The sequence below is a fragment of the Callithrix jacchus genome, chromosome 16 (genome assembly GCF_049354715.1).
Source record: "Callithrix jacchus isolate 240 chromosome 16, calJac240_pri, whole genome shotgun sequence".
Taxonomy (NCBI): Eukaryota; Metazoa; Chordata; class Mammalia; order Primates; family Cebidae; genus Callithrix; species Callithrix jacchus.
The window spans coordinates 1,288,218-1,360,306 of NC_133517.1; the positions used below are offsets into that span (position 1 = coordinate 1,288,218).

The following is a 72,089-nucleotide window of genomic DNA, read 5'->3' on the forward strand; positions in this document are numbered from 1 at the left end:
TATGTCCTTTACGTTCTGGGGTACATGTGCAGAACGTGCAGGTTTGTTACATAGATACACACGTGCCATGGTGGTTTGCTGCATCCATCCCCCATCATCTACATTAGGTATTTCTCCTAATGCTATCCCTCCCCAATCCCCCCACCCCCAAACAGGCCCCAATGTGTGATGTTCCCCTCCCTGTGTCCATGTGTTCTCATCATTCAACACCCACAGTGAGAACATGCAGTATATGTATTTCTGTCCTTGTGTCAGTTTGCTGAGAATGATGGTTTTCAGCTTCATCCATGGCCCTGCAAATGACATGAACACATCCTTTTTTATGGCTGCATAGTATTCCATGGCGTATATGTGCCACATTTTCCTTATCCAGTCTATCCTTGATGGGCATGTGGGTTGGTTCCAAGTCTATAGCAAAGCCACCCTCTTTTAAAGCTCTTACAGCTATCTCTCTTCCTTTTGGGGTTTGGAAACCACTCTCCTCACCTTGCCCTTTCTTACTCAAGTGGGACCATGATCAATTACTGTTCCTCATAAAACCCAGCTAAACCCTAACTATGCCTCCGAGAAAACCCGCTTTATAAAAATGTTATCATATAAGCGACTAATGTCCTATGAGCATCCTGACTTTTGGAGCATGTAACTTTCTAACTTATTCTAAGGATAACCACCACATCAACCACAGAACAGGGAATAATTTCTGAAAGAGGAGAGGCTGAGGAGTGGAATGTTAAAAACCAAGTCAGTCAAAAAGAAGAAAGAAGGTAAAGAATAAAAGAAAAGCTGAAAACATAGAAAGAAATGAAATGACAGATAGATTCAAGTAGATCAATAGTCACAAAAATAGAAATGAACCACAACAATGAGAAGACGCAGAATATAAAGACGTTGGATATAAAATCAAAATTTAACTCTTAGCCTCTTATTGCAATTGTATTGCACCTAAAATACAAGTTCTCAAGAATGTTTAAAATAAAGGATAAAAAACAGAAGCTGGCATTGCTGCTAATAAAAGACAGACTCGGCTTTTAGTGAAAGTATCAGTGGGGATGAGGAGTTACCGCAGAGTAATTAGTAAAAGTCAAACAGAAAGTGATAATAGTCCTAACATTATATGAGCGTGTCATGTTGCCTCAAAACACGTGAAGGGATGATGAACAGAACTACAGGGAGAATCAGAAGCAGCTGACATGCTCCTTTCAGTAACTGGTACAGAAAACGGCAAAAAATTAATAACGATGTGGATGACGTGAACAATACAATCACTGAGCTCTGTATGGTTGCACCAGGAGGCTCCAACAGCCACACGTGGCACATACACATTATTTTCAGCACACATGAACCATTTGTAAAAACGGACTCTCTACTGGTCATAAAAATATTTCAGGAAACTCAATATTTGATATTGCGGAGACCACATTCTGAGATCAAAATAGAATTGGGTTAGAAATCAACAATAAAAGCACAACTCGATTGCTATCCATGGGGAAAGTAGATGGAAATCATACTTACCACCCTATCATAAAAAAAGATTCCTCAAGGCCTTAGAAATAGAAATTCCATTTGACCCAGCAATCCCATTACTGGGTATATATCCAAAAGACTATAAATCCTTCTACTATAAGGACACATGTACACGAATGTTCATTGCAGCACTGTTTACAATAGCAAAGACCTGGAATCAACCCAAATGCCCATTGATAATAGACTGGATTGGAAAAATGTGGCACATATACACCATGGAATATTATGCAGCAATCAGAAATGATGAGTTTGTGTCGTTTGTAGGGACATGGATGAATCTGGAGAACATCATCCTCAGCAAACTGACACAAGAACAGAAAATGAAACACCGCATATTCTCACTCATATGTGGGTGATGAAAAATGAGAACACATGGACACAGAAGGGGGAGTACTAAACACTGGGGTCTATTGGGGGGAAAAGGGGAGGGCCAGTGGGAGGGAGAGGTGGGGAGGGATAGCCTGGGGAGAAAAGCCAAATGTGGGTGAAGGGGAGAAGAAAAGAAAGCACACTGCCATGTGTGTACCTACGCAACTGTCTTGCATGCTCTGCTCATGTACCCCAAAACCTATAATCCAATAAAAAAAAAAAAAAAAAAACTATAACATCTGGGAAAATGCATTTTAAATAACAGTTTGCAGGTATTAGAAAACGATCAAGTCAGGCTTGCAATGCTGAAAACACAGAGACACAAGGTTAGTTCCCAGTTCACACCGGGTTGCCTCCTGCGGACGTGTTTCTGGGCCATGGCTGAGGGAAAGATGATCCCAGGAAGGAGGCAGTGGTCTTGCCGGTAGAAGATGAGTTCGGGGTACTAAGGTGACCGAGATTTGGAAGGCAAAGATACAAAGAGGGTGCATACACCTGGGGAAGCTCCGCATGTGAGTGGGAATGTCTCGGCCTGGGTGACTGCTCTGTGTGTGTACCCAAAAAGCAGCTGCCAGGGACTGAGAGCCAGGCGGAGATCCTGGAGGGCAGGCATTTCTCTTTTTCATTCTACTTTTTGTGAATACAAAATAGTTGTACCTATTTTGGGGGTCCTCATAATATTTCAATGCAAGCATACAATGTGTAATCATCGATGTGCGTGACTGGGGTATTCACCTCAAATAGTTTTCATTTCTTTGTGTTGGGAACATTCCAGATGTTCTCTTCTGGCTGTATTGAGATATACAATAACTCATTGCTAGCTACACTCGTCCCATTGTGCCACTGAGCACTAGATCTTATTCCTTATATCTCGCTGTATATTTGTACTTATCAACCAAGCTCTCTTCATCCCTCCCCTGCACAGGCTCTGGTAACACCAGTCTATTCTCTACATCCATAATCAACTCGTTTCAGGTGCCCCGTATGAATGGGAGCACGTCGTGTTTCTCTTTCTGTGCTGCATGATTTCACTTGGTATAACGTCCTCCAGGTCCATAGTATTGCTGCCAATGACAGAATTCTATGCTTTTTTTATGGCTGAATGATAGTCCTCGTGTGTGTGTGTGTGTGTGATTTTACATATATATATGATAACATATATGACATATATGATGATAATGATAGTTCTGTGTGTGTGATATATATATATGATGACATATATGATGATAATGATAGTCCTCTGTGTGTGTGTGATTTTGCATATATATATAATAACATATATGACATATATGATGATAATGATAGTTCTGTGTGTGTGTGTGTGAGATATATATATATGATGACATATATGATGATAATGATAGTCCTCTGTGTGTGTGTGTGATTTTGCATATATATATGATAACATATATGACATGTATGATGATAATGATAGTCCTTGTGTATGTGTGTGTGATTTTACATATATATATGATAACATATATGACATATATGATGATAATGATAGTTCTGTGTGTGTGTGATATATATATATGATGACATATATGATGATAATGATAGTCCTCTGTGTGTGTGTGATTTTGCATATATATATGATAACATATATGACATATATGATGATAATGATAGTCCTCATGTGTGTGTGTGATTTTACATATATATATGATAACATATATGACATATATGATGATAATGATAGTTCTGTGTGTGTGTGTGATATATATATATATGATGACATATATGATGATAATGATAGTTCTGTGTGTGTGTGAGATATATATATATGATGACATATATGATGATAATGATAGTCCTCGTGTGTGTGTGTGATTTTACATATATATATGATAACATATATGACATATATGATGATAATGATAGTCCTCTGTGTGTGTGTGTGATTTTACATATATATGATAACATATATGACATATATGATGATAATGATAGTTCTGTGTGTGTGATATATATATGATGACATATATGATGATAATGATAGTCCTCTGTGTGTGTGTGTGATTTTGCATATATATAATAACATATATGACATATATGATGATAATGATAGTTCTGTGTGTGTGTGTGATATATATATATGATGACATATATGATGATAATGATAGTCCTCTGTGTGTGTGTGTGATTTTGCATATATATATGATAACATATATGGCATATATGATGATAATGATAGTCCTCATGTGTGTGTGTGTGATTTTACATATATATATAACATATATGACATATATGATGATAATGATAGTTCTGTGTGTGTGTGTGATATATATATATGATGACATATATGATGATAATGATAGTCCTCTGTGTGTGTGTGTGATTTTGCATATATATATGATAACATATATGACATATATGATGATAATGATAGTCCTCGTGTGTGTGTGTGTGATTTTACATATATATATGATAACATATATGACATATATGATGATAATGATAGTTCTGTGTGTGTGTGTGATATATATATGATGACATATATGATGATAATGATAGTTCTGTGTGTGTGTGTGAGATATATATATGATGACATATATGATGATAATGATAGTCCTCGTGTGTGTGTGTGTGATTTTACATATATATATAATAACATATATGACATATATGATGATAATGATAGTTCTGTGTGTGTGTGTGATATATATATGATGACATATATGATGATAATGATAGTTCTGTGTGTGTGTGTGAGATATATATATGATGACATATATGATGATAATGATAGTCCTCGTGTGTGTGTGTGTGTGATTTTACATATATATATAATAACATATATGACATATATGATGATAATGATAGTTCTGTGTGTGTGTGTGATATATATATATGATGACATATATGATGATAATGATAGTCCTCGTGTGTGTGTGTGTGTGTGATTTTACATATATATGATAACATATATGACATATATGATGATAATGATAGTTCTGTGTGTGTGTGATATATATATATATGATGACATATATGATGATAATGATAGTCCTCTGTGTGTGTGTGATTTTGCATATAAATATGATAACATATATGGCATATATGATGATAATGATAGTCCTCGTGTGTGTGTGTGTGATTTTACATATATATATAACATATATGACATATATGATGATAATGATAGTTCTGTGTGTGTGTGTGATATATATATATGATGACATATATGATGATAATGATAGTCCTCTGTGTGTGTGTGTGTGATTTTGCATATATATATGATAACATATATGACATATATGATGATAATGATAGTCCTCGTGTGTGTGTGTGTGTGATTTTACATATATATATGAGAACATATATGACATATATGATGATAATGATAGTTCTGTGTGTGTGTGTGTGATATATATATATGATGACATATATGATGATAATGATAGTCCTCTGTGTGTGTTTTTACATATATATATGATAACATATATGACATATATGATGATAATGATAGTTCTGTGTGTGTGTGAGATATATATATATATGATGACATATATGATGATAATGATAGTCCTCTGTGTGTGTGTGTGTGATTTTACATATATATATGATAACATATATGACATATATGATGATAATGATAGTTCTGTGTGTGTTTGTGAGATATATATATATATGATGACATATATGATGATAATGATAGTCCTTTGTGTGTGTGTGTGATTTTACATATATATATGATAACATATATGGCATATATGATGATGATAGTCCTGTGTGTGTGTGTGTGTATACACACACACCATATTTTCTTTATCCATTTATTCGATGGTGGACACCTGGGTTGATTCCCTGTCTTGTCTGTTGTGAACAGTGCTGCAGTGACATGGGAGTAGAGATTCCTTTCTGATATACTGATGTTCTGTTTTTTGGAAATATACCCAGCAGTAGAATTACTGGGTCATAGGGTAGTTCTAATTTTATTTTTTTGAGGAAGCTTCATAATGTTTTCCACAGTGGCTGCACTAATTTATACTTCCATCAGCAGTGTACAAGGGGTCCTCTTTCTCCACATCCTTGCCAGAATGTGTTATGTTTTGTATTTTTTGTAACAGCTGTTTTAACCAGGTTTCATTGTGGTTTTGCTTTGAACTTCTCTGACGATTTGTGATTTTGAGCATTTTTTTCATATACCTGGTGTCCGTTGGAATGTCTCCTTTTGAAAAGCATCTATTCAGATCTTTTGCCTATTTTTTAAAAAATTGGATTATTTGATTTTTGCTGTTGAGTTTCTTATGTACTCTATGAATCTCCTGTCACATAAATGGTTTGCAAATGTTTTCTTCTTTTCTGTAGGTTGTCTCTTCACTTTGTTGATTGCTTCCTGTGCTGTGCAGAAGTCTTTTATCTTGGTGTCATTACATTTTTCCATTTTTGCTTCGATTGCCTGTGCTTTTGAGATCTTCCTCAGGAAATCTTTGCCTAGAAAAATGTCCCGAACTGTTTCCCCAGTGTTTTCTCACAGTAGTTTCATAGTTTCAGGTCTCATGTTTAAACCTGTGATTTATTTTGAGTTTATTTTTGCATATGGTGAGGATAGAGGTCTAATTTCATTCTTGTGCATGTTAATGTTCAGTTTTCTTTGTTTTTCTGATATAAGATCTTGGGGCGTTTGTTGAAAATGAGTTGGCTGTAAATGCATGGGTTTATTTCTGGGCTGTCTATTCTGTTCCATTGGTGTAGATGTCTGTTTTTATTCCATTACCATTACTGTTTTAGTTACTTTAGTTGTGTAGTGTATTTTGGAGCCATTAGAATTCCAGCTTAGCATGACAAGAACTTTGGGGGAGATATTTATCCCTGACCTTCACGTGAGACCCCAGAAAGACCTTTCTCAGATGAAAAGATCACACACTAGGAGTTAAAGCTACAACTAAGGAATAAACGCAAAACCACATCAGCCTGCCTTACCCTGTCAGGGTATAGATGATCTGCCCATAGTTTACCTCCCTGTTAGAACAAAGTTTAACCCTCTTTAGAGGAGGATAATGTATTTCATATCTTCCACAATGTGTCATCCATCATATCCAGCATTCAATTACTGAAGTGTAAATAAGCAGGAAACTGTGACCAATAGTCACAAGATAAATCTGTCAGCCAAAAGATGCCAAAGATGACCCAGATTTTGGACACAAAAGATAAGATTTTAGTATGACTATCATTAATATGTCAAAGAAAATAGAGCAAACTCTGGACAAAAAAATGAATTTAAAAAAGGAGTATCTCAACAACGAATTGAAATCTATTGAAAGAATCCAATGAGCATTCTGTAATTGAAAAATTAGTGTCTGAAATAAGAACTCACTGAATGGATTTAATGGCACACTGGACACAGCAGAAAATAGAAAGACTGGTATATGCAATATATCCAAAAGGAAGAAAAAGAGAAAATAGAATGGGCAAAAACAGGGCAGAGTGTGCAAGAGGTGTGGGACATAGTCAGAAAGTGAAATGTCTGTGTCACTGGAGTAACGTCTGTGTCCCTGGAGTAACATCTGTGCCCCTAAAGTAACCTCTGTGCCACTGGAGTAAGCTCTGTGTCATTGGAGTAACGTCTGTGTCATTGGAGTAATGTCTGTGTCATTGGAGTAACATCTGTGTCCCTAAAGTAAACTCTGTGCCACTGGAGTAAGCTCTGTGTCATTGGAGTAACATCTGTGTCACTGGAGTAATGTTTGTGTCATTGGAGTAACATCTGTCTCACTGGAATAACGTCTGTTCCTGGAGTACCATCTGTGTCACTGGTGTAACGTTTGTGTCATTGGAGTAACGTCTGTGTCACTGGTGTAACGTCTGTGTCATTGGAGTAATGTCTGTGTCACTGGAGTAATGTTTGTGTCATTGGAGTAACATCTGTCTCACTGGAATAACGTCTGTTCCTGGAGTACCGTCTGTGTCACTGGTGTAACCTCTGTGTCATCGGAGTAATGTCTGTGTCACTGGTGTAACCTCTGTGTCATTGGAGTAACGTCTGTGTCATTGGTGTAACCTCTGTGTCATTGGAGTAACGTCTGTGTCACTGGAGTAATGTTTGTGTCACTGGAGTAACGTCTGTGTCACTGGTGTAACCTCTGTGTCATTGGAGTAACGTCTGTGTCACTGGAGTAATGTTTGTGTCACTGGAGTAATGTCTGTGTCACTGGTGTAACCTCTGTGTCATTGGAGTAACGTCTGTGTCATTGGAGTAACATCTGTGTCACTGGTGTAACCTCTGTGTCATTGGAGTAACGTCTGTGTCACTGGAGTAATGTTTGTGTCACTGGAGTAACGTCTGTGTCACTGGTGTAACGTCTGTGTCATTGGAGTAACGTCTGTGTCACTGGTGTAACCTCTGTGTCATTGGAGTAACGTCTGTGTCACTGGAGTAATGTTTATGTCACTGGAGTACCGTCTGTGTCACTGGTGTAACGTCTGTGTCATTGGAGTAACGTCTGTGTCACTGGTGTAACCTCTGTGTCATTGGAGTAACGTCTGTGTCATTGGAGTAACATCTGTGTCACTGGTGTAACCTCTGTGTCATTGGAGTAACGTCTGTGTCACTGGAGTAATGTTTGTGTCACTGGACTAACATCTGTCTCACTGGAATAATGTCTGTTGCTGGAGTACCGTCTGTGTCACTGGTGTAACGTCTGTGTCATTGGAGTAACGTCTGTGTCACTGGTGTAACCTCTGTGTCATTGGAGTAACGTCTGTGTCATTGGAGTAATGTTTGTGTCACTGGACTAACATCTGTCTCACTGGAATAATGTCTGTTGCTGGAGTACCGTCTGTGTCACTGGTGTAATGTCTGTGTCATTGGAGTAACGTCTGTGTCACTGGTGTAACCTCTGTGTCATTGGAGTAACGTCTGTGTCATTGGAGTAACGTCTGTGTCACTGGAGTAATGTTTGTGTCATTGGAGTAACATCTGTGTCACTGGTGTAACCTCTGTGTCATTGGAGTAACGTCTGTGTCATTGGAGTAACGTCTGTGTCACTGGAGTAATGTTTGTGTCATTGGAGTAACGTCTGTGTCACTGGTGTAACCTCTGTGTCATTGGAGTAACGTCTGTGTCACTGGAGTAATGTTTATGTCACTGGAGTAACGTCTGTGTCACTGGTGTAACGTCTGTGTCATTGGAGTAACGTCTGTGTCACTGGTGTAACCTCTGTGTCATTGGAGTAACGTCTGTGTCACTGGAGTAATGTTTATGTCACTGGAGTACCGTCTGTGTCACTGGTGTAACGTCTGTGTCATTGGAGTAACGTCTGTGTCACTGGTGTAACCTCTGTGCCATTGGAGTAACGTCTGTGTCACTGGAGTAATGTTTGTGTCACTGGAGTAACGTCTGTGTCACTGGTGTAACCTCTGTGTCATTGGAGTAACGTCTGTGTCACTGGTGTAACCTCTGTGTCATTGTAGTAACGTCTGTGTCATTGGAGTAACATCTGTGTCACTGGTGTAACCTCTGTGTCATCGGAGTAACGTCTGTGTCACTGGAGTAATGTTTATGTCACTGGAGTACCGTCTGTGTCACTGGTGTAACGTCTGTGTCATTGGAGTAACGTCTGTGTCACTGGAGTAACCTCTGTGTCATTGGAGTTCCATCTGTGTCACTGGTGTAACGTCTGTGTCATTGGAGTAACGTCTGTGTCACTGGTGTAACGTCTGTGTCATTGGAGTAACGTCTGTGTCACTGGAGTAATGTTTATGTCACTGGAGTACCGTCTGTGTCACTGGTGTAACGTCTGTGTCATTGGAGTAACGTCTGTGTCACTGGAGTAACCTCTGTGTCATTGGAGTTCCGTCTGTGTCACTGGTGTAACGTCTGTGTCATTGGAGTAACGTCTGTGTCATTGGAGTAACCTCTGTGTCATTGGAGTAACGTCTGTGTCACTGGAGTAATGTTTGTGTCACTGGAGTAACGTCTGTGTCACTGGTGTAACCTCTGTGTCATTGGAGTAACGTCTGTGTCACTGGAGTAATGTTTATGTCACTGGAGTACCGTCTGTGTCACTGGTGTAACGTCTGTCACTGGAGTAACGTCTGTGTCACTGGTGTAACCTCTGTGTCATTGGAGTAACGTCTGTGTCACTGGAGTAATGTTTGTGTCACTGGACTAACATCTGTCTCACTGGAATAATGTCTGTTGCTGGAGTACCGTCTGTGTCACTGGTGTAACGTCTGTGTCATTGGAGTAACGTCTGTGTCACTGGTGTAACCTCTGTGCCATTGGAGTAACGTCTGTGTCACTGGAGTAATGTTTGTGTCACTGGAGTAACGTCTGTGTCACTGGTGTAACCTCTGTGTCATTGGAGTAACGTCTGTGTCACTGGTGTAACCTCTGTGTCATTGTAGTAACGTCTGTGTCATTGGAGTAACATCTGTGTCACTGGTGTAACCTCTGTGTCATCGGAGTAACGTCTGTGTCACTGGAGTAATGTTTATGTCACTGGAGTACCGTCTGTGTCACTGGTGTAACGTCTGTGTCATTGGAGTAACGTCTGTGTCACTGGAGTAACCTCTGTGTCATTGGAGTTCCGTCTGTGTCACTGGTGTAACGTCTGTGTCATTGGAGTAACGTCTGTGTCACTGGTGTAACGTCTGTGTCATTGGAGTAACGTCTGTGTCACTGGAGTAATGTTTATGTCACTGGAGTACCGTCTGTGTCACTGGTGTAACGTCTGTGTCATTGGAGTAACGTCTGTGTCACTGGAGTAACCTCTGTGTCATTGGAGTTCCGTCTGTGTCACTGGTGTAACGTCTGTGTCATTGGAGTAACGTCTGTGTCATTGGAGTAACCTCTGTGTCATTGGAGTAACGTCTGTGTCACTGGAGTAATGTTTGTGTCACTGGAGTAACGTCTGTGTCACTGGTGTAACCTCTGTGTCATTGGAGTAACGTCTGTGTCACTGGAGTAATGTTTATGTCACTGGAGTACCGTCTGTGTCACTGGTGTAACGTCTGTGTCACTGGAGTAACGTCTGTGTCACTGGAGTAACCTCTGTGTCATTGGAGTTCCGTCTGTGTCACTGGTGTAACGTCTGTGTCATTGGAGTAACGTCTGTGTCACTGGAGTAACCTCTGTGTCACTGGAGTTCCGTCTGTGTCACTGGTGTAACGTCTGTGTCATTGGAGTAACGTCTGTGTCACTGGAGTAACCTCTGTGTCACTGGAGTTCCGTCTGTGTCACTGGTGTAACGTCTGTGTCATTGGAGTAACGTCTGTGTCACTGGAGTAACCTCTGTGTCATTGGAGTTCCGTCTGTGTCACTGGTGTAACGTCTGTGTCATTGGAGTAACGTCTGTGTCATTGGAGTAACCTCTGTGTCATTGGAGTAACGTCTGTGTCACTGGAGTAATGTTTGTGTCACTGGAGTAACGTCTGTGTCACTGGTGTAACCTCTGTGTCATTGGAGTAACGTCTGTGTCACTGGAGTAATGTTTATGTCACTGGAGTACCGTCTGTGTCACTGGTGTAACGTCTGTGTCATTGGAGTAACGTCTGTGTCACTGGAGTAACCTCTGTGTCATTGGAGTTCCGTCTGTGTCACTGGTGTAACGTCTGTGTCATTGGAGTAACGTCTGTGTCACTGGAGTAACCTCTGTGTCATTGGAGTTCCGTCTGTGTCACTGGTGTAACGTCTGTGTCATTGGAGTAACGTCTGTGTCATTGGAGTAACCTCTGTGTCATTGGAGTAACGTCTGTGTCACTGGTGTAACGTCTGTGTCATTGGAGTAACGTCTGTGTCACTGGAGTAACCTCTGTGTCATTGGAGTTCCGTCTGTGTCACTGGTGTAACCTCTGTGTCATTGGAGTTCCGTCTGTGTCACTGGAGTAACGTCTGTGTCACTGGTGTAACCTCTGTGTCATTGTAGTAACGTCTGTGTCATTGGAGCAACGTCTGTGTCACTGGAGTAATGTTTATGTCACTGGAGTACCGTCTGTGTCACTGGTGTAACGTCTGTGTCATTGGAGTAACGTCTGTATCACTGGAGTAACCTCTGTGTCATTGGAGTTCCGTCTGTGTCACTGGTGTAACGTCTGTGTCATTGGAGTAACGTCTGTGTCATTGGAGTAACCTCTGTGTCATTGGAGTAACGTCTGTGTCACTGGAGTAATGTTTGTGTCACTGGAGTAACGTCTGTGTCACTGGTGTAACCTCTGTGTCATTGTAGTAACGTCTGTGTCATTGGACTAACATCTGTCTCACTGGAATAACGTCTGTTGCTGGAATACCGTCTGTATCACTGGTGTAACCTCTGTGTCATCGGAGTAACGTCTGTGTCACTGGAGTAATGTTTGTGTCACTGGACTAACATCTGTCTCACTGGAATAATGTCTGTTGCTGGAGTACCGTCTGTGTCACTGGCGTAACCTCTGTGTCATTGGAGTACCGTCTGTGTCACTGGTGTAACCTCTGTGTCATTGGAGTACCGTCTGTGTCACTGGTGTAACGTCTGTGTCATTGGAGTAACGTCTGTGTCACTGGAGTAACCTCTGTGTCATTGGAGTTCCGTCTGTGTCACTGGTGTAACCTCTGTGTCATTGGAGTAACGTCTGTGTCACTGGTGTAACCTCTGTGTCATTGGAGTAACGTCTGTGTCACTGGAGTAACGTCTGTGTCACTGGAGTAATGTTTGTGTCACTGGACTAACATCTGTCTCACTGGAATAATGTCTGTTGCTGGAGTACCGTCTGTGTCACTGCTGTAACGTCTGTGTCATTGGAGTAACGTCTGTGTCACTGGAGTAACCTCTGTGTCATTGGAGTTCCGTCTGTGTCACTGGTGTAACGTCTGTGTCATTGGAGTAACGTCTGTGTCACTGGTGTAACCTCTGTGTCATTGGAGTAACGTCTGTGTCACTGGTGTAACCTCTGTGTCATTGTAGTAACGTCTGTGTCACTGGAGTAACGTCTGTGTCACTGGAGTAATGTTTGTGTCACTGGACTAACATCTGTCTCACTGGAATAACGTCTGTTGCTGGAGTACCGTCTGTGTCACTGGTGTAACGTCTGTGTCATTGGAGTAACGTCTGTGTCACTGGTGTAACCTCTGTGTCATTGGAGTAACGTCTGTGTCACTGGAGTAATGTCTGTGTCATTGGAGTAACGTCTGTGTCACTGGTGTAACCTCTGTGTCATTGGAGTAATGTCTGTGTCACTGGAACATCTGTGTCACTGGAGTAACATCTGCGTCATCCAGAAGAAAAGGAGAAAAATGGGGGTAGAGCAAATTTGAAGAAATAATGGCTGAAAATTTTCCAAATCAAATGAAAGTCCTGAGAAAGACAAGAAGTCCTGAAAATGACAAATGACAGGAAGAGGAATCTAAGTGGCAAGTTGTTAGTGTGTTGTCCATGTGACAAATGCCCAGAGTCCTTTCAATTAGTGCTCTTCAAAGTACCCACAGAAGGAAATTCAGATGTGGAAACATCTATTCCAAAAGGTGTCCCATGCATCCCTCAAATCCCTTATATTAATATAAGCCAATCATTCTTCTTCCAGGGGGACACAAGGACAATCTATGCCCTCTGTTTTGCTGATCTTACCTAATCCTATGGCTTTATGTTACCACTGAAATGTTAGTGCCACCTAAGTTTACTTATATATCTAGCTTTATTTCCACTGATTAGTATAATTCTGTTAATGAAATGGCATGAAATATTTTCATTTGGATGTTGGGGAAGAATTCATAATCAACATACACAAAGTGGCATCTCAGTGACATTTCAACTCTGAAGAGTTAGAAGATCCCATCTAACTCTTCCCCATGTCAGTAAATGGAATCCCCATGGTATTAGGCCATTCTTGCATTGCTATAAAGAAATACCTGAAACTGGGTGATTTATAAAGAAAAGAGGTTTCATTGGCTTACTGTTCTGCAGGCTGTACACGTATGACACTGGTGTGGCATCTGCTTGGCTTCTGGTGAGGCCTCAGGAACCTTAAAATCATGGCAGAAGTGGAAGCAGGTGTATCACACGATGAGAACAGGAGTAAGAGAGAGGTGAGGGGGCAATTGCCAACTCTCTTAAATGACCAGATCTCGAGAGCACTCACTCACCGTAGTGAAAACAGCACCAAGCCATGAGGGATCTGCCCCGTGACTGAAATACCTTCCACCATGCCCTCCCTCCAACATTGGGGATTACATCTCAACATGAGATTTAGAAGGGACAAACATTCAGACTATATCACTTATCTTCCCAGTTATTTAAAACAAAAATCTAGGAACTACCTTTGATCTCTTCTTTTCTCTCATTCCCGACATTCACTCCATAAGTGTTTTTTGTTAACTTCTAAATCATATTAAAATTTGCCTAACCAAGACTAAAAGAAACAAAGAAGGACATTACATAATGATAAAAAGATCAATGCAACAATAGGAGTCAATGTTCATAAATATATATGTACCCAATATAGGGGCACCCAGATATATAAGAAGTTTTCAATGACTTATAAAGAGACTTGGACTCCCATACTAATAGCGGGAGACTTTGACACCACATTGTTAATATTTGACGGATCAATGAGATAGAAAATTAACAGAGACATTTATGATTTGAACTCAGACCTGCAACAAGTAAACTCAGTGAATATTTATAGAATTCTTCACCCCAGGTCCACAGAACATACATTTTTTTTTTAGTATCACATTACACCTATTTTGAAAGTTACCGCATAATTGGAAGCAAACCACTCTTCAGCATTTGCACAGCATTTCACAGACTTAAATGAAATATTGGTTGGCTGTTTCTTTGTTGTTTTTTTTCCTTATTCCTTCCTGTCTCTGCTGTTAAGCACAATTATCAGCATAAAAGAGGTTCCTAATACCTATTTCTAGATTGCATTCCAGCCTGGGCAATAGAGCAAGACTCCTGTTCTCTCTCCCCCTTTTCTCTTTCTCTTTCTTACTTTCTTTAAAAAAATAATAATAATAAAATAAAATTTGCCTATTTATCTCTGTTTCCATCAGGACCCCATAGTCTCTACGACTATAATCTTTCCTGGACCATTAAAAGGTTTCCTTAACTTGCCTGCCTGCATTCACTTTTGTCCTCCTGGCCCCACAATATTGTGCAAATACAGCAGTATGAGTATTGTTTTTGGAATAAAAAATTATGTCATGCCACTCCTTGATTTAAATTTTCTATGGGCCTCTCATTACCCTTAGGACAGGATACCTTAATGAGGCCTTTGAGGCCCTATGCCATCTAGCCCTCCAGCCTTTCCTCCCACCCTTCTCTCCTCGCTCACAGCAGCAGCTGTGTCACTTGGAGTTCTCTGGCTGCCAGGTTCCGCCACAGCTCATCCCTGCTTGGTTGGCAGACATCAGTTCAATTGTGAAGACCTGTTGGAAACAAGAGCTCAGAGTCACAAAGAGAAAGAGCACTTAAAGGATTTCTCAGCAAGGCAAATTTACTTCTGCAGAAGGGTGCTGCTGGCATTTCTGGCCACTGTGAGAGGGAAGGGATCTTTAAACCTAACACAGTCCCTGCTTCTGTGCCCTTTCTCCATTGGCTGGGGTTGGACTGCATAATCTAAACTCATCCCAATTGGCTAAGGTTTGAGCTTCCCAAATAAGATACATGTGCCAAAGTAAAAGCAAAGGAAGGGGGTGGGGCCTGCTGGTATTGGATGACCAGGAAGCTGATTCTCTGAAGAGTAACTTAACTATTCTAACAAGACCTCAAGGGGGTCTTCGCCCAATGACACAGTTTGTTTTGTATTACAGTTCTCTTTTTATTTATGTGTTCTCTTGTTTCTTACCTGTTTTCCTCATTGGTAGGGAAGTTCTGTGAAGCAGGAGATGGTATTTTTCCTCCTAAAGCCTGGAATTATGCCTGAATGCAGAATGTGCTCAGTTATCTGAGGAACAAATGAACAGACATAGAGAAACATCAAACTCCACATAAATCTTTTCAATTGTACTTTTTATTTATTTATTTATTTTTAATTGCATTCTAGGTTTCGGGGTGCATGTGAAGAACATGCAGATAATTGCATAGGTACACACGTGGCAGTGTGATTTTCTGCCTTCCTCCCCTTCACCTATATCTCACATTTCTCCCCATGCTATCTCTCCCCAACTCCCCCAACGCTGTCCCTCCCCTATTCCCCCAACAGACCCCAGTGTGTGATGCTCCCCTCCCTGAGCCATGTGTTCTCATTGTTCAACACCCACCTATGAGTGAGAACATGCGGTATTTCATTTTCTGTTCTTGTGTCAGTTTCCTGAGAATTATGGTTTCCAGATTCATCCATGTCCCTGCAGAGGACACAAACTCATCAATTTTGATTGCTGCATAATATTCCATGGTGTATATGTGCCACATTTTCCCAATCCAGTCTACCCTCAATGGGCATTTGGGTTGATTCCAGGTCTTTGCCATTGTAAACAGTGCTGCAATGAACATTCGTGTGCATGTGTCCTTATAGTAGAACGATTTATAGTCCTTTGGATATATACCCAGTAATGGGATTGGTGGGTCAAATGGAATTTCTATTTCTAAGGCCTTGAGGAATCGCCACACTGTCTTCCACAATGGTTGAACTAATTTACACTCCCACAAACAGTGTAAAAGTGTTCCTTTTTCTCCACGTCCTCTCTAGCATCTGTTGTCTCCAGATTTTTTAATGATCGCCATTCTAACTGGCGTGAGATGGTATCTCAATGTGGTTTTGATTTGCATTTCTCTAATGACCAGTGATGATGAGCATTTTTTCATATGTTTGTTGGCCTCATGTATGTCTTCTTTTGTAAAGTGTCTGTTCATATCCTTTGCCCATTTTTGAATGGGCTTGTTTGTTTTTTTTTTCCTGTAAATCTGTTTGAGTTCTTTGTAGATTCTGGATATCAGCCCTTTGTCAGATGGGTAAACTGCAAAAATTTTTTCCCATTCTGTAGGTTGCTGATTCACTCTAGTGACTGTTTCTTTTGCCGTGCAGAAGCTGTGGAGTTTCATTAGGTCCCATTTGTCTATTTTGGCTTTTGTTGCCAATGCTATTGGTGTTTTGGTCATGAAGTCCTTGCCTACTCCTATGTCCTGGATGGTTTTGCCTAGATTTCCTTCTAGGGTTTTCATGGTGCCTGGTCTTATGTTTAAGTCTTTAATGCATCTGCAGCTAGTTTTGGTGTCAGGTGTCGGGAAGGGTCCAGTTCAAGTGTGCTTCAGCAGCTAACACTCACTAGTTTGCTCTCAGCTCTAATCTGTACCCTCTGCCTGCACTGTGTTGCTAGGAATACATACATGCAGTTCCATGTTTCACCTCTTCCTGGGGGCCCAGGAGCTTGACCAACGGAGTCCTGAAAAAGCTTGGTGTGAGAGGGGTGAAGGGACCAGAGTGTTCCTTCCCCAGCCTTTGCTTTGAACAGAATCTCCAGCAGTAGCTGCACCTCAGCCAGTTCTTCCCTCTCTGGTCTGAGCTCACACTGGGCGCCTCCCTCCCTCTGCCTCACCACTCTGGTGGTTTCATCTCTTGCCGGCTGTTCCAAGATTCTGCCTGGACCCTACAAACATCATTTCCCCCACAGCCCTCTAGTCCCATAGCTAGTACAGCTATTCTCTGCTACGCTCTGGTTCTATTTTGGTCTCTTGTGTCTTTAGCTCTTCCATTGGAGACATAACCAACTCCCTTGATTAAATATCATTTGTTTAAGATATGTAGAGTGGTTGCTGTTTTCCTGATGGGACTCCAACTGATACACACACATATTTCCAAAATTTTGCCATTGCTCAAAACACTTTGGGACTCCTCTTTTATAAATGTCATTATAATATGCTTATGAACCATTTTGCCATAGCCTATGTGTGCTGCTATAACAAAATATCACAGACTGTGTAATTTGTAAACAATAACTATTTATTTTTCATAGTTATGGAGGCTTAAAGTCCAAGATCAAGGCACCACCAGGTTTGGTGTCTGGTAAAGGTGCCATCTCTAAGATGCTTCTAAGATGATGCCTTATTGCTGTGTCTGCATGTGGTGGAAGACAGAAGGGCTAGAGAAAAAGGCCTAAGCTAGTTACCTCCAGCCCTTTCATAAGGCACTAATCCATTCATCAAGGTGAGCTCACATGGCTTAGTTACTTCCCAAAAGGCCCCACCTCCTAATATAACCACACATGAATTTTGGAGGGAATGCATTTGAAACAATGCACATCAAAAACAATCTGATTAATTTAACTCACTACGCAAGCCTAAAAGTGACTTTTGGACATTTCCAAATACTGAAACAGACCATTTCTTCATATACCAAAATTTTGGGATCAAATTCTAAAAGGAATGTTTTAATTTTCCTTTTTCCCTCCCTTCCTTCCTTCCTTCCTTCCTTCCTTCCTTCCTTCCTTCCTTCCTTCCTTCCTTCCTTCCTTCCGTCCTTCCTTCCTTCCTTCCTTCCTCCTTCCTGCCTCCCTCCCTCCCTCCCTCCCTCCTTTCCTACCTTTCTCTCTCTCCCTCCCTCTCCTCTCCTCTCCTCTCCTCTCCTCTCCTCTCCTCTCCTCTCCTCTCCTCTCCTCTCCTCTCCTCTCCTCTTTCTTTCTTTCTTTCTTTCTTTCTTTCTTTCTTTCTTTCTTTCTTTCTTTCTTTCTTTCTTCTTCCTTTCTCTCTTCTTTTTGTTTCTTTCCTCCTTTCTTTCTTTTCTTTATTTTGTTCTGTTCTTTTCTTTCTTAACATCCCTACTTTAAAGTTACAGCAACTCACTTTTGCCCTCATAGATCCAAAAAAGTTTGATCTGTAACTGGATATTGGCATATGTATGATAAAAATGTCGACTTGTCAACAATTCTAGACAAAGGAATGAAGAAAGATGGGAGATTTCAATATCATCCTAAGATCTGTGTGTTTACTACCTTTTTTTATTGCATATTAGAAATCAATTTCCATGACTTCCATGACTTTCCATATTAGAAATCAATTTCCATGACTTCTTCTTTTGCTTTATTCTAAGAGCTGTTATATGGAATGAATTCTGTATAAGACATTCTACCTTCTCTCCAAACAAGCACAAACTTGAGCAGTTTTCCACTTTTAAGAGAGAAACTAAAATTATTCTAAAATTAAATTTTTATTAATACCTCTGCCAGATAAAAGGCCAGGATCATAAGCAAGAGAAATGTTGGTTTTTTAAATTTTACAGTATGAGCTAAATGTGTTTAGTAGCAATACTGGTGCCAGTGTCTCCAGATGAGCCTTCTGCAGGAAGCTCTGTGCTTCACTATGAGAAGTTTCTCTAGGGTCAGAGACAGTGAAAGTCCCACTGCAAAACTGGAAAACATTACTTGTAAGAAAATTCTTGGAATTGAATTCTGGTGTGAGTAATGAAATACTTCCCTTCACACACACACAAAAAAATGTAGTCATCAGATCAAAATCTGAACCAGTCTTATTTATAATGGCTACAAAAATGTAAATCAAGCAATTGCTGACTTGGTTTCTTACCTGTCCACCCACTGTATGTCATGAACAAACTGAAGTACAGTCTTTTGCTTTAGAGCTAAACAGTGCTATTTTTATGGAGGAAGTCCCTGAATTTTGATGTGAAATATTTTTCTCTAAATTCTGCCATCTGGGAAAGTTTTATGAAATCTTGTTTTCTAACACACCTATCAACAAAATATAATATTTATAGGTTCTATCCATTTACACAATGTAGCAGGAGTTCTGTGTCATCAGAATCTCTTTTCCAGTCCTTTCTACTTCTGGGTCTCACATGAGGCTGTTTCCAATCCACACCATGGAGAAAATGCTGGGGGAGAGAAAGACTGATAGAAAAAGATTTAATCCCAAGAATTAACTTGCATTTTAAATATGTTAAATTAATGATACGACATAGCTAAATGACATCTCTAAATATTCCATCCTGCTTGATTTTGGTATGAATGTGAGGGTGGATTGGGATGTTGAGAAGATAAAGGAACTACATATAATTTCTTATTGGACTTGAAGAATTACATCTTTTCTCCTTTTCTTCATCACATGACAAATTTATTAATTCTCTTCTTGATGTGACATAGTCATTTAAACTACGCATCTAGAAACATGCATTCATGATTCCAAACGCAGAAAGCTTTGAAAATCAATTTCTTTTAATCAGAAAATTTCATTAAACTTATAGGGAAGCAACATCTGGTCTGAAATAATGTGAGTCTTTATCCTAGTTTGCTGGGATATTAATGTTTAATTACAAGGGTAGTCAATGCATTGATTACCATTAATATTGGATTACAAGAGTGCTGCCTCAGAGCTCCCTGAAGAAATTATGTAAAATACGGTGTATACACTGTATTCATTTTCTGAAATTTGAAAAAGATTTGAAAGCACAAGGGCACAAGGGTTTGTATATGGGATTGTGGACCTATCATAAAATTTGGCCTTGTCATGGTAGATGGCCTATATTAGAAAATTGAATACAGATGTAACGAGAACAATATTCTGGAACTTCTTTTTCTTTTACAGTAAAAGCACAGATGTGAAGTACATTTTAAGAGGTACCTAATACAATTATTTTCTCCAGCTGATCTCTAATTGAAAGAAATAATTGGACAGATTTAGGCTGACATAAGAAAGTTACATTTAAATGTACTTTTGTAGCTTATGTTGACATGAATGTCTGTTATCTTGAAATATTTAAGTAAGGTTTCTTAAAGACAAAGATTCTTGAACTGTTGCTTGAAACTGAGAAAGGCAAGTTGGACCCTTCCGCCTTCTCCAGAGTATATCACTCCAATCTCTGCTGTGTCATCAGGTCACCTTCTCCTTAAATCTGGCTCTTGCCTGCCTCTTACAAGGGCCTGTGGGATTACATTGGGCCCCTGGGTAACCCAGGGTAATCTCACCGTCTCGTGATCCTTACCTTACTGATAGCTACAAAGTCCCCTTTTCCGTATACAGTAACATTCACAGGTTCTGGAGATTAGGACATGCGCATATTTGGGGAGCCCTTATCCAGTTTGCCACAGAAACTAATGCGTATTTTCATCAGAAGCAGATCGCAATCATGAGGATAAGCACTTCACCTTTATAACCATCGTAATGGACTGAAATGTGTCTCCACAACTTTATATGTTGAAGCCCTAACCCTCAATGTGACTGAATTAAATGAGGTCATAAGGATGGGTCTTTAATTCTGTAGGATGGGTGTTTTTATAAGGAGAGGAACTACCAGAGCCCTCTCTTTTTTTACATCCATGGAGATAAGGCCATGTGAGGACACATCGTGAAGGTGGGCATCAAACAGCAAAAGAGAGAGGGCTCACCAGAACCCTCCCATGCTGGCATTTTGACCTTGGACTTTCAGCCTCCAGAACTGTGAGAAAATAAATTTTTGCTGGTGAAGCCGCCAAGTCTGTGGCACTTTATTATGGCAGTCCAAGCAGACCTGCAAACAGAGCCCATCCTAATATCAGATGAACTAAATACAAAAACAAGAAAAAATAGTTGCCTGTATCATTAAAGGTTCCAAAACAAAACTCACCAAAAACTTTATAAGCCCAGAAAACTCACTGCAAAATAACAGGAAAGCATTAAGTCAAAATATGTCTGTGAAATTAAATTTAGCTACAAATGCAAGAAGATTTTCCAATTTAATTAAAAAGAAAATCTCAATTCTGTGCCCTCTCTATAAGGGACACTCTCTAAATGAAGCGATTCAGAAAGTTGCAGGAAAATGATGAAATATTGCACTAGAAAAAGGCAAAGAAAAAGAAAGCAGAGGTAGTGCTGTTGTCCTGACACAAAGTGTCGAGATGTTAACACTGAGTTCCAGGAACAGACAATCTACTATGTATCAAACTTTATTAGTAAGTTCCAAGTGACACAGCTATAGCAGCCAGGTGTCCAGGACATGGATATGTTCACCAGGTCACTTTCTTGCACTGTACACACACTCTGGCCAACTCATAAGACGATATTTCTAACTGGGTCTGTGGTCACCTTACATGCATGGCCGAGAGCATTTAGGTTATGAAATGCTTTTATTTTATCTCACATTTATATAATTTACATAACTCATGTGATGTTTTCCAGGAGACATGGCTCATATGTTCAAAGATCCTCAGGTTGTTTGCCACAAACAATCCTAAAACAGAAACATCCCGCTAGAAACATTGAATAGATAAGGACTCTCTTCTTAGCTATTTCAATTATTCGATGTATTTTCTAGAGCATCTTTTAAGGTATACTTACAAGGGGATTGCACTGAGCTAACTGCCTCCTTTATTTCCAAAGAGTTTCTCCCAAATCCTGTAACTGAAGAGAAATGGATTGCAGGATAGCTGCTTAACTCCATCCTTCCCAGATGTTAATATCAGACAAGATGAAATGTGGGCCAGAAAGAACTAAATTAGTGTTAATAAGTGAAATGTGCAATGAAAGCGTAACAATTATAAATAGCAATGCATCAAAAAACACGGCCATAACATTCATAAAACAAATTACAGACGACACAAGAAACACAACTATGCTGTGTTGTGTGATCTAAACTAAGGAATTTCGATCACCTCTTTCTTATATGACACATCAAGTTGACAGTAAATGAATAAGGATATAAAAGAATAAAATAACATAGTTAATAAGTACATGTAATTGACATTTACTAAACTCTATATCCTGAAATTGGACAAAATATCTTCCTTTTCAAAAGCTCATGGAATATTCATATTTATTGTCTATTGAGCCACATAAGTAAATTTCAATATACTCCAAAATGGGAGAAAAGAAAAATTTCAGACAATTTGATCATAGTGACATAAGAGTAGAAATAAATTTTACCTTTGGGAGGCTGAGACGGGTGGATCACGAGGTCGAGAGATCGAGACCATCCTGGTCAACATGGTGAGACCCCGTCTCTACTAAAAATACAAAAAATTAGCTGGGCATGGTGGCGCGTGCCTGTAATCCCAGCTACTCAGGAGGCTGAGGCAGGAGAATTGCCTGAACCCAGGAGGCTGAGGTTGCGGTGAGCAGAGATCGCGCCATTGCACTCCAGCCTGGGTAACAAGAGCGAAATTCTGTCTCAAAAAGAAAAAAAAAAAAAAGAAAGAAAGAAAGAAAGAAAGAAATTTACCAACTAGAAAATGGAAAGGTTTCTCCTTAGGAACATTTCGAAAAATCTCAAACAGCTCTTGGATCAAAGAGGAAATATAAACAAAAATTAGAGAATTTCCTGAAAGTGAGATAATGAAAACATTGTGTTTAAAGACCTTTGAAATAAAATAAAAAAGTGAGAATTCAGAGGAAAATTCAAGCCTTATCTACTTTTAACTATTGAAAAAAGGAAGAAATAAATTCTCCTCCAAATGGAAAAGATGGAAGAACAGGAATAGATTAAACCGAACGAAAACGGAAGAAAGAAATTAGTAAAGGCAAAAGCAGAAATTAGGAAGCTTTTAAAAAGAAATTTAAAATTCAGATCTGGTTCTATAAAAGAATAATGAGAAATGATAGAATAGGTAAAACACTATGTTTGAAAAGGGGAAAATTTTCAAATATAAAAATTAAGCAATCATAATAGGAAGGAAGAAACTATAGGAAGATACAATTTGCCAAAATTAACACCAGAAAAGATTTTCTAATTTTTTTTCTGATTTTTTTTTCCAATTGCATTCTGGTAAAGAAGAGATTCTTATTAAACATATGCAAACATTTATATGGTCATTAAAAAGTAGAGAGATTCAGTAAAAGAAGTGAATTCTGTGGAGAATGAGAATCAGATATCAATTAAAAATGTTTGATTCCATTTACAAAGGTAGAGTCAACTAAATTGCTACAGGTTACAAATAAGTCAAAAATATCTAATGGGTGGTATGCAGATAAATGTTTAACTACCAGCTCTTTCAGAAAAAATGAAAGCAAGACCCTGACTGAGAGCATTTGCTAATTTCTGTGGTTTCAATACTTCCCTATTGTGGCTGAATCAGCAACTGATGTGATGTCACCGAAGGCAGCACAGCGTTTACAGTCTCCCCCACGTTCACGTAACAGGCATCTCCAGCGCACAAACTAGAGCGAGCACAGTAAAATGGCGAGGAAGTGATTCGTTTATTTAGCAGCTTTATTTATAATATAATTTGTTAATATAATATAAATTAATAATATAATAATTTTACAATATAATGTATAATTATCGATTCTATCATTTAATTTTTAACAAAGCCTGTTTTTTTTGTTTGTTTGTTTTTAATTTTTTATTGCATTTTAGGTTTGGGGGTACGTGAGCAGAACATGCAAGACAGTTGCGTAGGTACACACATGGCAGTGTGTTTTGCTTTCTTTCTCCCCTTCACCCACATTTGGCATTTCTCCCCAGGCTATCCCTCCCCACCTAACAGAGCCTGTTTTTAACAACCAGATCGAAATGTTCCCAAAATGTTAACCGTGGATGTTAGCACACTACTTCCTTTAGGCTTTGATTAAATCGTACCCCTCTGAGAATTTCAGGCACACCTGCACTTCTGCACAAGGATATATACACAGAACGGCAGCGCTGCCTGGGACAGCGGGACATGAAAATAACCCGAGCCTCTGTTTATGGGGGCTTGGTTTTATAAACTCTGGTATAGCCTCAAAGTGGGGTGCTCTGAAAAAGTTAAAAATGTAAAAAAAAAAAATGAGAAAACTATGTCTCAGTATAGAAATTATCTCCAGAATATACAACTACCTTAAAAATAATAACCGTGGTGAAGAACAATTAATACTTTTATGTAGAGAACATCATTTAATTTTATATGCATAAACAAACACAAAAACACATGTAAAAGAAACTGAAAAAGTAGTTTGCTTACACGAGACAGGAGGAGGATGAGAGGAAGAAGATAGAGTAGGAGAGAGCAAAGCTTCCAAATATCTTTTTGTGAATATATTAGCAAAACTATTAACAATCTTTTTTTTTTTGGAGACAGAGTCTCACTCTGTTGCCCAGGCTGAAGTGCAGTGGTGTGATCTTGGCTCACTGCAACCTCTGCCACACAGATCCAAGCAATTCTCCTGCCTCAGCCTCCCAAGTTGCTGGAATTACAGGTGCACGGCGTCATGATTGACTAATTTTTTGTAGTTTTCGTAGAGACAAGGTTTCACAGTGTTGGCCAGGCTGGTCTCAAACTACTGACCTCAAGCGATCCACCCGCCTCGGCCTCCCAAAGTGCTGGGATTACAGGAATGTGCCATCATACCTGGCCAACAACCTTTTTAAACTAATAAAAAGAAATTTTGCTTGTTTTGTCCTGTATATAATATTTTTCATTGTTTACCACCTGGGCTAAATTATCCTATGTAACTTTGAGTGTTACTTTTGCATGTGTCATGTAATCCTGTTCATATCAATTATTTTTCTCCAAATAAACATATTTGCAGTATTCACTTCTTCGATATTTTTCTTTTCATTGACTGTGGAATTGAGTCTTTCCTTCTACTTGCTTTAGTTGCCTGAAAACACCCTTTTCATGGAGAGTTTTAGCATATTAATGTTGATGCAGTTTTTCAAAATTGTTTCTGTTGTGACCATTTAGTTCTGTTTAAAATTACATTGCCTCGCCCTTGCACGATGAAGACAATGAAGCCACAGTTCATGCTTCAGTGTTAAAGAGAACACTTGACAGCCTTCTCACATGTTAATTTCACTCTTATGACTCATCTCTGCTTTCATTCAAACTAAAATTTTTGTGCAACCTGGGAAGGTGAAAAAAAATCACTGGATGGGATTCAGGAGAATGATTCCATTCCTAGTCCTCCATTTATTAAGTGATCATGGTTATATGGCTTAACTTCTGGGAACCTGCTTTCTCAATTATAAAATCAGGATAGTCAGGTTTTTTCCGCATAAAGTACAAGGAAGATATGACCGAATAAGACATTTTTATATGAAGTGTGTTGGTGAAAGCAAAGGCTCAAGCACATTTATATTATTATTACCATAATCACAGAGGTGGCCTAATATGCTGCATAGATTCTGAAATATAAACAAATCCAACACCTTTGAAATAAAGCCGGATTCAAATTTTGCTGTGTCATCGAAAGTATTTGTGTCAGTTGTATCTCTGTTTATGTTTAATCTCTTTACCAAGAGTAATATTTTACAGCACCGACTCCCTCTGCTGTTTGAATGTCCTTGTTTTCACGTTGTGTTAAACTGTGAGTGGGGGACAGGAATAAATCACAGAATTCACCTCCATGTCACCTGAAACATGCTTGCAGTTACCTCATTCTTTCCTGGGGTAGATTATTCAAACATTCTCTATTCTTTTTTTCTTTTCTTATAGTTCATAGAACCATGCTTTGATCTTCTTTCCAAAGATGATTTTTTGAGCGGAGTCTAAAGCTTTTAATTTTAGTGGCACATGCAGTGACATGCTAGAAATTGAAACCCTTTTTCTTACACGACAAAGGAAGTCAGTAGAGATGGTATTATTATATGACATCTGTCATAAGCCTCTGTGGCTTCTTCACTCAGAGGCTTTTTGACTCTAGACTCTGAGTGCTAACTGAATAATCGTGAAAGTTATTGCAAAATAAGTAAAATTTTGAGCAAGCACTGCCTTCAGATAAAAAGTTTATTCCAAGTGTAATTGCCTTTGGAGTCATGAACTCCTGAGTTTTGTTAAACTTGGTGAATTTACTGATCTTAATAAATGCGCACAATGCTATGTGGAATCCAAAGAACTCTACCAACCAGTTTTCTCTAGACTTGAGTTCTATCACTTCGGTCATAATTTTGCTTCAGGATGTATGTGAGAAAAATAAAATAAAATGCTGTCAAAGTTGGTAAATTAAATATAACCACTGTCTCAAGGTGATGCTGGCTTTCTAAGGCATAGCTGATATTCTAACAGCACTTTTCCTTGTCCGAGCCCATTCATTCTCTTTTGCTTCTTTAATGTGAAATGTAACATATAATTTGCTTTTTTTTTTTTTTTTTTTTGAGACTGGGTCTCTATCTATCACCCAGTCTGGAGAATAGTGACACCATTATAGCTCACCGTAACCTGGAATTCCTGCGCTAAAGCTGGAACTACAGGTGGGAAACATTCCTGACTAATTTTTATTTTTATTTAATGATTTTTTATTTAAAAAAGTAATTTTGTTGCCCAGGACTAGCCTCAAGAGATCTTCCCGTGTTGGTCTCTCAAAGCACTGGGATTATGGCGCGAGCCACTGTGCCCAGCCTGCCATTATTTTTAACTCATTCAGTTAACATACGCTCTGTGGATGCCAGAAACTGTATTGGAGATATGAGTAAAAGTATCAGTATGAATATTTATTAAGTGAAAATGCTTTTCTCTCTTTGCCTACAAGACAAAGGTTGAGGCAAATGGTGAGGTTGAGGGTGATCAGAATACTTGCATGACCAGACCAAGTTCTGGGGGACTGAGGGTTGTGGGTTTGGTAATGAAGACCCGCAGACTCAGGGTGAAGTTCGTATTCCCCCTGTAGAAGCTGACAGCAAGGCTGCCTTGTGCAAGCGTTTTCACACCAAAAAGCCAGGTGGGTGGAGAGGAAGGTTTAATACCTGCTGGTTACCCAGACTATGCTCTGGAGATTCTGCACAGTCTCTCCTGGCCCTTTCAAGAGTAAGGCAAAATGCAGCCATTCAGGGACTGAGGAGGCCCTCACTTCCAAGGAAGCCAGTTATTCTCCAAACTAGCAGTCAACCAGTCCCTCCCTGGGCAGTGCTTTTGTGCATCTGCCCTAAACATCCTTGCTTGCTGGGTTGTGCACCAGTAATTACGGTAATCCCTGAAGATGAAAAGCCTCTGACCTCGCTCCCCCGGAGACTCATGTCTTTGTCTATAAATTGAAACTGTAAAGCAGTCATCTGAACTCTGAGCAGCACTTTCACTTAAAGAATGTGCTCAAGCCTTTAAAATGGCTTTTTTGATTCACTTCTTGGAAGCTGAAGAACGGGCAGTGCCTAAAGCTGCACTCCAAACCAGAGTTTTCAAGTAGAGTGAGGGCAGGAATGAAGGAAGTAGAGAGGCATCCACTGTCCTCCAGACCCACTTGAGGGGCTTGTATTGGAGCGGGAGATAGAGTTCAGGCAGTGTTTGTGAAAATAATACTTGTTGCGGGGGGGGGTCTGATCTTCCTACCATGCCTCTTCTAAGTCAGATGAGGAGCACTCCCACACTGGGGAAGAGAGTCTAATTCCCACAAATAGTCTTAGTAACCATTAATGTGAGGTGTTCATAGGGGCTTGGGTAGAGGTAGAGGATCCTCCCTGGATTCGACAGAAAAATAAAAGAGAGAGAAAAAGAAAAGATCCCTTAGGAACTTGAATATGTATTTGCAAAAGGATTACTTATTTATTTTTTTAATTGTCTTAATTTGTCTTAGAAAGGATTTAGACAAATAAAGTGCAGGAATTTTCTTACTGAAAACCTTATGAAAAACTTGACTTTCTACAAAGTAGGTAGATAGAGTCTGATCAGCTGAGACACCAAATGACTTTGCCATGTGTGACCTGTGGCCTGGCGGCACTGGAGCAGTTGGCCATTGTAGCAGGAGCCTTCTCTCCCCATAGTCACCAATAAGGATGGCCTTTGGTCAAAATCCAGGCTAGTAATGACCTATAGTGTATGGAGCTGGTTGTGCTTTAACCTCAGTGGAAACGTACTGAATTTAGACGAGTTAAGGCAAGAGTAACATCACATCAGCTGGGAGCCTGAGACCTTGTCTACCAGAGGGAGGGCACCTCCACCTACAGAGTGCAAAATTCTCCCATGGCCAGTGGCAAGGGGTGCTTTTTGTGTTTCCATAGTTGTGATATAAAGTGGGGAGTGGTTCTGAGCAGAGAGAGGCAGGTGTCTTTCACACTCGCCATGCGGTATATCCCACCCTCTTTTCCAGGGCAGGAGACTCTAAGGGCCAGTGGGTCTTCACCCTTTCACCGTTTTATTGTCTGTTTATTTCTGTTCTATTGCACAGATATAAAATGTAATTTTAATTATAGATAACCCTGGTGTCTCCAGTGATGCTCTCTTTGTCGGATAACCCCAGTGATATTCCCTTTGCCAAGTTCTTGGCCATGTGGACACTGTTGATAAGTTTTCCATCCTCAACTTCTTTCTTCTCTCGGTTTTTCTGTTTATTTTTCTCCTCCTCCATTGATGCCTGTTCTTCATCAGTGTTCTTGGATAGATCCCTACTGAAGCGCATGCTTTCTGCAGCATTTTCTCATCAATTGATTTTCTTGGCATTTGCCGTTATTCACCTGCGTGGCTCTGCCCTGTATCTCTCCAGCACAGTCTGCCCAGCCTTAGACAGCCCTGGACCGTGCACACAAACGCATGCCTCACTGGTGTCTCAAGCACAGCCTTCCAAACCCGAGCTCCTTGTGTTCTTTCTACAGCTTACTGTGATTCCCCTTTATTTCTTATTTCATTTAAAGGTACCATCATTCACTGGGTCACCCAAGCATCATCCCAAAGCAATTCTAAACCCTTTCTCCTCCCTAACTTCCATATTCAGTCAAACCACATCTTGTCAATTTAATCTCCTACACATTCCCAAAATGATCCTGTCCTCCCCAATCTGCTTAGCAATTGGGTTGTTTTAGAGTTGATTCCTTCCCATTAGACAGTTAAGAGAGCTTAACTACTGTTCTCTGTCCAAAGGCACCCTCCTCGGGTCAGTCAGGGTCGTGCCACCACACAGTCAGCTCACAATCCCAGCACAGCTGGACCGACCTGCTCTTCCCTGAGTCTGCACCTGGCTGTCCTGATGCATCACTTCCTCTCCCCTCACCTTCTGTGGCACAGCAAGCCCCACACCACCACGCGTCAGGCTCCCACACCTTTGCACATGTGCCTCCATGCCTTTTCTTCTTGGTAAATTCTTGCTTAAATTTCAATCCCTACCTTAGTGTCATCTTTCCTCTACTACCAGAAATAATCTCGACTTCCTTTGAAATAACTCTGCCCTTACGTCTGATATGCCATTCATTGCTTTGCATTGCTAAAATTTCTCTCACTCCTCAACTTAGAGCCTGATATGTGACTGGCATTGAATTTTCAAACCTGTGGATTCAGTGCAGTCAAGAGTTTCAGTATAAGCAGGTTTAAGTCTACAGCTGTGAGACAGTCCTGGTTGCACGTTGTTTATGTCCCCACCTCCCGGATAACGGCCATAACTGCAGCCCTTCAATATCAGCTTCAATGCCATTTCAAGAAGGGCTTCCCTGATGCTCTCTGACTGAGCGGCGTTCCCAGACACCAAGTCTTCTTCAGGGGCTCTGCATAGAAGTGTAGATTGCACCTCTCCTAAGGGTGCAGTATCTCACAGGTTGCTTCACACCGAAGACAAGGCTGATTTGGGTATTTATCATGACCACTTCCTGAGAGATATAAGGAAAGTTCCTTGTGAAAGGGACACTATTTTTAAATGTCATGCAGATTTGCTGCGTTGGGTATCACAGTTTATTAAACACCTTTTCTACATAACATTTGCCAGAGTTGGGTGCATTTAATTATTGTTAATTATTTAATAATTATTCATAACATTAAGCAATTTAGATCCCATCTCTCACACTAGCTTGCACATTCTCTTTGAGAAGAGATTGCCTCTGTGTTGGTATTGTTGTTCCCTCAGAGGGTGCCTTTCTTCAGCCTCTTGGGGGTACTCTGCAAAGTCTGCCTACTGAAGTCAGCTGAAGCTGGCTGCCTCCCGGCTTGGCAGGACTCCACTGGCTGCACTGGGGTCTTCAGCTACTGGGCTTGCCCCCTCCAGCTCTGCACCCATTGCTGAACAACAATGGCTGTTCTTGGAGCCATAAGAAAGGGATTTAATTGCAATTGGCTGGTGGGTTATCTAGTCTATCTAACAAAAACGTCAAAGCCACCCACCACCCAAGGTGCTCCTTAGCATTATCCAATAAAAATCTCCACATTTTCATCTTTAAAAGTGCTTTCCATGTACTTAATTATAAGCCTAGTGTTTGCATTGAGTAGAATGGCCCAATCTGACCACGTGTGCTTTATATCAGCATGTAATGCTGTGCAGCGTTTTAGCAGTTTTGCGTTGAATAGAATGGCCCAGTCTGGCCACGTGTGCTTTATATGAGCGTGTAACGCTGTACAGCATTTTAGCAGTTTTGCATTGAGTAGAATGGCCCAGTCTGACCACGTGTGCTTTATATGAGCGTGTAACGCTGTACAGCGTTTTAGCAGTTTTGCGTTGAATAGAATGGCCCAGTCTGACACGTGTGCTTTATATCAGCGTGTAACGCTGTACAACGTTTTAGCAGTTTAGTTTTTCTTTCTATTTTATGAGCTTTTATCCAACATGACGGTAAAATTTCATACTCCCAAGAGCATGACTCCACAGAAGCAGCAGTGCTGACTGGATTGAGAGTCAGGTGGGTTCCCCTGGCAACCTGAGCCACCTGAAGGCTTCTCCACGCTCTGTTCATTTTGCCTTCCCTTTATTTTGCCCATTAATTTGCTAAAAAAGAAAAATAAGAGGGCTCAAAGGAAAGAAAACTACTTTTATCATAATTAGTCTTGTTTTACCTTCAAAAGACACTGTCTCAACCAGAAGAGGACTTTTTATTTTTTAAATCAACGATGAGAATGGGAACATCCAATTATAGTTGAGAAACCCCAGGCTGGAGTTGTGCCCCTGCTTTCTTTCTGGAAGGAAGCCCCCTCTGCACTCACCAAATATGTGAGAAAGGAAGTTCAAGAGTTCGAATTGTTGACATTGTATCAACTTGGTAACTTCTTTAAAGGTTTCACCTCTTTACGACTTTACCTAAATCTTTCAAACAATAACTTTTCCTTTCTCTCTTCCATCTTTGCTGAATATCCCCTTCCTAAATGCATTTTGTCTTTGGGTGGGAAAAGTGGCTCTGTATTTGTCTTCTTACATAACATAGTTCTATTCAATAAGCATATGACAAGAGCCAGAAACACCTCTGTTTGAACCCAGATCTAACATTACCAGCTATGAGAGCCACCTGTGCATTAACCAAAGGAACCAACCAATGTGGTAAATAAGTGCAAAAGACGGATGGATCGAAAATACAGGCACCTGCAAAAGTGTGTAGCACAAACACAATTGTACCCATGAAATCATAGATAAATAGACAAATAGGTAATAGTTAAAAAGACAGATGGATGATTTTGAACTTCCCACTTATTTCCCTTTGACTATTTTTACTTTCTTTTTAACACAGATACTGCTCAGTTTTTGTAGTTTCAAGTAAAATATATTTGCTGGGTTGGTTTGGGGACAGCATGGGATCACTGTGGCAGGAAGGGAGTTCCCAGACATGCAGGGAAGACTGTCTGCCATCTTCCTTCTAAAGAGGGCACCCCTAGACACACAGAGGTCTCGGCAGTTCTGCTGTGTGATTGGAGCGGATGTAACACTTCTCCAATGACAGTTCGCAATCAGATTTAAAAGAAATCTAAGCCTTGATAATAATTTTTAAAACGATTTGAAAGGGTTGAAGGGATATGGTTGAACAAAGGGAAGATTTCCTGATGTTCTTCATATCACACCGCTCAGAAGAGTTGTGCGTCTCTAGGCAGGGAGACGCAGGTGGTCAAATCCCACGCTGGGGTCACGGTATCTTGAAAGAGACGGGAGCCCTCTTTTCCCCTCAGCTGATGGAGGGAAGGCTTGGATCAGCCATTAGTGTGTCAAGGTGTGGCAGATACATTAGCAGTGGGATGCAATACCGACCTGAGTTTGTCAGCCTAAGGCAATGATCCACTGGGGAAACTGAGGTGCCTAAGCCTGGTCTCCTCCAGGCCTGCCTTCAGTGCCCTATGGGAAAGGGGAACTTCCCCACTCCCTTTCAGAACCTTCACCTCAGGGGCTGAACGGTTGCTCCCTGTGTCTTGCTGGTCCCTTTGCGGGAGAAGAGAATACCTGTCACCCAGCAGAATCTGACAGCGATCCTGGGACTAGCAGAGTTATGCCAAGAAATGATGGTGACTGTCTTTACAGACGCTCAGACTCGCGGCTGTGTGATGGAGGCGGCGCTGCTGTGAGGGAGAAGTGAGGAGAACGTGACGGCTGCAGGGATTAAAGTGAAACAGACACTGTCACCTCCATGGACCGCCACTGAGGCCCGGTAAGGAGAGTGTTTTGCCCTTCTCTGATACTCTCGTGCAATTCAGGTGATGCCCGTAAGGTGCAGTTTGTCTGCAGCCTGTCACTCCAGTTAGAGCAGACTGAACCAAGAGAAGGCAAGGAATATTCTCTGTATATGTCTTTCTTATTCTAACTGGATCACTTTGCTGCTTTGGATGGGTCACTCTAATAAACGTAGTTCCTGACTGCGAACTATGCAGATAAGAAGTTCTAGACACACTATGGAAATCCAGGTGCATGTTGCAGGAAACAGGCACGACCCTCCTCAGTTCTGAATCCAAAGGGCTCACTCTCAGGTCTCGGGGAGGCTGCAAGGCCGGGGACCAGGCAGCGTGCGGCTCAGGCAGTGGGTGCGCCAGGGAACCTGCGGGGCTGGAGGGGACGCGGGGCTGGGAGGCTGGGGAGCGGGGGGCCGACTCCAGGCGGGGTTGTGGGGAGGGCTGGGGCGGACGCAGCAGCCAAGCTCTCCGCCCTCGGGTCCCCAGCGCCCCGCCCCGCCCCGCCCCGCCGAGCCGCCACCAGCAGTGGGAGCCGCCAATAAGCCGCGGGGCTGCGCTCGGGAACAGCAGCCCTGGGGCCTAGAGCCGGGCCGGGGTCCGAGGGCAGGTGACGCCAAGGGTTGAGCGGGCCCGCGGAGCGAGCTGTTCAGCACTGACCCGGGCGTCCCCAAATCTCGTCGCCTCCGCTGTCTTTGGGAACCAGAGGTGAGCTTTGGACTTTCGAGGCGCGGTTCTAGCTACGGGTCCGTGCAGGGCGGTGCGAAGGGGACTTGACCTTGGGGACTCAGATGGGCAGTCTAGGGACAGTTCCACCCGCGGCCGGTGCCTAGAAATGGGTGGGGGCACCTCCGGAGCTGGGGCAGAAGGAGCGCGCGCTCTCCCCTCCTGTCTGGCACCCGGCGGCGCGTCTGCTGGGCGGCAAGGCAGCGAGGGGTCGGTCCCCCCTGTCCTGCGCGGGGCGACGTGCGGCCCAGGTGGGGTCCGCGAGCGGCAGGTCCCCAGCTCCGCCGGCCAGGGCGCAAGTGAAGTTTATGGCTCCGCGTCCAGCCTGTTCTCTCGCTCCCGCAGCCCCGCAGCTGTCGCCTGTCCTCGCCTTCCTGCCGCAGCCGCCCCGTCATGGACTCCCCGGTTCAGATATTCCGCGGGGAGCCAGGCCCCACGTGCACCCCGGGCGCCTGCCTGCCCCCCAACAGCAGCGCCTGGTTTCCCGGCGGGGCCGAGCCCGACAGCAACGGCAGCGCCGGCTCGGGGGACGCGCAGCTGGAGCCCGCGCACATGTCCCCGGCCATCCCGGTCATCATCACGGCGGTCTACTCCGTGGTGTTCGTCGTGGGCTTGGTGGGCAACTCGCTGGTCATGTTCGTGATCATCCGGTGAGCGCGGGGGGCGGGGTGGGTGGTCGGCGCGGCGCGGGGCGGGGGGGCCGGGCGGGGCGGGGCAGGGAGCGAGGGTCGAGCCAGCCAGGCGGTGGGGACTCTGCTGCGTGAAGGGTCCTGGAGACGCTACCGGGTGGCCTCCTGCAAGAGGGGAAGGATTTCCTGCGGGAGTGTTTGGTGGTGGACGGAGAGGTTCACACAGGGAGCATCCTAGTGACCAGGGGCGTCTGGAAGATTTCAGAGCGACCTCCCCACCTCACCTTAGGGCCCAGTGTTCTGCTGAAAACTCCTCAGACTGGTGTTTTGATATAAAACAAAAGCTGATATATGATCTAGCGTTGCTGATATGCATATATGAGCCTTTCTAGTACCAAATGTCATCTCATTTGTTAGGAGTATCAGTAAATAACATTTATTCTCTAAAGGAACTGCTTTGCTAGTTTTTCGATTGTTTTCCACCACGAGAAATTGAAGGTTTTATTTTATGGTGTTTGTGTGTGTGCGTGTGTGTCTCTGTGTGTGTGTGTGTGGAATTTTCTTTAGGTCAACTTCTAATAATAAATATCCAAATATTCACATGCATGCTAATTTTCCGGTAAGCAATGGGATTCTGACTTTAAGAAAGAAAAACAAGAAAAGAAGAAGCCAGCCTGTTCTGCCCTCTTCTTGAGATAGATGTGTTTCCATTTCTGCAACACCAGCGCTTTGCCAGCACACCTGTGAGAGGGAGTAGAAGCTTGCCTTCCACTGAGAAGGCTCTGTGAAGCGAGGGAGGGGTGCAACTCCTCTGGCTGGGAACGATGAAAGGATGAATAGCTGATCTTTCTAAAGCTTGACTTTAGTTTTGGGAAACTCTAAGCCATATCATGAACAGCAGCATGAATCTTGTTCTTGGAAAATTATCATAATAAAAATACCTCTATACCTTTTTTTTTTTTGCTTGAGAATGTCAGGCCTTTTGTTCCTATGTATGCTCTGACATCAAAAACCATCATTCAAGTCTCCAAATACATATTATAAAGCTCATTTCACCAACAACTGGTGTTTGTAGCTTGGCACCCTGCCTATTGCATTTCGCAGGAATTCTATCAGCGATGAGTAAAGGTTACAGAAGGAGGGAATATTTTAAAAGTAAATTGTTTGTCTAAGTCATTGGTAATCTCAGGGCTGGTCTCTACTAAAGAGACAGACAAAATGGAAGACAACTGTATTCTAAATTTTAATTAACATGTTTAGGAGATCTTTGATACTGAAGCCAGTTTTTTGGTGGTGGAGTAACAGAACATTGTAAGAAGAAGAAAAATTAGCTCTGTTTCTATTCATGTCATATTGAGGTGCTCAAGTAAAATAGATGCGTATTGTTATTCGAATGAGCACCTGAAGTCTCCGGTTTGAAAAGAGCTTTGTAGTTGCTCCACAACCTTGTTCAGACTAGGATTAAAAAGAGCGAAGAACCCTAAAATAGCATTTCGATGTTATGTGCAAATGTAACTCCGTGGGGAACATTTGACATGTAGGAAAAAAAAATTCGTGTAGATTAGCTTGGACTTTTAATGGATAGATTTCCCAAAGATATCCAACACTAAAATGTGTTGTAAGGGGATAAGTTTAGCTAAAAATATAAAAGAATTTGGCTGGTTCACATAACATCATTCTCTTACCCCATTCTCAATACTTATAGGCTGCCATCCTGGAGTGCCAACCTACTGAAACCTAGCTAGTTCACCTACGGCTAAAGCACATACGTTTTAAGGTCTTCACAGTAAAACGTTAATGTTTAGTGAACCTAGTTCACTTAAGTCTATAGCTAAGAGGGAAAGGGAGGATTTAGTATTATTTCATAATGATAGATGGTTTGAGGATTGAAGAATTGAGGTACTTGGGTTTATTTATCTCAGGAAAGGAAGAGACTGAAGATTGGAGAGAGGGTGACTGAAGTGGTTTCCGTGGTGATCATCAGGACTGAGCGTGGTACCAGGGTGTGGAGACCCCGCAGCCCTGTAACTGAAGGGGCTGAGCAGCTGTGCTTGAAAGATGGAGGATACTATTTTAAAATATTTTACATGGGAAAGTCTCCTAGCATAGGTCAGTCTTAGAGAAAATCATTGTAGAAATGGAACTTCGAGGCTCAGAGAGCGGGCAGGTGCAGACCTAGACTGCTCAGCTCAGACCTGGGGAGAAAGAGCTGTGGAAAAAGATTTGGCTACTTTTAGGCCTGCCTTACAAATAGTTTTTCCCACCTCTGCCCCTCAAATGCTGTCTCATATCTTCTGATTTAAAGCTTCTTCAAGATTTCTCATCATTTAGTGCGTACCAACTGCTATAATCCCTTGGTAATTAGGGCACGTTCACGGTCACTGCGGAGAGCTTAAAATGTAAGTACTCCACCCTCCCAACTCACCAGGCTTTGGGGTTTGTGGTTGTTGGGTGTGGATAGATATGGATGTGACCCTCAGGATTCTTTTTTATTTTTTTTGTGACAGAGTCTGGCTCTATTGTCCAGGCTGGAGTACAGTGGTGTGTTCTTGGCTCACTGCAATCTCTGCCCCCTAGGCTCAGGCGATTCTCTCACCTCAGCCTCCCAAGTATCTGGGATTACAGGCGTGAGCCACCATACCCAGCTACTTTTTGTATTTTTGGTAGAGATGGAGTTTCACCATGTTGGCCAGGCTGGTCTCGAACTCCTGACTTAAAGTGATCCACCCACCTTGTCCTCCCAAAGTTCTGGGATTACAGGTGTGAGCCACTACACCCAGCCGACCCTCAGGATTCTAATCCTGTGGTATCCGGACTTCCTCCCGTGCAAGATTCCCCTGTGCAGTCTTCATTTTTCATTAATTAATGAACACCATGACACCCACACCCCTCTGCCCTCCAGAGGCAGCCCTACCTCTGACATTGTAAATATCCATTCTCCTGCTCTTACCACAACTTCATACATGTTCGACTCCCTTACAGAAGGTGACTAACATTTAATGAACACTTAATATGTGTCAAGCAGGTAAAGCTACCTTCTACATGTGAATTATTTAATCCTTACAACTACAAGTATATGATTACCACACCCACTTCACCGAGGAGGAAGCTAAGGCACAGAGAGGTGAAATAAACTAAGGTCACACACATGTGGGTAACTCACGCGGCCAGAATGATCTCAGCGGCCCGACCACAGATCCTGGGCTTTTGTCCGCTCGGCTCCTCATTTCCCACCGTACCACTTCTGCAAACGTTTGGATTCTTTCTTCATTTTCTCCCAGACTATCTCTTTTTCTCTTCGCCATCCCGGACTCCATGAGCTATCAGGAAAACCTCTGTCTCGACAACACACTCAAGTGTCCCGCCTTCTTGTGTTTCTGCCAGTGTCTTCCACCAAAGCCTTACCCCTTGATCAAGCCAGTGACCTACCTTCCTTATTCCTATATGCAGCTGGTTGGATGCTATTGGATAAAATCAATTTTATCTTTGTCAAGGCAAAGTCACTGCCTTCAAGTATATCTGACCCTAATTCTGCCTAGAAGTTTTTGTGTCCGTCTTCTATTTTCCAGAAAAAGCCAATTCTTTCATTTCCCATTTTTAAAAAAATGAATTCAAATCTGATTCCCAACCCTCCACCTGATCATATGATCTTCATGTCATATTCTTCACTTTTATCATTTATCTTCATGAGTGGTTTTACCCAGTAGTCCACAAGACCGTGGAGTGCAGCCCCTGGGAACACCGCTTCTCTGCACGCCCGTGTTGGCAGCCATCCTCCCTGCATTCTGTGTTACTTCATGGGAAGATTCTTCTTCCTTCTATCCAAGGCTAATTCTCACTCCTGGGTTGTGAAGCTCATCGCCTTCTGGGGTCTCCTTTCTACTGGTCTGGAATCTCTCCCTCTCTACCTGCTCTTCAGCACATGAACATAGCCAAGCATCTGCCATCTTACCAATAATCGAAAACCCATATATATCAGCCACCCTCCATTTCCTCAGTTTCCCTGGCTAACGCCCTTTCACCCTCCTGCCTGTCATGGGTAGGCAAGCTTCTTGGAGTAATTCCTCCTGTTTGTTTCCTTGTCTTCCACCCGATCCTCTACCCCGAGTACCTGGGCTCCCCTCCGATGGTCCTTCAAAGCCCTGGTGTGTGTTTCAGATGCTCGTTTTAGGCCACTTGCACTCGGCTTCTGTGTAGGGTCTGGCATGCTTGGCCAACTCACTTTCTCAAATAGCACCCTCTCCTCGGCTTCCCCGCACCCTCTGGCCTTCTCCTTGGTCCCCTGCGCAGATTCCTCTTCCTGTGACTTTCCTAAATGTTCATCTTCTCCAGAGCCTTCTCAGCTCACTCTGTCCTCACTGTGCATGTTCTCTGTATTAGTCAAGGGTCAGCCAAAGAAGCAGGACCAGTCGGGGATGCCTGTGTTAAGAAATTTCTCACAGAAACCTGGCGTAGGTGACTGTGGGACTGGCTAGGACAGGAAGTCAGGAGGGACAGGCCGCTGTCGCCAGGCAGAATTTCCTCTTCCTCAGGGAGCTTTGGCTGTGCGTTTAAGGTTTCCACTGATTGGATCAGTGCCATTCCAGATCACCTAGCATGATCTCCCTTGCTTAAAGTCAACTGATGATGGACTCGAATCACACCTACCAAACACCTTCACACCAGCACCGACATGAGTGTTTGAAGACTAGCCTGGCCAAGGTGACTCGTGAAACTGACCATCGCACTCCCTTTCAATGGTTCCTTCTATTCTTGTGGCCGTAACTGCCAGGTACATTCTGACAAATCCGAAATCTAAGTATCTCTTTCTCTCTCCCAGTTATCCATTCCTATCTGAAGACTCAGCTGGCCTCCTTCCTTCTAAATGGCTCAGTGTGATGATCTCCCTGGCACCTCAGCTTTCTAGAGCCTCCATTCATTTGCTGAGGCTTCCATAAGCAGCACAGACTGGGTGGGTTAAGCAACCCCTGTTTTTGATTTTGTCATAGTTCTGGAGGCCAGAAGCCCAAGATCAGTGTGTCTTCAGGGCTTTTCCTGAGGCCTGAGGCCTCTCTCCTCAGCCTGTAGGCCTTCGAGTGTGTCTGAAGGCCTCTCTCCTTGGTCTATAGACACTGCCTTCCTTCCCCCTGCACCTTCCCGTAGTCTTTCCCCCACACATCTGTGTCCTAATTTCTTCTTATGAGGACACCAGTCATATCAGATTGGGGCCCACCCATATGGCCTCATTTACCTTAATTACCACTTTAAAGGTCCTCCCTGCAAAGGGAGTCAGCCCTCATTCCATGTCTGTGAATTCTGCATCCATGGATTCAACCAACCATGGCTGAAAAATGTTGTTTTTTTAAATTGCATCTGTACTGAAGACGTACAGACCGTCTTTCTGGTCATTATTCCCTAAACAATACAGTATAACAACTATTTACATAACTTTTACATTGTAGTAATTATAAGTAATCCTGAGATGACTTAGATTATAGGGGTAAGTTATATGCAAACACTCCCTTATTTTATACCAGGGACTGAAGCATCCGTGAATTTTGGATCCAACAGGGAGTCCCAGAACAGATCCCACAAGGATACCAGGTAGGACTGTCCAGTCACATTCTAAGGTTCTAGGGTTCAGAACTTCAGCATAGGAATTCTGGGAAGGATACAGTTTAGCTCAGAACACTGCCCATCCTCTTTCTGTTTTCCTCAAGAGGACATTCTGTTAACTTCAATTTTCACAATAATTATGTGTATGTCCTTTTTGTTTAATTTAAAGAAAAGCTTTACTCTTGGAAATGTTTATTTTTTAATAAATTAATTATAAGGATAAACAAAAAAATTTATTAAGAGAAAAACTATCACAGTACAGAACTGTAGGGTTCAATCTCCCGTGAACCGTGCTCTGGCAGACCTTCGCTTCCCTACAGTTCGGCCTCTGCTGTATTGAAACCTCCCCAAAGGGAGAGCTTTGTAAGGTGCGTCAAAAGTACTATGGAAATGGTCACATTTCCCGAACTCAAGTTTCTGCACCAAAGGGAGCCAACTCACCCAAGCTGGCTAGGCATGGAGCTTGGTCCTTGTAAAAGTCCTCGTCTTCTTGCCTGTAAATATCAGGACAGAGCGTTTCTTCCCCAATCCACTGAACAGAAGGTCCAGCCTTCCTCTGCTGGGATCACCTTACGTCATGTGCCGTTCACTGACTCATTCGAGGCCCCTCTGGGCCAGTCTGGGCCTCATGGTCGCACTTGTCTCAGTGTCACCAAAACTGTCTGGCTGTCTTGGAACTGGATCAGTGTGGGACGGAATGGGTGACAGAGTGTCTGGCACAGTGCCTGCCTCTTCTCTCCTGAGTTTCTTCTTCTCCCTCCTTAGAAGTAGCTGTTGTAGTCACGGTTGTGTGTACATACATGTTCCACATTCTCACAAGTGTCAACAGAGCTTACCTTACATCATATCACCAAATTATATGTACAGAGGCATGAAAAAAGCAGAGGTACAATATGGAACCCGAATAATTCACCGTTTGCTCCTCCTGCAGGACACAGTCTTATTTCAGTCTTTGGTTAATACAGGATGTTCTAATTTTCCTTGAAACCTGTCTTTAATTTCTTGATCCTGTCTTCGAATATTTTCCTTAATACAAATGCAGCAAAATAACTTCAGAAATTATTTTCAAGAGACTGTTTTTCATTTCTCAAAGTAATTTGTATACCTTTGACAGCCTTTTGGAAGAGAGAATTGCAACTGCCTATATATGGATTAGCCAAATTATTTTCTCCCTCTGTGATATGTGATAGCAGGGATCCAAAGCCTCGTGGAACTGTTTGCAGGGGTCAGAGAAGATACAACCTCAGAGTGGTGGGGGAGAGAGATAGAGGGAGAGAGAGAGAGGAGAGAGAGGGAAGGAGAGAGGGGGAGAGAGAGAGGAGAGAGAGAGATGGAGAGAGAGGGAGGGAGAGAGAGAGGAGAGAGAGGGAGGGATAGAGGGGGAGAGAGAGAGGAGAGAGAGGGAGGGATAGAGGGGGAGAGAGAGAGGAGAGAGAGGGAGGGGGGAGAGAGAGAGGGGAAAGAGGAGGGTGGGGGAGAGAGAGAGAGGGAGAGAGAGGGAGGGGGGAGAGAGAGGGGAAAGAGGAGGGTGGGGGAGAGAGAGAGAGAGGGAGAGAGAGAGAGGGAGGGGGAAGAGAGAGAGGGGAAAGAGGAGGGTGGGGGAGAGAGAGAGAGAGAAAGGGAGAAAGAGCAAGAGCACGAGAAACCAATCTGGTGATCACATGCAGCTCTCCTAAACTTTACTAGACTCCAGGCAAAACTGTAGCCTTCAAAATCGTTTCTTGATTGTGTTGACTTGACATGTTTTCTGACAGCTGCCTGAGACAGTTTCAGCAGGAACTCGCTTCTCACTGGTACAGAACAGCTCTTCTCCGTGATTCGTTCCGCTGCATCTCTTCAGCAGCAGTGTCTCCACGTGGCTGTGCCCTTAGCACCGCCCTTCACTCCTGTTTAATGTGGATGCACTTAATTGTCCGGCCGCAGGAGTCTCTGTGCTCAGCTCAAAGCCTCACACTGTGTGGCTGCAGGACAGTGGTTTAGCTGATGTGGTGTCAGCGGTGCAGGTCATACATGCTTAGACTCATATATTAACAAGAGACGGTTTCAGAATAACATTTATTTATTCCTCAGAGATCTGCTGTAGTCCCTTCTTTCCCCTTTCTTTGGAGGAGGTGCTGGTTTATGTCTTTGATAAGGAAGGCTTATATAAGAAGAATAGATCTTAGGAGTGGGGATAATTCTGTAAATGGCTGAAGGTTGTTTCACGCTTGCCTTCTCCACTAGCCAAGCAGATTGCAATCTCAGTGAAGGATGACAAAACCACGTGATGCACTGAGAGCTCCCATAGGAGCTGGTGTGAAGCTGGGCGGGGAAGCCCCGGATTAAGAATGGCTGGAGTTACATGCAGTCAGAGACCGGCGATGGCAGGACTGATTTTTTGAGCTCCTGTTGAGCTCACTCAAATTCACAACACACCTATGAAACAAAGATGGTTAGAGCTCGTTTTTGGATGAGGAAATCAACTACAGAGGTTTAATGAACTGCCCAAGGGCAGGCAGTTGTTAAATGGTCGATCCAGTACCACAGCCCAGTTTGCAGAGCCCTGAATCTTCTCGGTGCCCTCTGCGTGGCTGGGTTGCTTCCTGTCCAGTGGAGGACTGGCTCCACGGGGAGAGGAGAGCGCAGGAGGGCATCGTCCCCCTCTCCATGTGCCCACGCTCCAACCTAGGTCAGCTTTCTATATAAAAATAGGAAAACTAATTTTAAGTATCCATACACTGCTAGGCATATGGGTAGCTGTGCCCTAGGAAACAGCACACCAGTTGTTAGCGAGGTGCAGTTTTGTTCTGGGTGCCGTTGGGCATGAGAAGCACTCACCCTGCCCATACCCCTGAATACACTAGAACGTTCCTTCTGGAGGTCCAGAGGTGCATGATTCCACAACCGGGACTACTGAGAGGAAGAGCTTAGCAGCTCCCTGGGGCACTGGCTGTTCCCGTGGAATCATCACTCCCCAAGCCCCTTCCTTCCTTGCTGCCACCCTGCAGATTGCGTGTGGCTGCCTGCGGTCCTGGTTGCACGTGGCTGCCTGCTATTCTCTTGATGTCTTTGTGCTTTTCATGCAGGAGAGTGATTCTTGGGAGCTGCGAGGGCCTGGCTCCTGTGTGAGTATGACTCCTTCAGAATACTACAGATTGAGGGGAATCAAAGTCAGCTCCTCTGAGAAGCAGTGCATTTTCTTTCCTTTCCATTTTCCTTTGCTTCCCTTTTTACTTTCCTTCTCTTTCTCCTTTTTTTCTTTCCTTTATTCCTTTCTTTTTTCTTTTCCCTTTTCTTTCTGTCGCCCGGGCTGGGATGCAGCGGGGCAGTCAAGCCATCCTCCTGTCTCTGCCTCCCTCCTTTTCCTCCTAACATTGATAAACTCCTGTCCCTTTACAAAGAAAACCTACAATTACAACAGTAAACAATCCAGAAGAGACTGTAGCGACTAATTCCATTGAGATGAACTGAAACTGTCTGAAGAATTTTTTATTTTTTTTGAGATGGAGTTTCGCTTTTGTCACCCAGGCTGGAGTGCAATGGCGCAATCTCGGCTCACCGCAGCCTCCGCCTCCTGGGTTCAGGCAATTCTCCTGTCTCAGCCTCCCGAGTAGCTGGGATTACAGGCACGCGCCACCATGCCCAGCTCGTTTTTTGTATGTTTAGTAGAGATGGGGTTTCACCATGTTGACCAGGATGTTCTCGATCATTTGACCTCGTGATCCGCCCGCCTCGGCCTCCCAAAGTGCTGGGATTACAGGCGTGAGCCACCGCACCCGGCCGCTGTCTGAAGAATTGAGTGAAACACTCATGTTAAGTAAGTTCTACTGAAAAGTCTCATCAGCAGTCATCATTCTTCATTTTATTTTTGTTTTTTAAGTCGTTTGTTGTTGTTGTTGCTGTTGATCAATGAGAGCTTGTTATGTTGCTCAGGTTGGCCTTGAACTCATAGCCTCGCCTCCTCAAGCGCCAGGACAACTGGCCGGAACCACTGTGGCTCCCAGTAGTTTTTTTAAAATTAGTTTTAGCTTCACAGAAAAACTGAAGGGAAGTTACAGAGTTCCCATGTACCCCGTTCCTCCACACATGCACCGTTCCCCACAGTGGGGCATTCGTGGGACCGTGGAGCCTGCATTTACACATCATGAGCACCCAGAGGCCATACTTTACATCAGGTTCATTACTGCCCCCACCCCCCCACGCCAAGCTTCGGTGGGTGTAACTGACAAGTAAAAATGACATGTATTAAACATGCACGATGTAATAATTCAATATATGTTAATTTGTGATCACCACAGATTACACAGTCATTACCACACACAGTTGCCTTTTGTGTGTGTACGGTGTGTGTTGGGGGTGCTGAGAACACTTAAGATCTACTCAATCAGCAAATTTCAAGATAAACAGTACAGTATTGTTGATGCTAGCCCCCTGCTGTACGTTGGACCCCCTGAATTTATTCCTTGGTGCTGCAGAGATTTCCTCCTCCTGAGTTTGGTGTCTTGGGCATCTTTGGACCCTGAGGGCAGCTCCAGTGTTGTAAGAAGCCACCAGCTTCCTGTGGCTCCATGGCATTTGATCACATACATGTTTTCACCAAACAGCATCTGTTCAGGTGCATTCTGTGGACCCATAGGTATTTGCTGTATTAAAGGAACTTATTTAGAAAATCACCAGGCTTGTTTCGTTTTGTTTCCTTTTTCTTTGTTATTATATTGGAGCTGAAGTTTGAATTCCCACTGTCTCACTAGTTTGTGGTTTCAGGCAAGTCACCCACTCCCTTTTAACTCAGTTTTCCAAACCCCCAAAAATGAGCCTATGGAAAACTCCACAATGTACATGACATTGTTTTGTCTATTGAGGGGCAGTATTTAATGCATGTAATGTATTTATTACAGTATTTCCAGCTGGGCTATGCCCTGTTACTCATGCTAAATGTTCTCAGAATGCTTTTCAATCTTGAACTACGGCAGAATTTATTTCTCTGATAAAATTTCTCTGATTTTCAAAGAAACCTTGGAATAAGACAAGCCTGAGTTCATTTACTTATTACATATAAATTCTAAGAATTGAAAAACACTGTGAGTATTTCTAAGATGTTTTCTGAAACCTTTTCTCTTCGGAAGGAAGCAGGGCAATGGTATCTTATGGGATTGTAACGTGGCTTATTAAGTCTGTGGTAGGTAATGAATAATAACAATAACAGCAGCAGCAGCAGCCATGTGACAATGACGGCTGCATTCACTAAGCAATTATCAAGTACCACTCTGGTGCTAAGTAATTTTATGCATGTCTCGTTTAGTCATTGACAACTTTATCAGATAATATGAAATCCACCAAACAGTATCTGTCACATAGTGTCATCAATAAATGTTAAAGTGATTTTTTTTTTCTCCTGGTGTTCAGGGTCCTCTGTGGCCTGACACTACTGTTCCTATCCCAGACAGCCACCTGAGACTCCCCAGCAGGATCCCTGAACCAGGAAATCCATTTCCTCATTGACCTCTGAATGAGACGCTAGCCAGAAAGCTTCTCTCTCCGTCCAAATCTTTCACAAAGCTCAAGATGGTGCTACGTTTTCTCTTCAAAACATGTCCTGCCTCCCTCACTACACAGCAATCATTCCCTTCCATGGATTCCTGTAGTTCATATTATAATCTGGTCTCAGTTTAAAAGATCCTCAGAGCCAGGGTCTGTATATTGAGTTTTTCAGCCGTCCTCAAAGTCTAGTATATTGCTGCTTATGGGGTAGGGACTTAAACACCTGCTGAAAGAAATGAAAGGTCGCAGATAGGGGAGAGTGCATGCATATAACCGGAGAGGGCGGAGAGGACGTGTGCATTACCACGGGAGAACAGGTGCAAGGGAAGACCCAGAATGACTGAAATCAGTGCGACTGAAAGTGTGTTGGCTTTTGAGGTCTATGATAATCCATCATCAAGATCAAAGGTTTGTTACACTATTGTCATGAAGGTGAAAAGGAGTTCCTGGTTCAAGAAGCATCACTGAAATTTAAAAACAAAACCCAAACCTAGGCCATGCGCCCCAACAGCAAAGCATGCTAATAATTCAGTAATTGCCTCTTCTACCTCCCGTGTATTGTCTGAGTCCAGCCGTGTGGGAAGGACAGGAAGTCCCGAGAGGGCTGTGTTGCAAGGTCAGCTCCCCCATCTCGAGTGCCTCCTTTCTAGCGCGGTGAGTGTCACGTCCTCCCGGAAACCCTGCCTGGTAACACTGGTTCCTGACATCTCAGCAGATAACTTTGTTCCCCTTACCATCACACACCCTCCAGTGGCTGCCAACTTTGAAGCCACCCCTCGTTTCTCTGTAAGGAGGAGTACAGCAGGACGGTCTTGAGTCAAGGTGTCATTGGGGAGCGTTTCTAAGTCTCTGGAACACCCTCCGCCCTATTGCCTGGCCACCAGAGCCCTCCTGCTGCTCAGGGAACTTAACTAAGTTCCCTAGTTAAGCCCTGTCACGCCCCATCCCATGCAGGGTACTGTTGTTTACAGGTCTGTTACGTTGTCGGCTTAGCGAGGGGAGCCCACGGACTTTGCTCTTTTCATACCATATGCTCCTTCAGTGTGTACGCTCCAAAGTGCAGCCATGAGCTGCGGGCCCACCTCCAGCTCCTCCACACAAGCCAGAACTTCCCACCCAGATGGTGCCATTTTGCTTAAAATGCTTGTGAATTTTTGTAAAGCAGTGTGGGTGAAATGAAAAGTAATTTCATATCATAGCATAATGAGAAAGCTTGCTTGTTTTTTTAGTGGTGGACATACAATGAATGAAAAGGCTGGCTAATTCTGTTAGATACGAACAATACCCCACGGCTCAAGCAGTCTGCCTCTGAGCGTCACCGCCTTGCGCCTCGTTCACGTTCCAGAGTAGTCCAGTGTAGTGCGCAGAAGACTCTCTATAAAGATTCATTGAATTCATAGTCTATTCATTACCTTTAATTTTACTCAGGAGTTCTCCCTTTATAGTGTTACAGGCTTATAAGCATGTGTCTTCCAGAAACCTGGAAGACGGGCCCTGCCTTGTCACCCCTTCCAGATCCTCCCACTGAGGTCCTGCCTCTGTTCACACCAAACAAATCCCTGAACCTACCTGAGCCTAACTTGCTTCAGCTACATGGGGGAAAAGACTGAAGTCTCCCAGGTAAACTACAAGGGCAGTAGTGTTGAGAAGCAAGTAAGAAGGTTGCAAGTCAAAATACTGGACTTTGCAGATTCCAGAGTGCTGGGGAGATGTAAGAATGCACGAATTGGGATCAAACTCCTGGGTTTAGATTTCTGCGGTGCCTTTTATAGTTATATCACTTTGAGAACTTTAAAGAAAATCCTGTGATTCTTAGTCACTTCATCTGTAGAACAGGGATAGCAATACCTACCACGTGGAGTGACTGAGGACGACGTGAGACAGCATGGGGAGCGCACAGCCGAGGGCCTCGTGCGGGCGCGTCGGAAAGGTGGTCAGTGTGCTTACCGCCCACATTCATCTATGAGATCTGGCGGTGGGGTTTGAATTCTTTACATGTTCGAGTGTTATGCGGTTTCATGAATCTATTGGCTATAATAACTATTTTGAGAAACTAAAATCAAGCTATCACTCTACATTGTGAGTACTTAAAGATACACATTATATTGTATGGCAATTTATGCATCATTCTGTACATTTTCTTCCTGTCAGGTCCCAGGGCTCATTTTTATTCTCAGCTTTTATATTTAAGCTAAACTGGGTAAATATGACCATGGATGCTACCTAGAAACGACATTCTTTTCTGCTTCCTGTGGTAACTGGTGACTTTCACCCACGTAAGAAAGGAGGTAGGAGTTGGGGAACATGACATAAATTAAACATGCTCTCTGAGTCAAGTGCATTCGTTAATACCCCTGGAATTCTATGAGATAAATATTACATTTTCCATTTTATAATTGGGGAAACTGAGGCTCGGGGTGGTTAGTGACGGTCTAAAGTATACTTGTTAGTTTGAAAAATAAGGACTACAACCCAGGTCTGCCTAAGTTAATGGCAAAAAGAATGCCAGTCTGACTTCATAAAGAAAGAGGGGACTGTCAGGGTCACAAAATACAAGAGGAGGAGTCAAAGATTCCTGCTGGAATCCTTGCTAGTGTCTGGGATCTTGGGGTGGGGAGAGATGAGAGAGTAGAACATAGGTGTGTAAGATGCGGTTTTTTTCAAACGTAAAACCATAGTGTCAAGAAAATATCTGAATAGATAGTATTTCAGTCTTTCTCATTGGAAACATGTGGCTCTGTCTCAGTAACTGCCATTGCTTGGCCATCTCTGCTTTTGTAAAGCCTGTGCCATGAGAACTTCACCATCCATTTCTAAAACTTATGGTGGGTCATGCAATAATGCCGGAATAAAGAGTGTAAAGCCAACTGCATTTTAAAATAGACTCGCTTTCCAGATGAAATCACTCTTCTGTTAGCAGCCCATATAAATGGAAACCAACGGATACTAACTCTGGTACCCGTCTTCACAATGCCCTCCCAGCTGACCCCAAACACAGCCGCTTCCTAGTGAGAAGAGATGGGAGGTGGGAAAGGCAGTGGACGCCGAGGGTGGAGTGTGATCCTGTGCGTCAGGCTGTCTACTGAGCTTATTGCATTAACGGTGAGTTAGGTTTTATGATTCTAGCAGGAACTGAAACTCAGATAAGTCATTCACTGAGTTCAGACTCAGGAGTGTCTGAGTTCACATGAGACCACAGCACCTCCAAGAGCAGCCGGCGCTCTTCTGTGCTATCACAGAATGTTCAAAGTTGTTTCCCCTGTGGAAATGCATGTATCACACGGGGCACACTTGAATTGTGACAAGGTCTTCAAATCTGAGGCTGTACAGATCATCGGCATATGGGTTTTCCCAACACACTTCAGACTCGGCCTCTGAAAACCTGATGGTAGGGTTTGGAACATTTAGTTAGTGCTCTGTGGATAGCTGAGGAAGCACTCTGTCAGCAAAACAGCCCTCTTAATTCAGTCTTAGTTGAAACTCAAGTTGTCCTGAACATCACGTTATAATGTAAAGGAAGCTCAGGCATCAAAGCACTCTGACCTTCCTTGAAAATTGCTCTTCTGTCCGTCGGGACACGAGACATATTATGTGTTTAGAAAATATCTCAAGGAGTAAAGAGGACAGAATTATTTCTCTCCTACGGTGCCGTGCTATGCTTAGTGCTATGACATGTGTAAGAGCAGAATCCAGCCTGCTTTCTTTACATAATATATCCAAAATGACAAATCAATGGTGCACTGGAGAGCAAAACCAGCAAGCCTAACTGTGTTTTAGTCACTGAAACTGAACATACATCAAAACGGAAAACCATTTTGTATTTTCAAAAGACATCAGGGTTACAATGATTGATTCCTCAAAATAACCCTGAGGAAAAACAATGTTTTAAACAAGTCAAAGAAAAAGAATATAGTGTTTGAAAATGCTTAGAGCCAAGCAACTCTGGGCAGGACTAAGATGAATTGTCAGCCACAAAACAAAGACCTGTGTATGTGCAGAGCTCGGTCTCGTGTCCGTCCCGCTACCTCTGCTGTATTCCCTGTCTTCCTCCTTCACATTTTTTAAACAAAGCACTAGAATAAACACTTGATAAAGTTGGAGATCTTTGTCTATTTTCCCATCACCCCCAATGCCTGGAACAGTCCATTAAATGTTAGACCCTCAAGGAATATGAGAATAATTGAACGAAGAAGCAAAATCAGTCATCCAAACGCTGTCACAAACATATTCATGTCATGGGTTTGACTTGAAAATGGAGGGAAATGCCGTTGTTCCTTTTCTTTTAGATACACAAAGATGAAGACGGCAACCAACATTTACATATTTAACCTGGCCCTGGCGGATGCTTTAGTGACCACGACCATGCCCTTCCAGAGCACAGTCTACTTGATGAACTCCTGGCCTTTCGGGGACGTGCTGTGCAAGATCGTCATCTCCATCGACTACTACAACATGTTCACCAGCATCTTCACCTTGACCATGATGAGCGTGGACCGCTACATCGCCGTGTGCCACCCCGTGAAGGCTCTGGACTTCCGCACGCCCCTCAAGGCAAAGATCATCAATATCTGCATCTGGCTGCTGTCGTCATCCGTCGGTATCTCCGCGATAGTCCTCGGAGGCACCAAAGTCAGGGAAGGTAAGAGCGGTCATCTTGATTCCGTTCAGAAAAACCTAGCTTCAAGTTACATCGACTTTTCATTTGGAGCAAGCAGGCCATGTATCCACACATGTCTGTGGAAATCAGTGCCAAAAGGCCATAGAAATAGTGCCTGGGTTCATGAAAGATGACAGAAATAGAACCATTTTGTGTCCCTTTCCACCTCTAAACAGAGAATGCAAGGATGACATAGCCAGGAAAGAGATGTCTGACCTGTCTCCCGTTCTGGAAGTGCTTAGTAGAATGTGGAGGGGTGAGGATGGGGTAAGAAACCTCAGGCATGTGGAATTTTCAAGTACAACCTGACAATTCCAGGACACACCTTCTCACTCTTTCATTTTCTAACAAGGGACATAAATGATTGGTGACGAATGGTGGTTCTTTCCTCTTTTCTTCCTACAGGATAACCTCCACATCACTATCTTGACAGCTCTGGCTGTCGGCCATTCAAAATCAAGTTAAGAGAGGAATGGGAGTCACAGATGAGCAGAACTGTTTGATTTTGGACAGACCGGGCTTTACCCCATACAAACCAGCCAACTGATGTTTTTCCTGTATTTCTAGGATAGTAGTTCTCACTTTGGCCTGCACGTTGGAATCACCTGGGAACTTTAGGAAAGACTGCTGCCTGTATCCCACACCCAAAGGGTCTGGTTTACTTGACCTGGGGTACAGCCTGGGTATCAAGATTTTTGAGCTCTCCCCACATAACTCTGACCTGCAGCCAAGGTGAGAGGTACTGCTCTAGGAGTTTCGCTTCACCGGCAAAAAGTAAAGCTATGGAGAGCATCTTTGTTCCTCGTAGAAATTCATGATGGAGAGGCCAGCAGAACAGTCACTCTGGCCCTTACTCATGCCGTGTAACGCTCCAGCAGGTGTCCAAATGCTCCAGTTTATTAGGGAGGCCCACAATGCCTGCGAGAGCCGATAACCGACTATATAGTGAGGACTTTCCAGGTCGTAGTGAAAGGGCGAGGCTAAAATCATAGCTGGTCTTGCATGTACACGGTTTGTTTGTTTTTAGACTTAAAACAAACTTTAGGTCTCAGTTTATAGTTTTAGGGTCATGGCAACACTGAGCAGAAAGCACAGAGAGGTTCCATTTACCCCCGACCCCACGCAGGCACGTCTTCCCGCATGATCAACATCCCCCATAGAGTGGTCCATTTATTACAGCTGCTGAAGCCACACTGACACGTCATTATCACCCACAGCCTGTAGTTTACGGGTTGTGCCTCCTGTGGGTTTGGACAAATGTATAATGGCACGTATTGATTGTTTTTTCATGAAGCTGGTTTTTTACCCTCTGAAACTACAAAATGAATTTCTAGCATGGTCACAGCAAGTGTCAAGCTATACCACTCGGTAAGTTTTCAGAAATGCCCAACTTCCTTTATCATATTTGCATTTTAAGGTGTGATTAATCACACACAGAATTTTGTTTCTTCATGCCTACAGCAAATGGAAATAAAGTACAAAAACTCGTCTGAGGCAAAGCTTTCACTTGACATAAAACGTTGACTCTAATATTTTCCATACCACAGTATATGTGTATATATTATTTGAGAATTCATAGTCTGCTCTTACTGTAATTATAATGGCTTAGAATTATTATAATCGTCATAAACAGAAACAGTTATTCTTAACCAAATGAATGTACACAAGAAAAGCTTTAGTTTAGCTATGAGAACTAACTGTGTAACGAAGACAACCACGAGATGTTGGAACATGAGCCAGCAGAAACCACAGCCCTCGGATATTAACATGTAAGGAAACAAAAGTCTGCTTTTTCAACTGAGGTGGTTGTATGGATACTTCAACCTGAAAACACCCCCTTCTTCCTGAAACAGAACATTTAATAAAAATGGCATGTGTGGACAGGAGTTTCTTTTTTTTTAAATGCTTAGTTTTCATGGATTCATAATAGTTTTACCTTGAGGGGGTACCAGTGCTATTTTGATACAAACGTACAATGTGCAATGATCATACCAGGGCAATTGGAATGCTCATCACCTCAAGTATTTATCATTTAGTTGTGCTACGGGATTGCAGTTTCACTCTTTTAGTTATTTTGACATATGGAATAAATTATTGTTAACTGTGGTCACCGTCTTGTGCTACCGAACACAATCTTTTTCCTTCGAACTGTATTTTGAGTAGCTGCTGTTGATTATTCCACCCACTCAAACACTTCTTATCTCCCACTACATGCAAGATGGTCTGGGAGGAAGCTGAGCCTCAGAGTTAAAGATCTTTCAAATTAAACAGCAGCGCTGTGTGGCTTCTGCTTAGCTTAGCTTAGCTTTTCCATAGTAACTGCTGTAATTAGGACACATTTTCGAGGGTTTCTTATTCATGTGGTGTGCATTTGTTGTTCATTTATTTAACAATTTAATCTCTTTATGAGCCACATGTTCCCATTACTACCCTAGGTGCCAGGGATTCAATGTTGATTAAGGCAGGCTGGGTTTTCCACAAACGCAGTTCACATTCTGGATGGAGAGAAAAATGTCAGAAAGGTAACACATAATCACAGATCAGACAAGCCTCTGTCTGGGAGACTGGGTGAGTATAAAGTGTGGACAAGGTATAAGTTACCGAGGAGAGGACCGTTTTAGAGACACACCTCCATCTGAATGTCTCTGAAGTGACATTTAAGCTGAGGTCAGCCTCGAGAAAGAGCTAAGCCTGAAATCAAAAGCTAAGCAGAAAAAGCCAAAGCAAACCATTCTCCCTGCCTCCAAGGAAACTCTTCCACCAGTTTCAACAAACAGGTCATAACCCAGAATTGAATATTTACATTGAACTCAAGACTTTTTTCATGTATCACCCATCAAAAGTTGCTTAGTAGATACCTTATATTCTTTGACACTAGAAAAATTTAAAAATTATTTACCACAAACACTAAAGCAGAAGCCAATAGTCTTCATAGAAATATTACCTTGGACAATGACTTTTTAAAAAAATCAAAAATGTCAAATTACTCTGGAAGTATTCATTTACTCTTCCAAGATTTGATCTTGTATTTCACTGATAACATGAAGATCTCTAAGATAGTCATCTTGATTAATGGTTAAAAATGATTATATTCTTTTTATTTTAAAGTATACATAATTAAAATTCTAGTAGGATGGAATATTCCACTGATTGCCTTAAAACGTTTTAGAAAACATTATTAATAGAGCTGTTTTGCTATTTAAAAAATGTTCGTGTGCTATTTTTGAAGCAGATTTTTCTAATGTCAGAAGAAAATATTTTCATTCCAGTAATCATTCTCACGGTGTTGCTTATGACCACCTTGTCTGTGAGGAAGGCTCAGGCCAAAGAGAGCTCTGCTGTGTGCTCACTGACTTCTCTGGGGCAGGGGCTGAAAATGTAGGCTGGCTGGAGTCCATGGGACCCCCACAAAAGCAGCTTAGAAGGTGTCAACCCTGAGTCCCTGGTCTTCCTAGTACTAAGACTACTCCGAAGAGAACTACCCAGCAAAGAGAAGCAGAGCAAATAAGGCAATTTTCTAAGTAACCACATACAAATATGTGTTTTATCTGAGTTACATAATAATGTTGGTAAAAATGAAAATAAATGTGCCTGATTTACTCGGAATTTCCTTGATGATGATGATGAATCTTCCCCGCCTCCTCCAAAGGCTCTACTCGTGCTTCAGCAGTGCCCTTAATCATGAGCGCTGTTGGCTCCGTTAGATCACAATACCTGCATCATATTTAAACAAATTTCGGATCAGTTTTTGTTGACCTACGTAATGATTTCCTGTAAACCACTTAATGTTTTTCAAACAAGTTGGCTTTCCTTAAATTCAGTGACTACATTAAAATATTGAATAGTTTATTACAAATAGACATTAGCTTTTTTACTGCCAGAGCCTTGGGTCTGGAAGAACTGTTAATGAATGGAAATAGACGTAAGTGCTCATGCTATATATCAGCTCTTTAGCTCTTCTGCAAGCCATCAGTGTCCAGGCAGCGTCTGCAACTCAATGAGCAATATTGTCAGCGAATCTGAATGCTACAGTATCGTGTATGTTACCAGTAAACAGTGACCATCATCATTGTTCCATGTACAAAGATTAGGATGGTTCATAACATACAATAGTCGTTGGTAATTTGGTGACCTACTTCTCACCATAGCCATTGCAGTCAGCCAGGTAATCGCAGTAACCCGTCTCTGTGCTGTGGTTTTTGCTGCCTTCCTCCAGATGTGGATGTCATCGAGTGCTCCTTGCAGTTCCCGGATGATGACTATTCCTGGTGGGACCTCTTCATGAAGATCTGCGTCTTTGTGTTTGCCTTCGTCATCCCCGTCCTCATCATCGTTGTCTGCTACACGCTGATGATCCTGCGCCTCAAGAGCGTCCGGCTCCTTTCTGGCTCCCGAGAGAAGGATCGCAACCTGCGCAGGATCACCAGACTGGTGCTGGTGGTGGTGGCGGTCTTCATCATCTGCTGGACCCCCATCCACATCTTCATCCTGGTGGAGGCCCTGGGGAGCACCTCCCACAGCACGGCTGCTCTCTCCAGCTATTACTTCTGCATCGCCTTGGGCTACACCAACAGTAGCCTGAATCCCATCCTCTATGCCTTTCTTGATGAAAACTTCAAGCGGTGTTTCCGGGACTTCTGCTTCCCGCTGAAGATGAGGATTGAGCGGCAGAGCACGAGCAGAGTCCAAAATACGGTTCAGGATCCTGCTTACCTGAGGGACGTCGACGGGATGAATAAGCCAGTATGACTAGTCGTGGAGATGTCTTCTTACAGTTCTTCGGGAAGAGGGGAGTGGAATGATCTAGGTTTAACTCAGATCACCACTGCGGTCTGACACGAAAAGACAGAATTTGAAATAAACTTGTAGAGATGTCACGGTCTGAAGTCGTCACATGCAGACAGCATTAGCGATTAGTGGAGTCATCAAGGACAAAAGGCCCATGCCACACATGCCCCTCCTGTCTCGGGCACAGAAGCAAGGCAGAGCCTCCATCCCTCTGATGAACAAGGTAACAGGCCTTTTCCTTCCGGCTTCCTAGATTAGGTTAACACCCATCGGCTGTGGCCTTCCTATGCAAGGTGGTTTCAAAAGCTTGTTTAGGAAAAAAGGAAAAGAAGCAGCATCACTCTCAGAGCTCAGTGGGCATGCAATCCAGTGACAGCAACGACCTCCAACAGAACGAGAACTATTTCCAGGGTGCATGCCTGGCTCAGTGTATGCTGTGTGGACACGCATTGCACGTGGCTGTGTGGTGAGAATTCCAGCTTACGTAGGGCTTGGACCCACATCTGAGGCATCTGATGTTCGTGATGTTCACTTACACCAGAACATTATCTTACTATTTATGAAATTATTTAAACATTCAGAAGGTTGTTTGTCACTTGGTTTAATTTCTCAAAAACTACAGATTTTTTTTCTTAGCGTGCTATTCAGGTAGACAGTCCTACGATAAAGCATGTCCCATTGTCAAGACACATAAATTAGCTTGAATACCACTGAAAATATACATAGTTTCTTCTGTAAATAATAAGGCATGGGCCTGCTTTCCAGCCAGGCGACTTCCTGAGGGCTCACTGATGCTATCCCCTGAGTGGCTAAGCTGATGCTGAGACGTTTTGCTGGGATTAGTCATCGCATGATCTCTTTCAGACTCCCCAAACACCGTTTAGTCCTGTAAGAGTGCTCATAGCTCATGTGTTAATGAATCACAGAGGCTTTAACTCGCTCCCAGGTTGTAGCTGTAGCAGAATTTCGTTTCTTTGCCACATCTCTTTATGAACATATAGTGAATCGCAGCTCCTCTCTATTCATGGAAAGGAAGGTGTTTTGCCTCTGTGGATCTCAAGGTACTATTTTGTGGCTCTCGGCGGGAAGCAGAATTGTTCCTAAATGCGTGCTGAATAAGGACATGACGTCCCTCCTGGAGCCTGGACAGACCCTGCACAGCTCTCTGTGAAGGGCATCCCTGCTGAGGATAATGCCAGGAAAAGCACATTTAGGGTAATTTGGCTAAAACTTCCAGATGGCATATAAATTCCCTCTTTCTCCCCTGAAACTTATCGTTTCAGAGGTAATGGCTTTTTTTCTGTAATTTGCCTGGGAAGAAAAAAGGGATAATTTAGAAATAACACTCATCTCCAAGCCTATATCTTATTAGGGCAGCATCCTCTGAAATTTAATAGAAAAATTGAATATATGGCCCTATGTAACTACGACATCATGACAACTGTTGAGTTCCGTTCACCATGCACTCCTCTCACCTTCTGGAAACAAAACCTTGCATTGAAGGTCTTACACATGGTTTCCAAATATTACCATGTTTGCCTCCACTCCAGATGGTCATGACACCGAACACAGATGATGTGTGGCAGAACGGCAGTGGTTTCTCCTCATGAAAATGAAGTGCTCTTTTGAGTATTTCTTGTTTCATTGCAATTCCTAGCTGCCCTTGTGTTTTTATAACTGAATGCAAAGAGGAATGGCTTAAATACTGGTTTATACTAAACCCGTGGTTAAAAATCTTGGCTATGGCATGGGAAAGAGATAGTTCCAGAACAGGCCCTGGTGAAGTAGGAGATACAAAACTTCTTTATGGAACACGAAAATCCAAGAGATTCTCTTGTCAGATACCTGTCCAGGGCAAAATATAACAGAGATAGGATTGTGAGATGAAATCACAGTAGTGTGTTTTCTTCTTTTTTTTTTTGAGACAGAGTCTTCTCACTCTGTTGCCCAGGCTGGGGTGCAGTGGCTCAATCTCAGCTCACTGCAACCCCCACCTCCTGGATTCAAGTGATTCTCCCACTCAGCCTCCTGAATAGCTGGGATTACAGGCATACGTCACCACACGTGGCTAATTTTTGCATTTTTAGTAGAGACGGGGTTTCACCATGTTGTGCAGGCTGGTCTCGAACTCCTGACCTCAGAAGATTCACCTACCTTGGCCTCCCAAAGTGTGGAGATTCTAGGCATGAGCGGCCGTGCCTGGCCTATTTCCTTTAAATTAGCACTCCACATACTCTCACAGCATTAATTGCCATTATTGGAATCTGAATTTTTGCCTGATTTTCCCACCTCTCCTCATAGGTAAGTCTGCAGCCCACGGAGAGAGAAGTAGCTGTATGTGCCCACGAGGGTGTCAAGCTTATTGATTCTTGTAGTACTGACTCCCCCTCATTGAAAAAGGAGTGAGGAAGGGAATGTCATTTGAGGGCATGGCTTTAAAGGAACGATAAAGTGTGTAACATGGCAGGGAGAATACCACTTACACAGATGTACTTCTTTTTCAAAGTGTGTACATGCTTTTTGTGTGTGTGTCCTAATGTCCTGCCATGAAGCAGGAACAACACTGCCGTATAGTCACCATTCCGATGATGCAGACCCTCTGGCTCTCCAACATCTCTCACCTCCTGATGCTCCTATTCTCTGACTTCAGTGGGAAGGGCACTGTCTGTCGTGTGTCTTTGAGACCAGAACTGCATGTGTTTAACCTTGAGATCTATTCTCTACATGAGCCTTATCTTTCCATTCTGGTAAGAAGGTCTGGAAGACAGGACCTCGCAATGGGTCAGAGAAGGCACAGAGAGGTGAACCAGCCATGCAGGGGCAGCGCTGTGGAGGAAACCCCCCACTCTAACTGGGAGGAAAGCAGAAACACTCTGAGTGTCTCAGAATATTTACCAATCAAAGAGTATCCCTCTAATGTAAGTCAAAACTCCAGGCTTAATACTAAAAAATGATTCATCATTTTGAAAAATAGTTTGGAGGAAAAAAAATCCATAAAGAGTCACATCAAATCTCCAGAAAATGGTTCTGTTCTGTGATAAAGTACTGAAATAAAAGTTCTTAAGCATGTATAACTACTGCCAGACAATTGATAAGTGTTTCATCTAGTCCTGAGATGAAATAAGATGCAGGGAGCACACTGGCTGTTTTTAAATTGGAACATTGCAAAGAGAAAGGGTTGTGTGTCCTATCAGTGAGATTTATTTTCTAAACAAGAGCTATTTGGATGATTTAGCATAAATATGAAAATCAAAAAGAGTATAACCCAGCTTTCTAAGGCAATTTTCTCCTCGGAAACAAAAGTATGCTCATATGTTCTTCACTATAATGCATATTATTTTTGTCTTGTGCTTTAAAACATGATAATTGTGCATTGTATACATGATTGTGTGCCTTTGCAATAAAATCAGAATTGTACCCGCTAAAAATTGCAACAGTCAATTATTGTGGTAAATTGTTCATTTTATCACTTCAGTGATGCTGCAGGTTAGCAGGAACAATGGAAACTGTTTGTCTAAACTAGAAGGGTTACTGTAACTTTCCATCCATGAGGATGCTGTGGGTGACTGGAGGATAGAAACAAAGTATGTGGGGATCTAAACTGTGATCTTTAATTCCCAGACCTGGGAATCGCTTAGGATAATTCATCTGTTTTCACAATAATGCTGCCAGGACCCCGGAATCAATGTGACCTACTGCCTTCCCAATGAAAATCCACTTTTTTTCACGACAAAAACATGCAAAATTCAAAATCAAACTGTGCCATCAATAAAAGCATAAAAAAACAGCAACCCCACCTGGAAACACAAGCAGCCTTCTGCCCTGCTCCCAGTGTAGTAAAATCACCTCCCTGCCGGCCGGGCGCGGTGGCTCAAGCCTGTAATCCCAGCACTTTGGGAGGCCGAGGCGGGTGGATCACGAGGTCAAGAGATCGAGACCATCCTGGTCAACATGGTGAAACCCCGTCTCTACTAAAAATTACAAAAAATTAGCTGGGCATGGTGGTGCGTGCCTGTAATCCCAGCTACTCAGGAGGCTGAGGCAGGAGAATTGCCTGAACCCAGGAGGCGGAGGTTGCGGTGAGCCGAGATCGCGCCATTGCACTCCAGCCTGGGTAACAAGAGCGAAACTCCGTCTCAAAAAAAAAAAAAAAAAAAAAAAAAAAATCACCTCCCTGCCAAGAATGATCTGTTTCTAAACCAAGTGACATTTTATACACAAAGAACAACTTAAAACCCAGTGTCTTGACAAAAGAAAGATTTGTGTAAATGAAAGCAAAAACGTAGGCATGGGAAGTAAAAAGGGACTCATTTTGCTCATTGGGGAGAACACACTACTGAGTCCTAGTGTCACGTCTCAACGGAGCCAATGTCTTATTACTGTTTATCTTCGATAAGTCAATTTCATAAGCGACTCGAGTGCAAGTGTGGCACGGGCCTCCGCTTCCATTTTTGTGGATTCTTTGATTGGTTAATGAGCTAGGGACAAAAATAAGTTAGAAAAATTCTAAGGAAATAAGACAGCCAATAGTTTTTCATCTAAATCAAGGTCCTTTCCTTGGGCTGGTTGTTGTGTATTTGGGTATATAAATTCTGAATATGGAATATAATTAGAAACTTATTTTCTAAAGAAAATTTTAATATATCTTGGGAGAAAACTCAATATACAGCAAGTTTGCTTCTGAATCAAGATCGTTTCCTTGGGCTGGTGGTTGCGTATTTGGGTATATAAATTCTGAGTGTGGACTATCATTAGAAACGTATTTTCTAAAGAAAATTTTAATATATCTTGGGAGAAATGTTTTGGAAGGAAACTCAATCTACAGCAAGTTTTAGGCATTATAATATCTTCTCTGTGAATAATTGCAGCACTACCCATTCCTCACGTTCCTGCCGATGGTCCCCATGTTTGTGAAAACCAGTGACAACGTAAAACAAATGGACAAGCAGACATGATGGTTACTTTTCCAATGACTTGTGCTTAAGAGCATATTCAATTATGTATTTCTGTCAGGAGCTATGCTGGATTCTGAATAAACAGAGGGAAACAAAACGGACACCCCACCCCCCTTTTTTAGTGTTCTGCTACTGGATTTATTAGGGTCTTAAGTGGCCAAACATATTTTTTTATCTTACAGTTTACAAAAGACAAGCAGTTAACAAGGTAACTGTGATATATTGCAATGGCGGCGCGATTTTAGTAGAACAACCTATTCCAAAAGGTCTATTATAACCACAAAGCAGCTTAGTGCTTGCTGAGTGCAGAGTCCAGTTAGGGAGAGTGAGGTCTAACAGAGAAAATGTGAATTTATTCAGGAACTAGCTTATGGAAGGGAACAAGCATCCTGGATTTAAATGTGCTGCTTCACGTTGGGAGCAGAAATGGGTACTTTTATAAAGTAGGGGAGGAAATGAACAAGGGAAGGTGTCAGTTATGTACTGGGCAGTGGGGTTGGTGCCTTCCTGGAGAGAAATAAGTTGTAAAAGTGGCCAGGTCGGCAGGCTTTCTACAGGCTCTCCTGAGGTGACCCCCGGAGGGGAGGCTTCCCTGGGGCACCTTTGGTCTGCAAATCCGAGGTCCAGGAGAGATCTGGGAGCACACAGATGAACTTGCCCTGTAGGGAATGCCTGGTGAGGGGAGGTGAAAGGTTGTATTTGCATTTCTAAAGCACTGAGTAGGAAGAAGGGAGTAGGGGGAAGGCAGAAAGGAGGGAAAAGAGAGAAAATAGTAAAAAAATTAAACTAACTTAGAAAAATGGGGATACTTGGTTATACTATTTATCCATCTACCTAGATATATTTTTTAAAATGTTTATCTGTGTATTTATGTTATACTTGAAATTACTAGATAAGTTAAAATAAAAATTATTCCAATATTTGGGGACAGCTAAAGGCAACTACTTTAAATAATGTATTTGAGTTTGAGCTGGTCAGGGAAACCGGTATGTTGAAAGCCAAACAGTTTGGCAGCCACATAGCCTTGGAATTATACCGAAGGATGAGGCGTTGTTATGAGCTATGCTATGAGCTATGCTATGAGCTATGTTATGAGTTATGCTATGAGCTATGTTATGAGCTATGCTATGAGCTATGCTATGAGCTATGCTATGAGCTATGCTATGAGCTGTGTTATGAGCTGTGTTATGAGCTGTGCTATGAGCTGTGCTATGAGCTATGCTACGAGCTATGATATGAGCTATGTTATGAGCTATGTTATGAGCTATGCTATGAGCTATGCTATGAGCTATGCTATGAGCTATGTTATGAGCTATGAGATATGCTATGAGCTATGCTATGAGCTATGTTATGAGCTATGCTATGAGCTATGTTATGAGCTATGCTATGAGCTATGTTATGAGCTATGTTATGAGCTATGAGATATGCTATGAGCTATGCTATGAGCTATGTTATGAGCTATGTTATGAGCTATGCTATGAGCTATGCTATGAGCTATGTTATGAGCTATGTTATGAGCTATGTTATGAGCTATGCTATGACAGTGCACGTGAGACACAGACTGCACTACAGGATCCGGCATAGCTGTTTTTAATAGTTTTTAGTGGAACAAAGAAGGAAGGAGTTAAAATAGCTGGTCTGCAACCAGTTCATTTGCTTTGTGGGGAAGCCCCCCACCCCCGGCAGCCAAGCACACAGGTGACTGTCTACTCTCCTTGCTGATGGGACCTCTGATAAACAGGGGCTTTTACTACGTGAAAAAAACCTACAGAATATCTTTAGCAGGATGTCCCTGGCTCGAGGATAACTTATAACAAAACTATAATCTAAGGAGTTATGATTTTGGGGTATACAATGGATGTGCTTCATAACTCTAATGAAGTGCAACTTCATTAGAAACTCCAGCTCTTATTCAGGAAGAGACAGTCCATGTCTGATGCAGGAAGGACTAGTAACTCCCCGTAGAGTCCCAGATGTGCCTCACCTCACCTAAATGGGAGATATTCTGTATATTTTGAAATTATCAATAAAACTTGATATTTCTATGTCATGACACATCCTGCCCAGAAATTCAAGTTAAAAATATGTTGTTCAAATTTGAGAGTTATTTCCTAGGGAAAAATATCAGCCCGTTTTTGTTTAGAAAGAACAATGCGGCTACTGATAACACCACTAATTATAAATCCTTGTATGAATTGTTGTGCCAAGTGCTTTATGCATCCTGAGTCGCTGCTCTCAACAGGCCCATGAGACACTTGTACCAAACTTGGATCCATCAAGGAAATTTGCCAAAATCACAGTTAGTAAGTGAAACAGGTGGGGAAAATGTGACTTTTACATGCAAAATGTGGGAAATCTCAGGGTCAGTGTTCATGGAGGTTAGTGAATTGCAACTGAGGAGATTGGGAGGCTGAAAACTAGGACAGCCTTGGAAATAGGGTTGATTTCAAATCTCAGCTCCAGGTGGGATTAGTGTGGTTTTGTGCAAAATGCTGTATTTTCTACATTATTGTGTCTTCAGTAAAATAGTGAAGTTATTTTACTGAATATCCACATAAAGTTATTGTCCTCATATAACTATAGTAAGTCTCACCAAGTGTTAGTTGATATTATTATTTTTAGTTGGCCTCACTACAGAAAAACTGGATTCAATGATTTCTATGGTTTCTTCCAATTCTAAAATAACATGACTCTGGATTCCCGTGGGCTGCTTCTCATAGTCACCTGACACATAACGGACTCATGAGATCTAATGGGTAGCGGGGACATGACTCACTCCTACCGACATCTCCTTCCCATCAGTACCTGCAGAATAAAACTTGGATATCACCATGTGCTGGGAAGAAGGCCTGGGTATATAGCAGGAGGAAGCACAGGTCTTTGGTCTTTCTGCATAATGAGAAACCTAATTCAAGAGCTGTTTCCCTCTCCAAACCTAAAAGTGATTCAGTCTTGACAAATAGATCGCCTTGTCACCATCAGTTCATCCTTTCAGGAAGTGAGGGTTTGTCCTGGGAAGGGGAAAGGACTGGCTTGGTTACTTTCTCACCTAAGAGGGAGCACAGGGTTGCTGGTTCCAAGTCATGGAGCCTCCCCTGCAGTGAAGCTCAGGGAGCTGATGCCTCAGATGAGGGACAGATTCAGTGTTCAAATGACGAGGCCGGGACTCTGCTTCTCTGCGTTCCTCTGTTACCTTCATTTTCAGGCCATGTCTCTTTAAGTGTGGCATTGGCAGATCCAACGTCACTCATTAAAAACTGAGGAACAGACAGACCCTCTTCTTCCCAGATCCCATATACTCAAGGGTGACATTCTTACCATCCTATCCCTGAACCAATCCCATTGCTGGGGGATGTGGGTGTCAATGGGCCAGGGCTCAGCGATGTGCTCCCAGAGCCCCTTGGGTGTGTGTGCATGGGTGTGTTAGCAAGGAGGCATCAAGAAGGGTTCGTTTTCCTTGATCCTTATAGAATGAGTTTCCACTGGCAAGATGGATCCTACTACCAAAGAAGAGAAAGTGATGCTGGAAAGAGGAACATAATGGCTATCTAGCACACTTTCACCTAGTTCCACCTTTACCCTTTCCTCAGTGGCTCTACAAGAAGATAGGGGATGAATCTGGGAGAATGGAAAAACGGGGAGGACAGCTTTGAAAGGAATGTATGTGGATATTGTATTTGCTGGTAGAGGTGGAGAGTGACCTAAGGTGTGGGGTGAGTGGACAATAAGAACAGGAGTGTCACGGCCACAGACTGCCCCAGGCTGGAGGGACATGGAGTTCTGACACCTCATACTACTTCTTCCCTTCCACTGTGGGACCTGAGCTCCAAATACACTGAGAATATTTATATTCCTGAGTACCAATTCTAAGTAGCAACTAATATCTAAGTTGATGCATTTTATATTAAAATAAAAGAATAGAAGACCCTTAAAATTAGTTAGTAAAAGGGGCTCGATGCAGTGGCTCATGCCTGTAATCCCAGCACTTTGGGAGGCCAAGGTGGGCGGATCACGAGGTCAAGAGATGGAGACTATCCTGGCCAACATGGTGAAACCCCGTCTCTACTAAAAATACAAAAATTAACTGGGCATGGTGGTGCATGCCTGTAGTCCCAGCTACTCAGGAGGCTGCGGCAGGAGAATTGCTTGAACCCAGGAGGCGGAGGTTGTAGTGAGCCGAGATCGTGCCATTGCACTCCAGCCTGGTGCTTGGCAACAGAGCAAGACTCTGTCTCATAAAAAAAGAAAAAAATTAGTAAAAATTAACACTAGAAGCCTCAGAATAAGGGATACTTTTCCAGTTTGAATACTGACAATATTTTATAAATAGTACAAGGTGACATCTGTTAGAAACAAATGAGTATTTTCAGTTGTTAGAAACGAAAACCCTAAAAATGGGACTGCTAACACAAAACAGAAGATATAACAATTGCTTCCCTTGCTGACTCAGTTAATGCTTCTTCTGGATCATCAAAATGGGCTCTTTAACTCATGGACTTTGCCATACGGTGCCTCTACACCTAGTTTATCCTATGACCGTCCCATCTAAATAAGACACCATTTGAGATATGTCTACCTAAGTATATTGTTGGCGTGGAGAAATGATTATGATGCAGGCACAACAAGAAGAGATAAAAAATAATGTGTCTTTAGCTTACTTACAAACAAGGGGATTCTGCCATCCCCCTTGCAACCCCACACAACGCTGTGACCTATGCCAGCTGGAGCACACTTCAATTTGAGTGAAAAGTAAGAGAGTTTGTTATGCTCCGAGATAAACTGGGACATGCACCACCAAATGCTGATTAGATTTGTCTTTAATGATGACTGTTATTGGTAAGGTACAAATATTTACCCACGGCCTGTTTACATCTTGGAGCTGTGCTTTGATGACTACTCTGAAGGGGACGACCCTCCGCGGTGACGGCCACACCATAAGAGGACGGCCCTCCACGGTGTCTTCCTTCATTCCATGAGCTTCCCCACAACTTCATTTTCAAATTTACAAACAGATCTCGGCCTTTCTTTAAGTCATATTTTGAAGCTCTTCTTTGTAGTTAGATCAACATTCAGGCAAAAACCATTCGTTTTAAGCAAAAATTATTTCCTCCTCAAATTATGTCATTTAAACATTTGTTCAAACATATTTAATATTTAACACATTAAATATTGGTTCAAACATATTAAATATTGGTTCAAACTTAAGTAAGGTTGTTAAGACTATCCTGTATCCCACCCCCATCCAAGAAAAACCCCACAGATATTTTGATAGAGTCAAAACTTTGTGAGTCAACATTGTCTTTGCTGCTGAATTGTTTTGGTGACATTTTCAGGTATCGTTAGGCTTCTGTGTTTGTGATTCAGCTGCCAGAAACACTGAGCTTTCCTGACCATATCTACTCCAGCAGGCTTTGCTAGCATCTTTCTCACGGTTTTCATAAAACAGATCCTAATGACTGGCCATTGATGGATAAAGTATCAGGTATTTTATATCACATTCTCTATGCCATAGGAATGCTGAAGGAGCAAAGATTCAGTCATGAAGAATGACTATACAATTAACATTCATTGTCCTCTAGGGAGAGGGTCAGGATATAAGACATTTAATTGTCAAATAGTCCCAGATGATTGATTCTTTTCCTACTGGCTTGTGCTATTGGGAAATCACATGGCTCATAAAGTAATCAAAATACATTTTTAAGATCTGACTCATTGCAGCAGACTGGATGTTCCCAAATGGTACAATGTCTTTGATTCTAAATGATCGTCATACAAGAAGACCCTGGCATGCCTGTCATCTGGTGCTGGATCTATCCCTCCTATGAACCTGGACAGACCAGTGCTACTGTCTCAGCTCACAGAGTGTGTGACTTCCGAGACTGAATCAAATATATCCTGCATTTCTGCCTTTCTCCTTGGGGATTCTTGCTCTCGGAACCAGCTGTCATCTTGCGACATATCCCAGAGAAGACCTTGCAGACATGCCACGTGTAGCAGCCCCACTGAGGCCCCAGCCAACAGAGGGCATCAGCTGCCAGATAGGTGAGTGAAGGCATTGCCCAGATTTCAACCCGTGTCCGTACAGTCACTCTCAGGTTTTGTCTCTGCAGCTGGGAATCCAGACAATGTGGCGCAGAGCAATCCATTCTTGCTGCCTCCAAATTCCTTCCCCACAGGATCTGTGAGTGCAGCTGAGGTTGTCTTGTGCCACCATGTTCTGCAGTAGTTTGTTATGTAGCAATGGAAACTGAATGCCCACAACTAGAAGGTTCCTGAATTTCACCCCAGTCCTCCACTCGAAACCTCTCCACAGTGCATGTGGGAAATCTCCTCTTCCTGATAAAAACAATCATCCCAAGTAGATTCAGTCTTTCTTCAAAACCTCGTTAGCTCAGCAATTCACATCCTCTTTAAGGAATAGTGATACATGAATGCTAAGTCTTCTAAGAAACTTATCTAAAACTCCATTCCTCTGGCTACTGCTGGGGCACAGAAAGCCAGACAATGAATACAGCTAAAAAGATCGCCGAGTGGTAGTGGAGAAAATGCAAGGAAATTACTAGCAGTGGAAATGAGCAACGCCTTGAAACATTTTATAAGGACACAGAAAACAATTTCTCTTAGATACAAACAATTTCCTCATAATAAGGTGTTGTGGTAAAAACACTGTCATTGCATATTATCTCAGATTCCTAAATATCACTGTGTCAAACTTATGGAAATATTATCACTGACAACATTATAAGAAAGTTAAAAAATCACAGCTTTGGGAGCCAGAGAAAACTGCATTTGAAATCCCGTTTATCGACTGGCTTTATGAATTCGAATGTATTATTTAACAGTTCTCAGACCTAGTTTTTTGTGCACTAAAAACAGATAAAAATGCTTGTCTTGTTAATCTGTTAACATAGATTGTTTGAGATTTTAAGTTAGGAATTGGAAGTACACATAGATAGGTACTTTTTGGTATTGTGTTAAAATCTATTTCCCAAGGCAGATTACATGATGTTTAATAAGCCGAACGAAACATCAAAGAGTCCGTAATTATTTCTTCTCAGAGTAGTAGCAATTTGTTTGATCTGAATTAATGGCAGTTGGGGTTTTGTATTATATGACTAGATAGAGATTTAATATTCTGTATTAAAGCCTTACAGAATAGGAAGGGCAGCGGGGTTTCAAGTCAGCTTCATAAAACTCAAAATATTTGGAGCATAGTTTAGTCTGACTTTCCTTTAAGATTGATAATAGATTTTCAGGCAAAAATATAAGGAAAAGTGAAGGGTGGGGAAGAGGGAACATTTTATCGCCTTCATTCTCCATCAAAGAGATGCTGTAACTGACCATATATGATCTAGAAAACGTATAAATTATACACACACACGCTGCAAATCATTCCACACCATTTGGGAAAGAGCATACGGGGATGGTGTCCCCAGCGGAAGCTGTGAGTCAGCACAAATGCAGGTGGCCCCATGACTGTGGAGCACACAGAGCTGGAGGTGGGAGCAGAAGCCTGGGGGTTACTGCCCCCTCACCCCAGACTTCTGCAGGCAGGGGCAGTGGAAGAGGCTGCAGGCCACAGCGTTGATGGACAGGTCCTGGCTCGCAGCCTCTGGGAGCACTGGGGTTCCAGGAGCAGAGAGACCTCCACTCACAGCAGCCATTCCTTCACTGCAAACAGGTGTGCTGCACACAGTGAAGAGCGACACAGTGTGATGGGATATGTGGAAAAGAAACGCCAAAACTCCACAGGCGATTTGGGAATGATCAAAGTGACTTGAACTTGTATCACTTGGAAGCAGTTTTATGATACATATACACACATAGTTTTGTTTAGGAGATAAAAACAGCTTCAATTTTTGCTCTGGACATTGACACATTAACTTCATTAAATGTTACCCAATAACACCCTTGTTTGTTATATATGTATATATGCACATCCATATACAAAGATGTGCACACACACACCTGCACACACGCACACACACTCACATGCACTCACACGTACACACACGCACACACACGTACACACGCACACATACCTGCACACACACACACACTCTCACGCACACACACGTACACACGCACACATACCTGCACACACACGCTTACACGCACACACGTACACACGCACACACACCTGCACACACGCATACGCACTCACACGCACATGCACTCACGTACACACACGCACACACACGTACACATGCACACAGGCACACGCGCTCACACACAGAGGACAACATTCACAAAGAACACTAATACTGTCATGTGATTGGTGTATACTGGACATTTAATAAGGTATCTTACCATTATTTACCCATACCCACTGAATGTTTGGTTTATGGAATACCTTTATGGAATTGAGATTGTCGTTGGTGCTTAGTGGCTTTTACTGAAAAACTCAAGGTCCCTGTTGGGCATTGGTCAATTGTAGGAATCTCAACTTTCTTGATGATGCCATCGGGAAATACTTTCTTTATCTTTAGTGTACCTATGGTACTTTTCTGTTTCATTATCACAATATTTGTCTTAAATTATCTTTTTCTAGAAAACATTTGGAAACATGTTCCAATTGCCTTCCCGTTAGCTACCTCCATACAAGCACAAGCCCTCAAAGCCAGCTGCAGGGTCTTACACATAATTTTTCTTCCTCGGGCCCAGCACAGTGCCTTGTATATTTCAGAGTCAGTTAAATATTCAGAAGAGAGGTCTAAATGTTTTAGTTTTCTGTATACAATCTAAAGAGTCCTTAACAATACAGAGTGATCTTTCCTTCAAAGAATAATGAGCAGTGGATCAGAAACCTGGATCTTAGGCTCTGCTCTTTTTTTTTTTTGAAATGGAGTTTCACTCTGTGTTGCCCAGGCTGGAGTGCAATGATGTGATCTCGGCTCACTGCAACCTCCGCCTCCCAGTGTGTTGCCCAGGCTGGAGTGCAATGATGCCATCTCGGCTCACTGCAACCTCCGCCTCCCAGGTTCAAGCGATTCTCCTGCCTCAGCCTCCCAAGTACCTGGGATTACAGCCAAGCCCCACCATGCCCGGCTAATTTTGTTTTTTAGTAGAGACAGGGTTTCTCCATGTTGGTCAGGCTGGTCTCCAACTCCTGTCCCCAGGTGATCCGCCCGCCTTGGCCTCCCAAAGTGCTGGGATTACAGGCTTGAGCCACCGCGCCCGGTGTTCTGCTCTTAACTAGCTGAGTATCTTCTTCTTTAACTTCCACGGCTCTTAATTTTCCTCTGTAAAACAAGCAGGTGTAAACAACAGTCATAAACATTGTATTCTATGCGAAAGCCTAATTTTTACCTGTGCCTTCTTCCTCTCAGATTTACTGTGGCCAAATTGGGGACAAATACATGTGGCGAGGGTTTTTTTCCTGGAGGCATTAGTCCTGTGATAACAGGTATTTTTGTCCCTCCAAAGCTTAGTTGAAAATGGCATTTCAGGAAATGGTGTTACAGCTCTAATTGGGAGAGCTGGTTGCTGTCCTGATGGGCACCTCTGAATGCTTTCCTGAAATGAAAAAAAAAAGTTTCCTGACTCACTTTTTATGAAGCTTGTATATCACACTCCTGGTAAATCAAGCCTGTACTGAATTTGTGATCATTGTTAGTTTGAAAATTGATTATGAGAAACTAAAGTACATACATTGGGCTGAATTATATTCCCCTCTCTACCCATGAAAAATGCATATGCTGAAGCACTAAGCCCCAGCACCCCAGAATTGGTCTTATTTGGAAATAGAGTCTTTACAGAAATAATTAAGTTAAAATGAATCAGTTAGTGTGAGTCCTAATTCAGTAGGACCAGTGTCCATATAAAAAGAGGGCATTAGGGGACACACACATACCACAGAGGAAAGAGTATATAAAGACGACTATCTGCAAGCCAAGGAAGGAGCTCTCAGAAGAAATCCATCCAGGTGACACCTTGACCTGAGATTTCTAGCCTGTAGAATTGTGAGAAAATAGATTTTTGTTGTTTAAGCCACCCAGACTGTGGCACTTTGCTATGGCAGCTTGGGCAAACTAATACAGTCTATAATGAATCTCAAAATCTGTAACACTCTTTAAATCGAATTTAAACAACACTGTGCAAACTAAGAAATTTCAAACTTTTATAGAGTTTCTTTCAGAAACTGTTTCGATGTTAAGAATCAGATTGTGATATACACTATCAAGATGGCTGAGTGTAGCCAGAAGGAGCATCTGCCAGTGAGGGACCAGGTCATCAGGAAGACCGGTCCCCTCCTAGCAGATCGTCAGAGGGAAGCACTGAGGGTGGACAGAGGGAAGACACAGAAGCTGGGCTGAAGGCAGAGAAAGCTGGGAACCCCGCATGGGGCTAACGTGCCCTGGGACTCATTCCTGGCCTCCAGTGACTCCTGGGGAAGAGGTGAGTTGAACAGGCAAGGAATAATCTGCTCTCACCAAAGACCCCTGGAACCTGCCAGGAGAAGACCCCTTGACCAACCCAGACACCTGAGTTGGCAGGGAGAGCTGCTCAGAGAAATGGTAGGGGCAGAACTCCAGCCACAGTGGCCCAGAGGGTTTGATGCAAGAGTGTCTGTAGTGGAGCATGGCCAGGAATGCCCAACCCCTTAGTCTAGACTTGCTTCCATAGGAGACTTTGGCACCAGGGGAACTGTTAGACCTGAACTTGGTAGAGTGGTCTTCCCTATGTGATGGGGCCAGTCTGACCTGAACACCTTTCAGTCTCCTGGCCTCTTCCAGATCACTAGCCTGGCCACACCTGTTTGCAATAAAGCTTCAGGTGCTGGTGAGGGGCATGGGTACCTCTTAGGGACCATATCACAGCTCTTGCCCTGGTGGATGGCACCTGACAGCCCCAGCAGAGCGGCCCCCGTGGACATGAAGCAAACCACTCATGTTCTCACCTCACTTCAGCCTTCCATGCGCTGCTGTGCCTGCCTGCACTTGCCCATGACCATCCCTTATATTGCTTTGCTGGTGTGTGTGTACATGAGTGGACCTTGCCTCTCCTTTCCTGGCAGTGTACATGTGCACATGCACCCTGCCAGCATGTGTGCACCCTGCTTTCCTTCCCCCACTGCACAACTATTGCTGCCAAAGCATTGTCAGACGTGGGGCCTACTGGCCCCACCCCCACCAGCATCCTGCCCTTGTGCTGGCACTGCCGCTGGCATTAAACTAGGCACAGAGACCAGCGGGCGCACTCTCACCCTGAGCAGCAACTGCCACATACACGAACGCACACGGAGGACATGCACAATCCTGTGCTCGCCAGCATCCCACCACCATGCAAATACCACCACCAGTGTGAACACACACACACATGCTGGTGAGGTCCCCTGCACCCCATCTTACCATGCCATGCTGCCACCACTGCTGTTTTGAACACTCACGCCAAGGGTGGCAGTCTGGCACCTGCTAGCACCCCCATAGCTGATGAGTGTGTACCCCACCATATTGCCATTACTGCTGATGCTGGCATGTGCAAACCAGGATGGATTCCACTGCCACTATCCTGTGAAGCACTTTGGATGGCATCACTCATCATGCTATTGTGACCAACAGTCTGGAAGCACCGTGGACCCTCCAGCACAGCAGGTTTCTAACCTCCAGGGGCCATAGAACAAAGCCAGGACCTGATATCAGTCCCCCAGAGATAGAGAATGCAGTCCAGGAGTCCTGAGCTGAAGCTTGGCCCCTAAAATCTTCCAGAAATGAAGCCAGTTGACAAAAAACATCTTATACCACAATCAATCCCTCGAGGTCATCAAATAGAATAAACAAACAAACAAAAAAAACTCATTCAAAGGACAGCAGCGTAAATGACTGAAGGAACACAAGTCCACAAAGATAAAAATGAACCAGCATAAGAACTCTGACAACTAGAAAAGCCAGAGTACCTTCTTTCCTCCAAATGACCACACTAATTCTCCAGGAAGTGTTCATCACTGAGCTGAAATGGTGGAAATAGAATTCAGAATATGAATGGGAATTAAGATGATCAAGATTCAGGAGAATGTTGAAACCCAATCCAAGGAAGCTAAGAATCACAAGAAAATGACATAGGAGCTGGCAGATAAAATGGTCAGAACAGAAAAGAACAAGCTAACTGACCTGACAGAGCTGGAAAACAGCCTACAAGAATTTCATAATATAACCACTGGTATTAACAGCAGAACAGACCACGCTGAGGAATGAATCTCAGAGCTTGAAGAATGGCTTTCTGAAATAAGCCGGATAGACAAG

General features: G+C 42.8%; 1 protein-coding gene across 1 annotated transcript; it reads left to right on the top strand.

Annotated features, from left to right (window-relative positions):
- Positions 1-33,501: 33,501 nt before the first annotated feature.
- Positions 33,502-58,320, top strand: OPRK1 (opioid receptor kappa 1). The gene is made up of 4 exons (XM_002758894.6): positions 33,502-33,685; positions 34,049-34,353; positions 49,734-50,086; positions 54,321-58,320. The coding sequence occupies exons 2-4, from the start codon at positions 34,097-34,099 to the stop codon at positions 54,851-54,853; spliced, it is 1,143 nt and encodes a 380-aa protein (XP_002758940.4). The 5' UTR covers positions 33,502-33,685; positions 34,049-34,096; the 3' UTR covers positions 54,854-58,320.
- The last annotated feature ends 13,769 nt before the right edge of the window (positions 58,321-72,089 follow it).

What these genes read in the sequence shown, in the direction of transcription:
- OPRK1 (XM_002758894.6), top strand. Translation starts at nt 34,097, where the DNA reads ATGGACTCCCCGGTTCAGATATTCCGCGGGGAGCCAGGCCCCACGTGC. An exon ending in GTCATGTTCGTGATCATCCG is followed by an intron (nt 34,354 to 49,733) that starts GTGAGCGCGGGG and finishes CTTTTCTTTTAG; the next exon opens with ATACACAAAGATGAAGACGG. An exon ending in AGGCACCAAAGTCAGGGAAG is followed by an intron (nt 50,087 to 54,320) that starts GTAAGAGCGGTC and finishes GCCTTCCTCCAG; the next exon opens with ATGTGGATGTCATCGAGTGC.